At 42.3% G+C, this 71,926-nt stretch overlaps 2 protein-coding genes across 3 annotated transcripts in view; both read left to right on the top strand.

Annotated features, from left to right (window-relative positions):
• The window catches only part of GPR78 (G protein-coupled receptor 78), a 7,876-nt gene extending 5,328 nt beyond the window's left edge, over positions 1–2,548 (top strand). The window contains exon 3 of the mRNA XM_054824528.1: positions 542–2,548. Within this exon, the coding sequence (XP_054680503.1) occupies positions 542–779 (238 nt within the window). The 3' untranslated portion in view covers positions 780–2,548. The remainder of the gene's footprint in view (positions 1–541) is intronic.
• Positions 2,549–22,219: 19,671 nt separating this feature from the next.
• Positions 22,220–59,344, top strand: CPZ (carboxypeptidase Z). Of its 2 annotated transcripts, XM_054824314.1 has the most exons (11): positions 22,220–22,450; positions 34,192–34,215; positions 35,944–36,318; positions 37,117–37,329; positions 39,432–39,628; positions 40,591–40,752; positions 48,257–48,415; positions 52,386–52,521; positions 53,593–53,732; positions 56,924–57,023; positions 58,780–59,344. In XM_054824314.1, exons 1-11 carry the CDS (start codon positions 22,363–22,365, stop codon positions 59,133–59,135), a joined length of 1,950 nt encoding a protein of 649 aa, XP_054680289.1. In that variant the 5' UTR covers positions 22,220–22,362; the 3' UTR covers positions 59,136–59,344. The 2 variants fall into 2 exon arrangements, with proteins under 2 accessions (XP_054680289.1, XP_054680290.1); XM_054824315.1 differs by lacking the exons at positions 22,220–22,450; positions 34,192–34,215 and adding an exon at positions 34,257–34,350.
• The last annotated feature ends 12,582 nt before the right edge of the window (positions 59,345–71,926 follow it).

Genomic DNA, 71,926 nt, shown 5'->3' with positions numbered 1-71,926 from the left:
CATAGGCTGCCAGATATGACACAGGACCTAGAGAGGACCCACAACTCCCAGGAGCAGCAGCCCGATCCCAAGGGTGTTATGCCCAAATGCTTCAAGTGTCACTAGACAGCTGTACTTAGGCAACCGACTTGAGTGAGCCTGGATGCCCCAAGTCACATGTGTCTATCTCAAGCTTGCCATGGGAGAGAGGTAGTCAATTATGTCACTAAGATTTTGACACTTACCAGCACAACAATTCAGAAAGTGAGCATTAAACTGCAGCACTTTATCTCTGATGTATGGGAGCATTAACATTGAAAACACACTTTTTCTCTCTTTCCATAGAGGGAATGATTGTTGTCTCCCAGTGGCCTTGCTAGGAAAGTTCCCTTTGTCTCTATTGAATCCAAGGAGTAAGTAAGTACAGGGCCCTTCTCCTGCAGGGACCGCAAACTGTAAGAAAATAAGTGTTCCTTTAATGTTTCACGAAGCATGAGTTGAGCACTGGGCTCAGCGTGAATATAACACTCAAGTGTTTCCATCTCTCTTTAATGTTTAACAGGTTGATAGAGCTCCTTCCTTTTGTTACCATAAATTACTACTGGGGAATCATAAGCAAGTGCCTGACCTACAGTAAGGCTGCATCAGATCCGTTTGTTTACTCACTTTTACGTCAACAGTACAAAAAAGTTCTGATCAACATCGTCAATAGGATACTTAAGAGGGACCTGTATCCGTCATCGGGGTACAACAGCTCTCTTGACACTGAAAACGATTACTGCTTGCACAGAACAAACTAACAACATGAAAAGCATTCCCCTCTGAGTGAGACAGGTGTTTGCTGCTGCTGGAAAGCTGCCTTGTCCCTCCTATGCTGACAGGGATGACAGTGTCTCCAGGATGTGAAAGCTGCACTAATGCGATGCATTTCATTGTGGACTTTCATGAAAGGCTCTTCCCTGGTCTGCAGCCAAGTACAATATATGGCAAAGCCTTGCCCCTGGGTGAATGGAGTAGGATTGAGGGGTTTTAAGAGAGCCTTTAGAGGCTCTGGAGAAGCTTAGAGAGCTTTTAATGTTTCATGACTGAAGACTTGGTATGTTTTGGAGCATCCCACATCAGATGTGATATTCCAGCATCTTCTGGGACCACAGGAATCCCCAGGTTGGAAGGAGTGGTTCAGAGTCCTCCGTGCTGCACATGTAACTTGGCAGCCCCGGATCTGCTCTGTTAGTTTCGAACATTACAAATAAGTCTTTTAGTTGATTGATTTATTGTATTGGTGCCTCAAGTGAGTGATATGGGTCAGCACTTAGAATCTGAGATTGTTATTATTATTATTATTATTTATTACTAGGCATCATGATTGTAACATAGCCTTTAGGAAGTGGTACATATATTTGATATGCCAGTATTCTATCAAGCATAACCAAAGTCCACATATCTGAGTTACTAATATTTAGCACTTCAGTGGTATGTGATTACAATAATTGCAGCAACAGTAATGAAGACATGTATGGAATTTAGTTAAATAGCACTGTAGTTCCATCACTGAGCTAGTAGTCCTATTCAAACAAGCTTTTATTCAGAAAAAAAAAATCAGTTAGACAGTAGAAGTGACAGATACCACTGTGTTTAAGATACATTACTTCAGAAGCTATCTGTTTTCAAAGAACAGGCTAAAATATATTAATTCTTTTTAAGGGATATATAATGTGTAAAATATTTCATGCATTGGCTATATTTGGTGGATTGTAATAATATTGTACAATCTTTTATTTTATAATGATCAATTAATCTGGTGATTTTAACTGATACCAAGTGACGTCTGAGAGATATTATAACAGAACTGCTGCCAAATGCCCAGAAACGCAAAGCTGCTTTATTATTATCTGTATTTTTCTCTTTTATTTATTTTTAAATTTAAACAGGCTTTGAAAAAATGTGGGAATTATTTTTTAACAATATTCCTTTGATTATATAAGACATGAATCAAAATATTCTATGGCATTCAATAAGCTACTATTTTCTAATCAAGTACATAAGGGGAAAATTAAAGCAATTCTAAAATATATTTTAAGAAAAAAAAAAAAAAGAAAGAAGACAGTAAAGAACACTTATTTTTTATGTAACAATGGACTTGACCCTACTAAGCATTGAGAAGGTTATTCCTGGTCAAACTAAGCATATAAGCATGTGATTAGGCACAAATATTATTTCCTTTGAAGTTAACAGCTCTGTTCCCATGCTGAAAATGAAGTACACGCTTAACTGTTCTCTCAAACCGGTGTTGAGCAGTCAGCACAAGGAGAGGGTTTTTTCCCACCATCCACAATGAGGAAGGAGAGCGCCTTACTGCAGTCCCATTGAAGTCAAGGAAAGGTGATGCTGCGTAACAAATACAATGTTCTCTTATCTCCTGCTTTTAATCTCTGAGGCCTTTCTGATGTTTCTGATTTTTTTTTTTTTTTTTTGCCATGCAAGTACCTTAGGCCTCTGTGTTTTGCATCTATAGTTCTGCCTGTGTTTAAATTGAATGTACTACAATGGTTTTGTCTTCTTAGTAAAGTATTTGTACTCTCTCCAATTTTGTGTAAATACAGTATTTCAGAAAAAAAAAAAAAAAGTTGTCTGTGGAATCTTTCCAGTTTTACTGTCTTTCTGTCTGTCTGCACGTGCCTCCCCCATCTGCCACGCCACTACAAAACCTGATGCTTCAGTCTTTCATTTCAGCTGCAACATAAGGCCCAGGTATCTCTGGGGGTGGTGGGAGGGATGCTAAACAGTTATTTTTCAGTTAGTTTTGTGCCAAAAGGTTTTGATAGACTACGGCATTTATCTGTAAATAAATATGAGTTTAATGACACCTACAATTGTTAGCTTACCTTTGGTTTCCTAAACAAAATGGCACTCATTTTAAGAAAGGAACATGTAACATATAGTTTAGTGTATTAAATTGTCATCTCCAAGACATATAAATGAAATATAGCTTTACTTGGATTTTTTTCTATCTTAGTATCAAGAAAAGAGTAGATGAGATGAGAAAAATAATAATAAACTTTAAAGCTATCACAGTAATAAACTTCTAAAGCTATCAAATTATAAGCCCTATTTTAAAGGTATAAACCAGAACACAGTTAAACTGCTACATCTGCTATTAAGTTAATTAATGACTTAATTCATGTCAGTTGAGAGTGCTGTCATGCACACACTTTACAACAGCACTCAACCTCACAAAGCATTGAACATTTCCAGATCATCTTTTAGATTTCATTTCCATAGAGAATTAGGAGCCAAGATCTACAGTATGCTCCAAATGTAAAGACACCAGAAACTACGGAAGGGTGAGGACGCCTGTAGTCCTCTCAGTCTTGATTTGCAATGCAGTTTAAGTGCCTTGTTTAGCATTATCAGAGGGCATCATCCTCTGGTTAGTACGTACAGCCAGTTCTGCAGGTAAATTTTTCTTTCTCCCTTCTCGTCGCCACTCCCCACCAGAGAAGGGCTTGCTCTGCTCTTCCAACCCAGCAGGAAGCGTTCACTGAGAGGTCTGTTTCATTCCCCCAGCTTCCCGACTCAGGAAAAAGTCCTGTTAGCTTGGTGCCTTATTCACCATGCTCTGGGTTATTTGGGGGTGAGAGGAGGTAGGGGAAAACCACACTTTGCCCCCATTCTTTGGGATGCTGCAAAAAGGATCAAAGGATTTAGTGCTATACTGGAGGTGAGAACTTATATCTTACACGGTGGGAGCATTCACCAGAGGTGGCAAGGTTGCGGATCACCTCTTACCGATATTTTAGGTAAAACAAACATTGGATACACAGTCCTGACCGTAGGGTTTAGTTTGCATCAGATTTCCAAAAAAGCCGAAGTGTGATATCCAAAATGGCATCTTGCCATTGACACACTGTTGCCAACTCAAAGGTAGTGCTCCAGGAAACTTTGTCTGGATTTACTGTCCAATGGCCTGGAGTGGCTTTTGCTAGGAGACAAGAGACTGGCAAATACCTGGCAGGTGTGCTGTGGTGTTGGAAATGCCACAGGGCCAGCAGGAACTGCCCAATATTATGACTTTCCCAGCAGAAGGAGTTGTGACCCACCTGTGGCTGCTTAGAGGAGACTGTGGTGAGTTGTTAAAAGAGCGTATGAGAGAAATATCATTTCCTTAGAGCAGTAGCAGCAGGGCCCAAAAAAGCTCCTGGGCTGTGTTTTTTCAGTTCCTGGTTGCAATCTGACTCAGCAGAAAAGTCCTCTCCCCTTCTCCAAGCTTGCATTTTGGCTGCAGAGACTGGAGATGAGAACTGCACCTTCCCTGGGTGACACCCTCATCCTAATGGCAGGCAGAGTATAAACTCTGCAGCACAACAAACCTTTAATTAGTCCATGCAACTGAGGAGAAGTTCAACTTCAATTTTTTCTTTTTTTTTTCCTAACACCCCTCCACCAAATTATTTCCAAGCCTGGTAATTTGGATATTTTCTGGCAAGATCCAGGATGAAGTTTTGAATGTGCCTTTACAGAGGAAGGAAGCAACTCTGTGTGCTCTATTTCCTAGTACTGTGACACTTATTTATCAGAGAGTCACCTCTTCCAAAGAAAAAAGGAATTTTTTTATATTTTTTTTTGCCTAGCATCGATATTGCAAGTTAAATCTGAGACTGACAGTCAGACAGTGTTTCTGAGGCAATAAAAGTGAAGCAATGCTTAGACTACAGATTCCCAAAAGGTTTAGGTACGAGCAGGATCCCAGCCTGCTAAATCCTGACAAGATGGATGTGCTTCAGTCCAAGTGCCAAAACAAAACTAGTTTTCTTGGGTTGTGTGATACTGAAAACTTATGTGTCTCTGAGGTTAGATGGCAGCTGAACAATGAGGACCTTGGGTTCTGTGAATTTTCACTCCACAAATTCCTTACCTCACTGCAGAGCAGGCATGTTTTCTGGGTAAATCAGCACCTAATAAACTTTTGCAAATAGTCTGTGCAGCTCAGTGATTACTGAATACATATTTACCTTGTCTTAACGTGAGTAATGGTGGTACTGAACATAAATTTCAGAGCTAATTGCAATGTTAGGCTTATTGCACGGTTAAGCATGTGGGAAACAAAGTTCTTTAATGCAAGTGCTTTTACACAAACAGAATGATCATGTTCTTTACAATTGTGGGTTAAAATTTGAGCTCTTTCAGAAATTTAGCAGCATTGAGCCTTGTTGCATAAAATGACCTGTGACAAGATGTTCATACTCATCTAAGTAAAATGCTTTAAAAAAAAAAGCAGACCTAACAAAACCCAAACTGAAGAGAACTATCCTGCATGAGTGGGAAGGTTTAACTACATCACCTGGAGGGCATATTTTCTGCTGTATTTAAGGGGTTTTTTTCCCCCAAAAAAATAATTATGCGCACTTGTGCACGCAGAATGAACAAGCAATTGTGTGTCTGTCTCAAAAGCACATGGCATATTTCAGGATTGTGAAGTGCAAATGGCTGGTTCGGTCTGGTTCAGGAGGACACCTGGTTTGTGGGAGGTGTTAATTACACAAGTAAATTAGAGGTTCTGCTTTTTATTTTTGGAAAGCAGGTCCAATTAATATTTAATGGCTCAGCTGGAGACACAGCAGAGATGACCTTAAGAAAGGTTGTAAATATATGAATGTCTTTCTGTGCCAGAAGCTTGGGAGAGCAAAATGTCACCTGGCACAGCATATGCAACCAGCTCCTTCCCTGAGCTGGAACTGCTTTTCCCTGTGGCTTATGGATGTGACACAAGCCAATGACTGGTCCCATTTCTGCATATCCCTGGTTCTTCTCCCTTTAACAGCAGGTTTTCCTTGCCAGGACATGAGGCTGCACGATGCAAACTAGGTGCTTCTGCTCTTTTCTGTAAGTGAGCAATGCATGAACCATGAGCTGCTCCCAGCCAGGCTTCTCATACATTCTCTATGCAAATGAAACATATTGCAAGGCATGTATGTTAAATGTCATAGGGTCCATACGGTTAAAGGTATTTTTGAGCGTTGAGAACTACAGATCATTCCAGTCCACTCGCCACTTTTTTAACCAGATGCTTTCAGAAATATTGTAAACCATAATTGAAGCATCTTTATTTCTGAGTTCAATCCACTATCACGTACTGTCTGTGCAAGTTGCTGAGCAGCCCATTGTGGACAGTAAAGACTCTCCAAACAAAACCCAAAACCATCCCCTTTGGGTCATAACCTAAGTTACTTGTACTGTTTCATCCATTTCACTGCATCCTGATTTAGATCAAACTATCCAGCATGTGTTTAAGTTTCCAAATTGAAAATTTAATCCAAATGGATTGAAATCTTGAAATGCTTTCCCTGGTCCTCATGCCTAACCTTAGAGTAGCTTCACTTAACTCACTTTCTCAGTTTCTTTTTTTTTTTTTTTCACTCAAGGCTTAGCACTCTAATTGTATTTCAGTGGAGCCTGACCTTAAGTGGCAGCCTCATTACTACCTTCTTTTCACTTTTATAATTCCTGTCTTTACATATCCAACCACTCTGTTCTCTTTACTTGCAGCTGTCAGCCCTGAGGCACATTTTCAGAATGTTTTAGCAAAACCCAATAAATTGCTCAGTGCCTTTGCTCCATGGCACGGGACAGGAGATTGGGTTTGCATGTGCATCTTCATAAGAATATTTTAACATGTTTTAGGTGTTCTGTTTCATATTTGTCCTTATTCATGGTAAAACAAAATGTCGATTGGTGTTATGTGACCTTTGTTTTACAAATGACTGCTGATGACTCCTTACAGGTGCATAGCTCAGACTGGCTTTCAGCTTGAAATCTGGCTTTTCAGCTAATCAGACTCTTATTGTTGTCATTGCTGATGAAGCCTGCTTTAGGCATTTGAAATATATTTTGGGCTTTCCACAGAGTAGTCTGAATACTTCATTATCTTTTTATTCTTACTACCTTGCTGGAAGCCAGGGAGGTACTAGAACTGTTTTTCTCAGGAGACCTGAGGCACAGACAGATGAAAGATCACACAGCCAAGAAAGGATCAAATTGCATGAAACACAGTTTAGAAGATACCTAGGAATGGAACACAAACACTTTCATGCTTAATCTGTCTGATCTGTTGCTCAAAGTTTCTCAGGCATATAAAAATATGCTTCTCACAATGGCTGGGGACACCTCTGAGTTGATAGTGGAGCTGAATTTCTGGGAGAAAGCTATTTAGGATGCAAGATCAAGATGTTTCTACTCCCATCCTGAGGAGCTTGCCACGCCAGCACTATGTAAAAAGGAATGACAGGCACCTCTTACTCATAAAACACAACTCCATGTGTTGAAGCCACAGCTCCCTTTTATGCTCTTCTACATGGAGCTTCAATGGTCTTCTCTGGGTGTGAGATTTCAGGCTGGGATCTCTCTTCTCCTTGGAGAATGTTGCTTTGGTCAGGCTGGAAGCTGGGTAGCAAGGGGTCCTGCTCTCCCTCTGTACAAATGAGAATTTGAGATGCTGCGTATGAGAGAGCATGAACTCGGTGTACGTGATGTTGAGGTTCAGTACGTAGGGCACTTGTTACAAAAGGGGAGATGATGCTCCTGCTCCTCTTCTGAGGGCTGCTGATATCCAATCTATGTGTTACATCCCACTCATTTTGCAGTGGGCAGAGGCATAACTGAAGGGAAAAATATGTTAAGGGTAAGATCCTGGCTTCACTGACTTCAAGTGGAGGTAAGCCAAGATTTTACTTGAAGGTTTTCATCAGTAGAGTCCAAGTCTGAATTTGCAGAAATCTTTCCAAAAGACCATTTAAGAATAGCTCAGTTAAGTAGTCTATTCACTGAATTAATCACATAAAAAAATATTTTAAAAAAAATCCTTGAGTAATTTGAGAGGTGTAAGTTTTTCTTCAAATGATAACATAAAGATATTAAGCAGACTGAGAATGCAGATGGTGTGGCTATAGGGCAAGCTGCACTCCAGTCCTCTGACAGTTGCTTACACGTTTGAGCCCTGTTCTTCCTTAAGCTTTCTCATGTCTCTATATGCCCCTGCTGTCCTCTCTCTGATGGAAACCTGGGCTTGCTGAGCAGCCATAGTTATCCAGCCAACTGAATTTGGCACTTTCTTCTAGACCCAGAGGGGCACTGTGACAGTGGTTCTGAAAAGTGATTCAAGCCCAGGGTTTGTTCCTTCCTTCTTAAAAATCCTGTTTATTGGTATTATTCATAAATTCCCATCTACTCAATTATTTTTATCTCTGAGTTTAGAGCCAAAGAGACACAGGAACAGCAGTGTTTGCTCTTTGCATCTCTGCTAGTCTGTGCTCCCTTTACAACTGCTGGTAGCTCAGTCAACCCCCATGCTTCCTCCACCTTCATCATCTTTTAAAGTCTCTACCTGCCCTCTGGTTTCTCAAGTCACCCGAAAGCCGAGTTGTTCAGACCCCTTCTTTCCTTGATGCATTCCCTCAGGGTATTGTGGTGGCATTCTCACATTATCTTCTGCAGTTTTGGTTTTCTGTGGGGTTTGTTGTTGGGTTTTTGTTTTTGGTTTTGGGTTTTTTTTTTATGTTTTCCACTCGCAGCCTTTTCAGTTTTAAATTTTGTGCAGCTGAGCAGGATTATAACATGCAAAATAATTAAATTAAAAAGAAAGCTGTGCCCCTCACTTTTTTTTGGTGCTCAACAAAGAAAATAGGCAAAGAAATCAAACCAAGAGTCTTACTTGAATCTATTGTGTCCCTCGGGATTACAGCCTACCAATTTCTGCAGTCAGTGGCACACAGAAGAGTAATGTAACTACTGTCACATTTTCACTTTCAGATAAAATTACCAGGTATCCATTTCTGGCTGAATCAAGAAGGTGTTCATCATGAATTCTTCCTAAAAATAAAATTCTTACTTTTTGGAGCTTCAAGAAAACTTCCCGCTTATGTCCCAATAAGCCTCAGGAAGGGAAGGTTGGATGGACATGCAACCTACCCAATGTGGATGCATAACGGGTTTCTCTGGGCTCATTCTCCAATGGCTAAATGTCTGTTATTGCCCTGGCAGCTCACTGCCTCCACTTCCAACGCTGATGCTGTCAGGTTCAGCCCTTAGAGTGTCAGTCACCTCTTGACTTTCAATTGTACATGATATGAACCTGCAAAAACACAGATAAATGGATCCCAGGACCTTTTGCCTTGTAATTTCCCATTCTGCTGCTGCAGTGATTTGATAAGTCTTGAGGGTAGCTGTTGCTTGGCAACTTGGAGCTAAACAGGTCCAACATAAGGTGGAGTATGTAAATGGCTTGCTCTGAGCTAGCAAGGTTTCTTGACAACCTGACATCTTCCTTAGAGGAAAGCTGGAGGTTGGACTTGCCTCCTGGTGCAATGTAGTTTACTTCAAGGAGGAAGAAGGATCTACTGAGAGCTTTACCTACTATAGCAGTCTGTAGGAAAATGGAAAAATTCTGCTCCTGCAGGAATTTCTCTAGATATGTGTGCTCCAAAGGTTTAGCAGTGCTTTTAAGGAAGGCCCTGGCTAATTAAAAATTTGACAAGTAAAGTTAATCTTTTTTGATGAGCCATTGGTTCTTTTTTTTCCCCCCTCTAATCACAGTAAAAGGGTAGAGGATAGCTCAGTGAAATGAACAGTTGAGGAAAATTAAAAAAATACTAACCCCTAGTTGTTGCAGGGAGCTAATAACATGGCTAAGACTACTGATGACAGCTTTTGAGGTGCTAAGGGCCTTGTCCTGAAGTCTTGGAGGCTGAAGGAGTGGAGAAGAAGCCCTTCCCATAGAGTTTAATTTGATATGTAGATGGTAAGGCATTTCTCACATCTGTACAAAACTTAGCAGTTCTGGATCAGATCTCTAACCAGAGCAACATCATGATGTCAGTAGCACTAGATTAATTTAATCTGGCATAGGTTTTAATTCAAAATATTGGCTTTTTTGAAAAGCAGGGAGAAGGATTTGACTAACTGATGGAGCTGTTCCCAGAGTTTAGTCCATGGCTGGTATCATTCCCAGAGTTTAGCCCATGGCTGATATTTAAGACCCTACAGCCTTTCTTTTACTCTTTTACTTTGCTTTCTTCACCCTTCATAACTGTGGCTTGGCCTGTCCTATGCAACTTATTTTTTTCAGAAGTGTCATACATACTCGAAATACTTGTAGATGACTCCTGAATATCCAATTAGTCATTATTTGGCCAAGAAAAAAACATATTCAGTAGCTCAAATTATTTTTCATGATGAGTCAATGCTTAAGTCCCCATCCTATTTGATACCTCTCTTCAAATCCCTTCCAATTTGTTAATGCTGTTCCTGAAATGAAAATACTCATGCTTTTAATGTCATTGGATGTACAACAATGTGACAGAAGATTGGCACATAGCAGTGCTGTGCAGGACTCTAGTTGAACCTTGGAACGAGTCACATGAGGTGGCCTTGAACCAGTGACACACCTGCCCCCCCCCCCCCGATATTGTTACAAACTACATTTGAAATAGATATCCATGTCTAGGAACTAATGACTTTCTTACAAATAACTTAGGGACCTGAGATGCTGCATACAGGTCTGGCATGGCCATGTAGCCTACCTGCCCATGTAGACTTTGATAAAGTTGGGAGAATAGCCCTGAGGTCAGCTTGCTCTCTGCAGGGCAGGCAGGCTGTTTGCAATGCCTCTGTGGGGCTGGGTATCATGCTGCTGAACGTGCTGGCTGTATGGGATGCTGCGTGGTCCCAAGGATGGTCTCCAACCTGATCTCTCCACCTTTGCTATCCCTATCCAGCACCTTTGGTCTTTGAAGATGTGCTGAATTGCACACAAAGGACAGTCAGAGCATTGCAACTGAAGCTCGCCAGACTACAACAGGCTAGACGCAATGTCTTCTAAAGATTGTCTGGAAAAAAATGGACCTTACAAGTGTTTTGTGTTTGGTCTCTCTAGTTTCCATTGGTGGTTTGTAAGCTCTTTGAATGAAAGAAGAAAATAAAAACTGAACTAAAATTCCTTATCTGTTAAAAGGCCCTCTATTTAGGGGGAATTTAGGCTGTGCCATTCTAAAGAGTTGGAACCTCGACATAGAAAGCAAATCTTAAGACATTTAAAAATTATTACAGCCCAGATATTTAGTTGAACATGGACTCTCAGTATACTGATATGTAATTTCAAAGTGCCTAAATACCTTTGAAACATCCAGTTTTAACTAGTTTAACAGCCTATTTCTTCTGACTTTGAGAGGCTTGGGTCTTGATTTGACTTGGGAGTTTATTTCTGAAAGTGAAGTTGAAATCCTCAGATCTCTCATGCCAATATCATCCAAAAATGGCTACTGGTCCTTGCTGTCCAAGTTTGACACCCAGTTTTCTGGAGAGTGTCAGCACTGGAGGGGGCTGATTTTTTGGAAAGTGCCAAGGATTTGCCTTTATGGAACTGGGGTTTAAGTGTTTCCCCTACCAGGTACCTACAAACTAAAGCACTCAAAGTCACTTTTTCAAAATGCTTCCCAGCACCTCTGTAAATGTGCAAAGCAAGCCCTAGAGGACTTCTTTTGAATGTTTTGGCATTAATGTTCTGTGAGACAGGGAAAAGAGACGAAGTGAAATGAGTCTCAAAATAGGACTGTCAAGTTCTTTTCTGGTAGAGCTTACATTAATTTTTAATACACCATCTGTGATCAGAAGAAAAGAAAGACCTTTAGTTCTCAGCACAGATCTTTTTTGAGCACACTTATTTTTCCTTGTAGCTGTTATATATGTATTTCTATGAGTCACTGACTTATTTGTAGCATTTTTCTTGCTTTACAGGGGTCAGGCAAAGTCACCTTTGGGCCTCATCTTGAACTAAGACCACAAAATGCATTACCTGTAACCCCTTAGCAGTAATCCTGCTTTGGTACTGTACATGTGGGAGCAATCAGAGGGAGCCTTTGAGGGGATAACAAAGTCCTCATGTCAGTTCTGCCTTTTTAATTATTAAGTTTAGATAATATTGTGTGTCTTTAGCAGAGTTTGGTGATCAGTGCATGTTATTTTACACCTGTTCTCCTGCATATAGAATCATCTTTACTACTGTTGTCCCTTTGTGGTCTTGTTCTACCATCTGGTGCCAGGTTCTGTTCCCGTCTTTTCTATCACTCGTGCCTTTGATCATGGCTGAATTTTAACTAGACATCATTGTCTCCTGTCATCAAAAGAAACTGTCTGAGTGGCTTCATTTCTAACTGATTAGCCCAAGCAAGCACAGAGATCACATGAAGCATATGCTAAAAGAAAGGCATGTATTCAGTTGAATCCTTCTAGGATGGTAAGGCCTTCTCCTGCCTTAATTGCATTCCTCTGCATTATGATAGGATCAGTTCAGTGGATCACCTGGAAGTGGTATAAGGAAATAATTTTGTGGGTCATTGACTTAGTTAATCTGTGACAAGTCAGAAGATGAAAACAGCATTTAATTCTCACTGACAGTATCATAGAATGGTTTGGGTTGGAAGGGGCCTCAAAGTTCATCTAGTTCCAACCCCCTGCCATGGGCAGGGAAACCCTCCACTAGACCAGGTTGCCCAAAGCCCCATCCAACCTGGCCTTCCAGGGAGGGGGCACCCACAGCTTCTCTGGGCAACCTGTTCCAGTGTCTCACCACCCTCATAGTGAAGAATTGCTTCCTAATATCTAATCTAAATCTCTAAATCTACCCTCTTTCAGTTTAAACCCATTACCCCTTGTCCTATCACTCCATGCCCTTGTAAACAGTCCCTCTCCAGCTTTCCTGTAGGCCTCCTTTAGGCACTGGAAGGCTGCTGTAAGGTCTCCCTGGCACCTTCTCTTCTCCAGGCTGAACAACCCCAACTCTCTCAGCCTGTCTTCATAGGAGAGGTGCTCCAGCCCTTGGATCACCTTCATGGCCCTCCTTTGGACTCACTCCCACAGGTCCATGTCTGTCTTCTACTGAGGTCCCCAGAGCTGGACGCAGTACTCCAGGTGGGGTCTCATGAGAGCAGAGCAGAGGGGGAGAATCACCTCCCACAACCTGCTGGTCATGCTTCTTTGGATGCAGCCCAGGATATGGTTGGCTTTCTGGGCTGCAAGTGCACATTGTCGGCTCATGTTGAGCTTCTTGTCCACCAGCACCCCGAAGTCCTTCTCAGGGCTGCTCAATCCATTCTCTGCCCAGCAGGAGTGCAGGACCTTGCACTTGGCCTTGCTGAACTTCATAAGGTTTGCATGGGCCTGCCTCTCAAGCCTGTCAAGGTCCCTCTGGATGGCATCCCTTTCCCTCCAGCTTGTTGACCACACCACACAGCTTGGTGTCAGCAAACTTGCTGAGGGTGCACTCGATCCCACTGTCTATATTGCCGACAAAGATGTTAAAGAGTGCTGGTCCCAGTACCGACCCCTGAGGAACGCCACTCGTCACTGGTCTCCACTTGGACATTGAGCCATTGACCACAACACTTTGAGTGCGACCATCCAGCCAATTCCTTATCCAGTGAGTGGTCCATCCATCAAATCCAAATCCATGTGTCTCCAATTTAGAGACAAGGATGTTGTGTGGGACAGTGTCAAATGCTTTGCAGAAGTCCAGGTCGATGACATCCGTTGCTCTTCCCTCATCCACCAATGCTGTAACTCTGTCACAGAAGGCCATCAGATTTGTTAGGCACGATTTGCACTTAGTGAAGTCATGTTGGCTGTCATCAATCACTGCCTTATTTTCCATGTGCCTGAGCATAGTTTCCAGGAGGATCTCCTCCATGATCTTGCCGGGCACAGAGATGAGGCTGACCAACCTGTAGTTTTCTGGGTCTTCCTTTTTTCCCTTTTTAAAAATGTGGTTTATGTTTCCCCTTTTCCAGTCAGTGGGAACTTCAATGAGCTACCTCAGCATTCTCTGTATCCCAGGTAACCAGGTCTCCTGTTTCATTCCAGAGGGGGCCCACATTTTCCTTAGTCTTCCTTTTATCACTGACGTACCTATAGAAGCTTTTCTTGTTGTCCTTGACGTCCCTGGCCAGATTAAATTCTATCAGGGCTTTACCTGTACTTGTATTGAATTTAAATGATTTAAAGTTTCTTCAAGAGCTGCAAATTTATTGATTTATATTTATTATATTTAACCAGGGAGGAAAGAAATCTCTGTGAACCTAATATTAATAGGGGAAAAAACCCCGCCCACTCACTACTTGTTTTTGTTTCTGGTGTATTAGGAAAAACTGGGGGAAAGAAATTGGCAAAACATACCAAAATGTCAGAAATAAAAAGAAAACAATTAAAGTCCAATTTTGGAGCCATAAAAGAAAATTAACTTCCGGAGCATGGGTAGACTTGTTCGCTCTGGGGAGGTCTACCAGAACATTACTCCTCCTCCCCTAGTGCACTGGTACAAATATGGACTTGGTCAATAATGATCAAAAATAACTACTAGAGGCTACAGGGAATTTGTGAAGTATTTGAGACATGTAGAAAGTTACTGTCCATGATTCGTTCTAGGTTAGACTCTTAGGGTATATTGTAGGAAAACAGGAAAACTCTTGTTTGTGTGGTCTTTTTCTCTACTCTCAGTCTCTCCATCAAATTTCTGGTTCTCAATGTTTATGTGCAATAGTTTCTAAAGCTGGTTTTATCTCGTGGGTCATAAGGAGAACAAATTTAAAGTTGAGATAAAAGGCACTGCTAAAAAATTTTTGGTGAGAAAGTTAAAAGCTCCCCAAGCATAATGTACATGGTCCCAGAAGACACTGAGAAACAACCCAAAATATCTGCTTCTCTTAAATGCAGAGCTCAGAATAGTCTGTGTATCTTTACAGTAAAGTAGCCATTTTTCTTATCCACATGCATGTTAATTTGAATTAGAAATTGTTGTGGTTTAACCCAGCAGGCAGCTAAAACAACCGCACAGCCGCTTGTTCACTCCCCCCCACCCAGTGGGACTAGAGAGAGAATGAAAAAAAGAAGTAAAACTTGTGGGTTGAGATAAAAACAGTTTAGTAGGACAGAAAATAAAAAGAATAATAATGATGATGATAAAAGAATATACAAAACAAGTGATGCACAGCACAATTGCTCACCACCTGCCGACCAATGCCCAGCCAGTTCCCAAGCTGTGGCCCTCCCCAGTCAACTCCCTCCAGCTTATATACTGAGCATGACGTCACATGGTATGGAATATCCCTTCGGCCAGTTTGGGTCAGCTGTCCTGGCCATGCCTCCTCCCAGCTTCTCGTGCACCTCCTGCGGACGGCTCGTGCCTCCTTGCTGGCAGGGCCTGGGGAGCTGAAAAGTCCTTGACTTAATTGTAAACACTGCTCAGCAACAACTAAACATCAGTGTGTTATCGACATTATTCTCATACTAAATCCCAAACACAGCACATACCAGCTACTAGGAAGAAAATTAACTCTATCTCAGGTGAAACCAGAACAGAAATATTTGTTGAGAGAACAAATGTGCTTTCCTCTTTGAACTTAGCACCTAGAATCTGAAAGAGAAGCCCTCGTGGGCCTTTCTCAGATCTCTGTTATTGCATGAAGCACAAACAGGGCATAGGGGGGTAAGGTAGATGAGCAGAACAGTTGGTGGTGTGTTTGGTTTTTTTTAAAGTTGCTGTTGCTAATTCACTCCCTGTCTGTCCTGAGAGCAGATCCTCTTCTCTCCCCTATTCTGCAGAAACTGAAAGAGGGGGGGGGGAAAAGGGGCATGGCGATTGGTTTCTGCTGTGCAAATGAAAATATATCCTGGATTAATTTAAACTACCGTAAAGTCCTAAAACTACACCTGCTAACTTTGTACTGGAACAGATGTGTTGCCATATACCATTCTGCCAGCTTCACTAGCACCTAGTGGGGGAGAGAATAATGAGCCATGAACCAGCATTTTGATCTGCTCTCGGTCTGTTTATGTCCTTCAGAAAACAGTTATCTAGGCAGCACTGCTTCTGTTTAGTGTTCAACCTCCTATCAGCAGGGTCAAAATAAAAAGAACCAGGCAATGAAAACCAGTCTGAGTTTGATACATCCCTCTACTAAATTTCTCTGAGAACAGTAAGAATCATAAGAATGCAAGCAAGTTAAATGTGCTGTATTTAATCCCACTTTGAATACCTGCCAAAGACATAAACCAGTTTTGGTATTTAGTCCTGTCTGAGGATTTCTGGATTGCTGCTGTACTGTGGATTGTAGGCTAACAGAAAGGTCTGATCAGGAAAGAGGTAGTCAGCAATAAGAGCTAGTAAAATTATTTAACTTAACCTTATTGTAGTGACTCAAGTGCAAACAATTAAACCCAGATGCTGCTGCTACATCTGCTCATCACTCTGGGATTTGTTTGTTCATTTTTAAGATTCTTTTAGAATTGGAGTGAATATATCATATTTAAGCCTAAGCCACAACTTGATGTCAGCTCCCTGGAAAGCCCACAAGGTTTACTAAAACCCAGAAATGAAAAGGCAGAGATGGGGAAGTCCCTCTATTCCCAACCATACCTTCCCTGGCTGCTTTTTAATGCTTTTATATTTTGGTCATACACCTGTGCAATACCTGCTAGTTGTCCCATTCGATATAGTCAGTGTTAACAAATATACGAGAAGGACAAGTGACATACACAGAGTACTAATAATGGGCTGAAAAATAGTCAAACAAGGTATAAATGCTGGATGGCTAGAAATATTTTATGGGTGGGAGGAGCAGTGGCTGAACTACTGTCCACCTCAAACAGATTCAGGTCTACAGGGGAACCCCGAGGAGGCAACCATGCACAGGGGAATGGACAAAGCTTCTCAGAAACACACATTATAAATCCTAGGATCAAATCCCTGGGACAGGAGGAAAGAACAGGCAAACTAAGGTAAGAGTAAGTGAAATAACCCTTCTAGACCTCCTGTTGTCCATGCCTTACGGCATACAACCATGGAAACATTTATAGATGGTGGTGATAAAGTGATAAATTTATTTTTGTTGCTAATTACGTTAATGTCATTCTTAGACCCCCATCTACCCTACTTTGTAAATTTTTTATCTTCGTACCAAATAGACATCCTGCTTGAATGTAAAGGGTCTGTGGAAGTGGAGAAACAAAGAAGTTAGGAGCTCTTCAGATGTCAGCAAGTGAGGGTTTTGTTTAGCTGGTGCACTGGAGCTTGTTAAGGACGTGATGTTTGTGGGTGCCAGATCCAGGCAATCAGGGACCTGGGGATTCCCCCTTCCTGGGTGTGCTCTGATGCCCAGGGGTGTCTCTATCCCTGTCGCAAATAAGATTTTGTTACACAGCTTTGGTTTAGCAGCAGTTTGGGATTTATTAATATTTTTGAGATAGATCACAAGATTGGATTGTGTAATTATTAACAGCACTTAATCATCAGCCAATTTAACAGAATGATTCAATAGAATTTGTTACAATCAAAATAGCAACTTAGTTAAAGATTTGAGAATGGCAAGGGTTGCCTGAAACTTAGAGCAGGGCTGTGCACACAGATGGAGGTTAAATAAAATCACATGTACAGACAGGGAGACAAACAATTCTGAATCCAATTACACACACACAGACAGGCAAACAGTTCCGAACCAAATTGCACACACACATGTTAACCTATGATTAAAATTTCCCTTTTCATGAGTTTCATGAATTACTCACATTTATGCTCTGGCATTCATCAACGGACAGTTGGTGAGCCTCGTGAAATCTTTGAGTTCTCATGAAATCGTTGATGGACGAGCTTTGAATCCTGGTGAAATCTGTCCTGAGAGGTGTCCCAGCTCAGGGGAGATCCTGGGCCACACAGCACGCTGTGGTCCCAGAGAGCTCAAAGGGTCTCACTTTTGGATCGCTATTTATAGGATCTGGAGATGATTGGCTTTGGTCAGGATCCTCCATTCTGGCCACAGTTTGTGCTGGGTCATTCTGGTAGACAATTAGGAGAGGTGGCCCAGGTGTGGCCGGGGGGTGCCTGGCCACACCGGCTCCAGGCTGCTGCACTTGCCCAAGATAACAGCAGAATGGGAGTTTTTCCTAAAGGATGCATGGCTTATCCTGATGTACCATTCAGGTAGCAGATGGCCCAGGTGTGGCCAGAGTGCCTGACACCCAAGTCACTGCACTTGTATCTAAAATAGCAGCACCATGGGGCTTATCCTGAGATCTCAGAGTGGCTGGGAGGGCTGCACCCCCACAGTCCCAGACCCATGGGTGCAGCTGCTGCTGTTCCCAATTGCAAGTTCAGTCAGCAGTGAGGGTGAGCACGTCCCACAGCGGCATGCACGAACACACATGTACACACGTGCATGATGCCAAGCAGAGCCCTGCCTTTACCAATGGCACTCATGTAAAGGTAAGTACAGAGAGCCCAGTCCCGTTGCCTCTCGCTGGCTGTTCAGAATTGAAGTTCACTAGTGAAAAGACACATGCTCCCACTCTCTGGGTTCACATGTACACTCACATTCACAGATCCTTCAAATATCAGCACAAGCTCTCAGTCCATGTCTGTACCCTGGGCCCCTCACTCAGCCACTGATTCAGACCTTGAGTCTTTCCAGATGCAAGTTTTTCTCCTACTTGCCTGCTAATGCAGACTGGAGTTTGCTAGCAAACCACACATGCACACATACGGACATAGCATTATATTCACTTGGGAAATATAAACACATCCAGGTCTCTTCAGCTGCAGCTTACACCTTGGTCTCTCCAGTTGCTGGCACTTTGACCTTTCAGCAATCACACCTAGGTTGGAGGGCGAGATTACACAGGAGGAAAAAAAAAAAAAAACAGTTAAAGAAGGATTTAATATGAAAATAGGCTAGACTGCAGGGACCAGGCACAGGGCTCAGTCAGATGAGCACACTGCCCAGCAGCCTGCCTGCATGCAGCCATTCCCTTTATCCCCATCCTCTCTGATTTGTTACACTTGTGCCTCTTGATCCACTCTGGTCCTTCTCTTTGCCCTTTCCCCTAAGCATGCCATAATAAGTTTTGCATGGTCCCCAAAGTCCCTTCTGATATCCCATAATACTAATGATAATCACATCTCATATTTCTTATCAGTGACAAAGTTCAGGTTGACCCTCTTCAAGACTGTGCTTGAACTGTTGCTTTAATGGCCCATCAGTCAGGTACCAACAGGTTCTGGTCCCTGATAATGTCTCCCTCATCACCTACTTGTTAATTCCTGAGTGTCTGTGGGTTTAATTTATCACTCTCCTTATTACTTGTTTATACTGTTATACTGAATAGTCCCTAACTTACTGAACCAAGAGCTCCTTCATTGTGCACACCTGTACAGAACTCTCCTGGTAGTGTGTTGGTGTGTATAGGGGCCACACAGCACACCATACCCCAGGTGCTGCAGGACATGAACTAACCCTGAGCCAAGTCAGTTCTCCCATTCTCACATTTAGAATAGACCTGGATGTGCAAACCTCAAGTATGGGTAATCTCTGACAGCAATGCCAAAAGCCTCTGTCTCTTCTCCTGCCCAGTACACCCTCTTCATCCTTTAAGGAAGTCAAATAAAATCAAAATGGAAAGGTAAGAGCTTTAAAGAGCTCCTAGGCAGCCCAGTGTGGATGATCAATGTGAGGCAGGATATAGCCTTGGAAGCACAAAGAGTGGGGTGGGTAGAACTCTGCTCCTGTCATCTGAGATGGTGGCCCCTTAAAGCCACTAAGTAGCTCTAGACAATGTCATAAAGAGACCGAAGGTGACCCACAGGAGTGAGGGTACCACATTGCAGGCGTGTATAAAGGCTCTGGTCCTGGAATCCTTGCTCTGAGGCCAAGGAGTTCTGACCCTTGGCAAGGCTTATTAGGCTGAGCATATTGCTATGATGATGAGACACAATGTTCTTTTTGTTGCAGAGCTCATCCAAGTTAATCACTAGGGTGTACTGCCTTATGCAAGGCAGAGAAAATATGGTCTCCATTTGATTCTGATTCATATGATGTAAAGGCTCATAAGCTCATTGAACTGGGGGTGGTGTGGTGGAAATCAATGCATAGGCAAGCTACAAATAATATTAGATGGATGCAATAATCTTTAGAACAATAAATGATATAATGTTTATCACAGTCATTTAACTCAGGGAAATAATGACTGGGCATTCCCAAATGACACCAAATCAGCATTCCCAGTGTGATGGGACTTTGTCTCATCAGTATTTGAGATAAAGTATGGAGCACAGTATGAATGTAGAGTATCACAGTAGGGTCCTGGTAAAGTGGACTTAAGTTTGCTGGTATTTTAAAACATGTGATCCTAAAGTATGCGGCATCTAAAGTGGAACTGGTGGTCTGAAGTGTGGTGGAAGGGAGGAGACACTCATGAGGATATAGTGCCTAGGGTGAAAGATGGGAGACTGAGTGAGAAATTACAGGTAGAAACAAAAAAAAACCCCACAAACAAGAAAGAAAAAAAACCAAGAAAAAGGGAAAGTTGACTGGATTACAACTTCTGAAGGATTAGTTCTGCAGCAGAGCTCACCTCAAAAAGCACTGGGATGTATGGGAGAAATGTCATTCCATACTCTTAAGGGCTACAGAAAATTACGAGACATCAGCATTTCCAAGGACTGTGGGTCAGCTTCTGTTTGTAGGTATAATCTCCACCGGTTTTTTTGCTGTAAGGAATTTAGCTTCATCACTTAGGTTAGGGTTGGGCAGCCTGAAACTCCCTTTACTGTGAAAAGCATGTCCCAGGCACATGGCAAGGCTTGGGCTTGGATGCACCCTTAGCTGTATGTGAGCACATCAGGCACGAATGTGGCAGCTCAGTATTCCGAGCAGCGACTGCAGGCTGCCAGGGAGGTGAAGTACTCCTGCCCTTGCAGACTACACTTTCAGAGCTGTGCTGGTACTATCTTCTTTTTTTTTTTTTTTTTTCTTTTGAGAGAGAGAGAGTCCAGACATGTTGCTGTGTGATCAGGGCAGAAAAAAGGCAGCTAAATAATATCCTTCTCCTTAGAAGTTTGTTCTGTGAATCCCGATGGACTTTGGTGCTGTTTGGTCCCAGGGCAGACTCTGCAGTTTCCAGATCTGGTAGGAAATACTGGAGTCAAGAAAAGCCACCCTCCCTTGCAAAGCCCCGCAGCAAAGGATGTACTTTACTGAGGAGCTTCCCAATCCATCTAGCAATATAACCTCTTCCAAATAGGATGGGACATCAATTGCTTTTTGAGATGCATACAGCTTTCTCCTGCCCTGTCAGCCTCTTTTGTGTGTTTCCCTACAGGGGGGGTTATTTGATTACATTATCATATAGCACCGTAACTCCCTACCGATCCCTCTGATAGTGATCAGCAGGAGCCCGTGTGCTCTGACTGCAAGGACAGATTCTCTGCTCTCATGTGTAAGCAGGTATTTGTCCTCAAAGGAACATGCACTGCCTGGAAATCAGGATGCTTTGGTCTAGATTTTTGAAGAAAAATCCCTTTTCCTGTGATACAGATGGAAAAAAAAAAGAGGGTTTTTTTTTTTTGATGCGTAGGTAAGAAACAAGGAGTTCACATCCTAAGGCAAGCTTCTCCACCATACCTGTTGCACAGGGATAAAAACATACAATGCATATTTATCTGTTTAAAAACAAACAAACCAACCCCCAAAAAAACCAAACTAAAAAAAAAATCTATTTAAGATAAACTTAATATAAATTTACCATCCAGTTAAAGCTTGTGTTGTTGTTCTGGAATCTTCTCTACATTTTTGTGATATTATTTTTTTCAGAATAAACAGAAAAGACTAATATCCCTCCAAGTTCGCTTCTGTAAACTGGATCTTAAGTAAAATGGCCAGGAGGAGCAGGCAGAGGGGGATCCCGGTGGCTATTTTGTGGGTTCCTGTTCTCACTGTGCAGGAGCGAATGCAGCTTAGAGTCCCTACACTGTCATGTTGTTTTAAAGTGCGTTATGAAATACCATTCTTTGGGAAGAAAGTTGCTTTTGATTGTCTGCTTTTCTCTGTCTCTCTTCTCCCTGCTCTCTCCAGGCAGTCGCTCTCGACTTCAGTGAGACACACTTTAAGGAAGCTCCCCTGTCCCTTAGGAAAACTGCTGCATGAAGCCCAGAGGCATCGGACCCTTGGCTGAGGAGCAGGCAGGCGCATCCCTGCAGGGACCCCCCTTCTCTCAAACTGTTTATGAGATTGTAAACCACGCTGCAACAGGGAAACGGTTGGAAGGCAGAGGGGAGGGGGAGCTCATTCCTCCTCCCTCTCTGTCTCGAAGCGTTTTGCTTTCCAAGCTCAAATGCTAGCTGAAATCTGACGCCTGGACTGCACACACTGTGAGACGTGGGCATGCCCTTGCAGTGCACTGATTTCCTCTGCAGCTTGGAGAGCCAGAGCCGCGCTGAGGCTCCGAGCAAGGAGCCGCTCCATCAGGCAGCGAGTGCCACATCACTGTGCTGCCTGTGCAAGGGGCTCCAGCATGGTCCTGAGGCTCCTGCTCCTCCTCGGTGCGCTGCTTAGGGCCACCGAGCCAGCACCCCGCTGTGAAACCGGCCAGGAGACCCTAGGTAAGGCTAACCACCCCAAAAGTCCCCCTTCTTCTCTCCTTCCTTCTTCTGGAGACGAGCAGAGAAAAGGGCTCCAGCTTCAAGGTGAGGGAGGCAGGAGCTGTCACTGTCCCCTAGAGACAAGGGGATCAGCTCTTTGGAATTCTGCAGCCTGCCAGTGATGAAACTGGGGTTGTGGATGGGAAGGCAAGAGATGGTGTGGCTCTGCAACAGAAAAACAAGTCTGTGATATATGGGAACTTGATGTTTCCCCATCGCTTTCTTTTAAGACCATATGTAGACAGATGTGTGTTTCTGTCAATTTATGGCGTTCCCAGTTGGTAGGATCCCCCTCACTGTTGTGGGCAACGCAGAGGATTTGCCCCATCTCTGGCCTTGCCTTCTAGGAACGTGGTAGTCAGATTGCAAGAAGATGAACTTTCAACCTTCTGTGTGCTTTTCTGCTAAGAAAAAAATCTTCTTACATTTAGCTTTAGGTCACTTATTTCAAGTCCAAAGTATGAGAAGATTTATTAGGATCTGACAGCTGTAGGGTGTGTTTTATCCTGCTATAAGCAATATGGAATTTGTATAAGTTGATTGCCTGGAAAAGCAGATATGTCCATTAGAATAAATGTTAGGTAGGAACAAGCTTTTGGTTCAGTAACCAGCTGATTAATAAAAAATACTAATGGTATCTTTTGAAAATACATGGTGTTTTTAATCAAGTGGGCTTAATTTAGGTTTCATTTATGTGGGAATAGTGGAGAGGTGAATTCTAGTCTAGTGACAAGGTCTATTCCAGGAAAACTATTTTCAGAGGGTTCAGACTCAAAATGATTCAGAAAAATATTTATTTTATGGGAATACAGGAAGGCATAAATTAACCTGAAAGTGACCTTAATGTTACCCAAGGAAGTTCAGCTATATTTCAGTGCTTAAATATAAGCTGTAGACTGTCACTGGCATTGAACTGCTACACAATGCAGTCCATGTGCCACATACTGCCTATAATTTGAGAGTGCTGTTCCCACGAACATCAAAGTGAGGTCTACCGCAGCCTGAAGGGATTTTATTTTTGGATAAAGCTGCACAAAGAGAAGTGTTGTAGACTATTTACAGCCAGTTACAGGATGAGGCTGTGTGGTTTGCAGCATGCCCTTTCTCCGTGAGGTATGATTCTGCTCCAGTTCCAGCTGATCAAAGTTGTGCCATGGGGTATCAATCCTGGCAACCACAAATGCAGGGATCATCAAGGGGTAACTCTGCTGTGGCAGAATGTTTTGTGTGTGGTGGCAACTGTGCTGTCTTTATGGGAGGGCTTGAGGAAAGGCAGGTGATGGAAATATGCCTTGCATGTGGTGGGACTAGGCTGCTGAAAGTGGCCCTGGAAGGATGGCTAGTGGTAGGGAAAACGAGCTGCCAACGTCACTACCTGGGGTGCAGTGTGAGGAACAGGCACACTTCACACTGGAGGCATGTTGCAGCTTGGACATTGAGAGACCTGCCAGACTTCTTAAGGGGAGATAAGGTCATGTCAGGCCACACGAAAAGAAAGGAGACTGTGGTGCTGAACATGTTCATGAGGAGACCTTGCAGGGGTCTCCTCTCAGCATCCAGGGCAGTAGCTTATGTTTTCAGCAGTAGCTTATGTTTTCAGCAGTAGCAGTGGGAGTTTCTCCCCTGTTTTGGGATCCCTTGTGCAGATGTCTATGGACCTCAGTAGCCAGACCTGTGGTGGTCTGCAGGAGGAAACCAGCCTGGAGCTGCTTCTGCAGGAGGGAAGGGCAGCAGGAACCACTGTCACTGACTCACAGCAAGGCTGAGGCTGGTTTCTGCAGGCTGCCTGGCCTTCTCAGTAATATTTGCTCTGCTGTGACTCATTTTTCTTTTTAAATAAGAAATCAAAATGAAACATGGCTAACAATACCATGACTTTACAAAATGCTTTGTGCTTTTCTGTTTAGTAAAATAAGGACATGATTATGGTCAACCAGCCCCACAGTATGACACAGGCATCACACACACCGTGGGGAGCTTTTTGAGCAGCAGCTAGGAACCACGGCCCTGAGAGAGGGCAGATCCCATCTCCCCTACTGTGTCCTGTATCCCTGGGGAGCCAGTAAGGCACAGATTCCCCCCGCGGTAAGATGCTACATTTCCCCATTGCAAGGCAGCACTTCCAGACCATAATGAGTTTCACTGGCCTCCTAGCCTCTAGTCTGGGTAAGAAAAGTACCACTTAACATGTTTACCCTGAAAGGTGGCCAGACTCTGGTGGAGGGACCTAATATCACAGGTTCCTGTTTTATCTGAGAGTTGTGCAAGTCTCCGCTGCTGACTGATGTACTCCAGTGGTAATTAGTTAAATACGGCACTTCACCATCACTGACAACAAAAATAAAAACAAATAGAAGTAGGCTGAAGTCACATGCCTTGAAACAGTAAAAGCAGGTGATTTCCCTTGCAACTGGGGCCAGCCCTGCCACTGAGATGCTACCCGGGGCCAGGCTAAGGCGGCAAAGTAACAGCGGTAAAACCTTTCCTGATCACTCGTGTCCAGAGCACGCTTTATCGGGGACATCTGGGGCAGTGCTCACGTCCGTGTGCGAACCCCCAGGGCTTATAGGGTGAGCGGGGATGCAGCACCCGAGGCCTTGCCCCGGCCTGGCTCCCCGCTCCCGGCGGGGCCGGGCGGCAGCGGGCACCGGGCGCCGCAGCGTAGCCTCCGCCACGGGCTCCGGGCCGCGCCGCCGTCTGTGGTGCCACCGTGTGGGCTCCTCAGCCTGTACAGACGGCTTCTGGGGAGACACCGGAGCTGGGCCGAGTTTAAACGCAAAAGCGATGCCTGAGCCTTCTGCCGTTCCCCAGCCCCTGTGCGAGCGTTTGGAAGGTGTTTGGGGTACATGGGATAACCCATCAGGTGTCACTTCTGAGGACCGGAGCTGTTTGATCTGAAGCTGCAGAGGTGGGAGAGCAGCTGGAGCACTGCTCCCAGGGCTGCCCTGGCTGGCAATGGTCACCTGTGGGCCTCCTCCTCTCCCATGCACATTGGTGTTTCCCATCATCCTGGCTCGCTCTGCTCCTGAGCCAGATGTTGCCCCATCCTGAGGGTCTCTGAGTTGAACCACTGGGGATGGGAGGGAGTGGGGAGCAATAAGGAAGAGAGCTGGGGAGGGAAAAGCCAGCAGCTTGGGAGGCAGGGACACTGTATTTCCTCAGGAGCCCATTACAGCTTTTGTGGCACTGGGTCTTCTATAAGCATCAAGTAAAGTTGATTATATTCTGTAAAGTCGGATGGATTGAAAAACTGCCTTCCAGTATGGATGCTCTGCCTTTCCCCTCTCCTTCTCTGGTGTTCCCATCTCCATAGCATGCCGTGGTTTATTGCTAAGTGACAAAAGGAAAAGCCATTGCCTTCCATGAGCTTCACAGTGGCCCCAGCTTCGTGGGACCATTAGTTCACTTGCTGTGCACATTTCTCATGCTTCTTTCCTGGTGAAACCCATGTCTGTGCACACACACAGAGGCAGAATCTCTCCAGCTATTGCTGCTCTCATGCGTGTGGCTGCACTGGGTGAGCTGGCAGGGGGCTGGGGTCTGCTCCTCTGCCCCAGAGCCAGCAGTGCCGGCTGGCACCGTGGCTGGCATGGGCAGGCACAGCCCACAAGTGTGGCCACAGCACCGTGCCAACACGTGTGGGAAAGCCCAAGATGTAGAAATCTCGCCTGCTGCACCCGAGATGGATGTGTCCAAGTCTTGTCAAAACAAAAAAATGCAGAACTAGCGTCTACATCATGTACACTCACAAGATGAGAAATTCCAGTTCTCGTAAACCTGGTTTTCATCACCGAGTCATGTGAGCTGCTCTGGATTCCCACCGCTGACTCTAGTATTTCTACATAATTATTATTTCAGCAACACTGATCTTCAGCTACATTTAACATGGGAAATGGGATCAGAAAAAGCCACTTATGTGGGGAAAGTAAGTTTATATTGAAAATATAATATACAGGTATATCCTTTTACTACTGAAATAGTTTATGCATTATTTTAATCTGAAGGCAAAGTTTTCTTCAGAATATTTTTCAGACATTTTTAAAGTTTGGGTGTGTAAATAGATAGAAGTCAAAACTTGAACAAACCCCTCACGACCCTAAGGCACGGCTAGGCTTTTAGTAAGACTTAGTAACACTAATGGTTGATCCCCTTTAACCTTTCCAGACATGGAGAAGCTGAGCATGGAGGTACCATGCAGAAGTCACCTATCTTGTTGTGAACATGATGTTTGAGGTTGGTGGGTCATGTCCTGGTTTATTTGCTGGGCTTTTATGACCCAGGGCTTTTGTGAATGCTGAATCTTCTTTTGACAGAGTCAGCCTCCCAGTCGGATGCAGCTGTCCCAGGTCAATGAAGATTAAGGACTTAGGGTTGCTCTGCCCATTGCAGAAATAAATCTGAAATTTCAATCCCTTTGTTTATTCTGTTGTAACTCCATTGATTTAATTGGCACTATTTCAGTTTTACAGGGTTATAACAGGACAGCTCTATCTAGGAGACAATATGTGATTAAGACAAGGATTTAAAATTCCAGTGTTATTAAGATTTGTAGTCAAGGCTGTTGAATTAACTGTCAATCTTTTGCAACATAAAAATACCACATTTGGCTAAAACTCAACTACCTACAGAAGAACCAGATGTGTTGTTAATTACAATGGTTGTCATACATCTAAACTAATGAAAAGACAGTTATTCTAGGGGGCTGCATAGTTTAAGAGGATGGAATGATGCTTTGGCAAATGTACTGGAAGGGTTGTAGCACCAAAGATAAAAACCTCAATTTTTCAGACATGATCCTCTGTCCAGTGGCATTCAACAGAGTTGAACTGACTCAAAGGTAAGCAACTGTCTGTGGTAAGCTGTTGGCCAAAGTGCTTAGAGAGTACTGCATCCTTAGACAGTGGGAACTGAGCTATAGTCTATGGTCACAAAGTAAAGCTATGGAGGCATCACAGTTCCAGATTACCAGCCTAATAAGTGGTTTCACTTCTCCAGCCACTCTGACAAAAATTTGATCCTTCAGATGATAGTTGTAGAGATTTCCTGACCTATTCCACCTTCTGACCCCATCTGTTGTTTTAATGCCAGCATTCCCCAGATATGCACTGATTTCTCTTTACTTTGTTGGCCAGACACTGAGAGATGGTCCCTAGATATCTCCAGATCATCTCGGTAAACAGCGAATGCATGTTCAGCAGCAGCCCAGGCACATGCGCAGCCCAACAAGTCTTCAGTCAATTTGGCAACTCCAGGGCCAATCTGCTGTTGTCATTGTGTTTCCTTGTGGTTTGTTTTCTCAGCTGGTAGTTTTTCCCTTCACAAATGGAAAAACATCTCAAATGATGCCAAAAAAGGGCACCTAGAGGGTTTTTTTGTTTGGGATTATGCTTCTGTTCAGGATTTTCAGCTGGGAGGACTCCCTGGAGCAGCAATTACAGGCCAGAGACACAGCTGGGGTGGCACCAGGGATCCTGTCACTAGAGGCACCAAGACAGGTGGTGGGGACAGACAAGCAGACAGCAATACTCTTCCTCAGTTCTTTTAGGCTCCTACCACTGCAGCCCTGCTTGAGTTGCATCTGGACAATTAGAAACAAGGGAGAACTACTGGCCACCACTGAGGCTGGCTTTGAGCCATTGGGTGTGCGTCTGCACAGATTTTGACCTGTGGTCTGCAGGTTGCATGAACTCCCATCACCCATGGGAAAGCTTCAGCATCTTCTCGCAGGCCCCAGACCAGTCCTGGGAGAGGAACAGTCCTGGAAGAGCTGACTGCAGTGTCATTGCTGTGGGAACATCTTCAGTAATTGAATAAAAACGGGTGTTTAACTGAGTGCCAGGCAGCAGGTGGGTTAGAAAGAAGGGTGATTAGTAACAAACGCTGGCTTGCGTCTTCCTGCTGTGATCTTGCTCTGCAAAGCAAAGGCAGATTAGGCATTAATCTCTTTCAGGTGCTTTCAGGCTTCTTCATGTGAGGGAACAGGGCTAAAGAAGGGCTTGTCTCACTGCTCGGCTCCTGCATACTGTTTCTGCCCATTTGCAAACACATCACACCCCTGGGGCAGTTACAGCAATTGCTGGAGTGGAAGATGAGTACCAGGAATTTAGTCCTCTAGTCACAAAAGCTTTGAAGTATCCAGAAAAAGGAGTTAACCACGTGGGCTGGTTTTTGCAATCACTCCTCTCTCCTCCGGTTTTCCTGGAATTTCTTCTCTGTGGCTGGGGATCTTCTCCACTTCTGCCCTTGCATGTATGCCTTAGATACGTAGCTGCCTTCTCTCCTGGGCTTTCTGCTCGACCATTTTCCCCCTAGCCAAGCTACTCAACTTCCTCATTCCTCTGCCACTAGTCCTCTTACTTTTCCACTCCTCTTCCACCCTCCTCCTGGTGATTCTGATCCATTATAGTATTCTATAATGAACCTTCTCCTGCTCTTGTCCTCCTGCCGTAGCCGGGAGGTGGCTCCAGAGGCAGCCTGTGCTTTGCCATTTGCAGGTGCTGTTGCAGAATGGTACAGCACAGCAGTGTTTGCATATGACCACTGATATTAAGTTTTGTCTCTTTAGTGTTACAAGGCAGATTATCATTGCAAAGACTGAATCGATGAACCATGTAGAACTGCAAGGAGAATGATACTAATATGATAGGAAACTGAAATGCTTTGGAAAAGCAGAGGTTTTGGCTATAAACAGACTAAAATGAATACATATGTCTTACAGTTGAAAACTGTATTGTAAGAAACCCAGAAAGCTGGTAGGGGGTGTGCTGGTCTGTACAAGATAAATTATCTAATCTTGTTCGATCTGTCAGTCATAACAATGCAATTGTGTAAGCCTCACTGAATGATTTAGATATTTTGAATTTAAGACTGGCCCTTGGACTTACTCCATATCCTCAAGTGCACAAGTCTCCTGTTGACTTTGCTTTCAAAAAGGCAACCGGCCAAGCCATGGCACTGGAAGTAGCTGTTGAGCTCTATTGTCTGGGTTAGGGTTAATCACAGCAGCTTGCTTCTTTCAGTGCTGAATCATCAAGGGGAAAAAATGTAAGCTTGGCAGTAAAATATGTATGTGCTGCATTGTAGATTTTCAAGCTTGCCTTTGCAAATTAAAACCAGAAGGGTATATTATAGAGAGGGCTCAGAAAGCTTGAAAGTGCTTTTCTCCTCTTCAATAAGTTATTTTATCCATAATCTTAAATAGAAGCTGTGCTACTGAAAGGACTTTTGTAGCTCTGGTGGAATAGCTAGAGTACAAAAATAAACATAAAAAATTGAAAAGGCTGTTCTGGGTCAGGAAGAAAAAGGTCTCTCTGTACCAACCTGTCTGCGGATGGAACTATGAGAGAAGGTGGTGCACTCTTCCTCTGAGCCCAGGGAAGCCTCTGCTCAAAAAATGGAAGAGATTTAGGCTCTTTCAAGCACAGAAGCAGCAGCAACTGAAGTCTGCAAGTTAATCTGGAATTCGAGAAACTCTGTATATCACTGCCTGTCATTCCTCCTACGAAAAAGAGAAAGGGAGTGGCTGAACTCTTCTAGTTGGCATTGCCGGAGCTTTGACAAAACGAGCCATAATGGGTGGGGAAGCAGATTTGGGGTCACGTCTGTGTGCAGAGACCCTGACCCACGGGTGCAGGGCTCCAGGAGCAGGGTGTGCAGCTGCAGCTCAGGAGCTGGCCTGGGAGAGTTTCCGGTCGCCTGCTCTCCAGGCAGGCAGGCTCTGGCCCAGTTACGTGCATCCACACTTATTTATATAAGTACACGCACTGAGAATTATCTTTGGCCCTTGCAGAGCCGCACCCTCCAAAACATATGCAAGCATTGGCATTAGGAAACATAGGAAAAGTCCAAACATCACATCAGCACACATACACATTTAAGACTTGGAATAAAGCAAGGTCTGGTATAAACCAGACCTTTTCTCTCTTGCTTTTCTGTACATTAACTCCTGATAACCTGAAAGCTCGGGCTGCATCGCTCCTGGGTGTTACATGGCAGAGCTATGGCTGATGTACAGCTCACGTGCAGCTTGCAAGGGGGCTGTGGTGGGGAGAGGTGCTACAGTTTGGGCAGACATGGCCTCTGAGATGGCAGAAGCAGCTGCATAGATGTCTCTGGCAGAGGCAGCCAGCATGGTGTGCTGCAAAAATGTGAGGCTTAGGATTAGGACCCAGGAGGAAGGAGTCAGTTTTGCTGCTAGTCAATGAGTGAGCCTTGGTAGTGCTGAGTTTGTGAGGGGCATCCTGGGCCAGAAGTAGTGGAAAAGCTTTATCCTGCATTGAAGAACCAGCCCTGCTTGTCACATACCGAGATGAACAACTTCAGTTGCCATGGGAAAGGTCTATATGGATTTGGGTTCCTCATCTGAAAAATAAATCTATCCTCTTCAGTCAGTGTCTTTGTTAATGAAAAATAGCCATGTCGCTTAATAGATTGCCTCTCCCTATAAGTACGGTGAAAATAACAAAGTGTAGAACCCAGGTAGCAGACAGTCTGAAACCAGAGCTGTCTTTACCTCTCCTGTGCTAACATCAACTTCTGCTCACAAAACAATTCAGTCCTCTTGTGAACCCAGCTACAGCATATGACTTAAGGAAATTTCACGTCTCTTCCATCGGCTATCCATTGCTTCCTGACACCTCTCCTGGCCAGCTGGGCAGAAAGAGGCATCTGTTAAACGCAGCAAGACTGCTGCTGCTCGGAGAGCCAGAGCAGGGGGAAGCAGCAGCACCATGCCCAGACCCCGCCTGCTGCATTTTCCCTTTGCTTTCCTCTGCTTGTTCCAGCATGTTGCCAGAATACCTTTTTGCTCCAGCTGAATAAGCAGAATGCTGAGACACCACTGAGAACAGGTTTGTGCCACGTATCAAAGTGACTGATGGCTACAGCGCTCCTGCACAGTAATAGTGGTCTGGGAGATTGTGTGTGCCTCAGTTTCGTTATTTGATCAGTGCACATTGGAGAGACAAACAAAAAGGACATTTGTAGTTTGGTCACAGAGCCAGCAGAGGGGAAATGCCTCTTACCTTTAAGGAAATGTGAGCAGTTGTAGAAAGACCATTCATACTCCCCAAACGAACCCATGAAGAGCTGTGCTCAGCACACATGACCCCCTAGTCTAAAATAATAGCTACAATATGGTCATTTTCTGCTGAGGAGGAAAAAAAAAAAAGCGTCCAATATTTCTTAGCCACCCTTCAAGGTAATGAGGGGATTCATTGCCAATGACCCTGGTGATAAGTGGAGATAGTGTCACGTTCTTTGTTGGGACGTGTCTGAACTCAAGCCAGTCCCATCCACATTTGGAACATTTGGCAGGCTCCAGACTTGTGTCCAAGGCGTCACAAGTTGTTGTGGGTGTGATGGCATTAGGATATAAGACTATCCAGATTCAGGGAGGTAGTGGCATCCAATTTTATCTGCAGGATTAATTGCTGGAGCTTTTACTAACAAGAGATCACTCCTTTCTCTTTCCCAGCTAGCATTGTACAAAATGCTATTCCTTGATTATCCCCAGATGTAAAACTACATGCAATATCTGGCTGAGATGAAGCCTTTTTAGAAATGCCTTGACCTTAATAACTAACTCACTGAGGGGATTGTGCCTAACTAAGGCAAACACTGAAATCCTATAACGGAAGGCACTGTAGACGAACCAGGTATTTTTTATTGCTATTAGCATAATGTACCAAGCCAGGAAAGGAGTGTGTATGGTTATAATTTTTTCCAGCTTGCTGCTTACCAGAACTTGCTGGTGTTGGAGATGGGCTGTTTCTGCTAGTTCTGATCCCTCATTTATTTTATGAGGTAATGTGGATCAATGGCAGTTCATAATACAGACCCAGACTCATTTCCAATTAAATGTCTCGCTCCAAGATAGAATTCCAGGGTTGATTTTGTTCTCATTATAATGTTTTTATTTTGGCTAAAGAATGATCAACTCATTAGCAATATATATGCAGATGATTACATTTAAACAAATACGCCGGGAGTAGAAGTTTAAACTTTCCTCAGTAGGAAAAAAAGAAAACTTAATGAATTTTGTCTTATGAGGGCAAATACTCAATTCACTGAGCAAGAAGCTAGATGCCTGTCCCCGCAGTGAGAGTTAGAAAAAATAGGAACATAGCTAGATCCCTGATACATCACAAGAAAAGCAGTCCTGTTGGTGTTTAAACAGCTTGCACATAGTGACTTAGCTCCTATGAGGCACTGGTGAAAACAGCTCTGGTGATACCTTGGTAGCAATATTTTTCTTTTGTTACCAGTATCGGAAACGGGCAATATAGAATCACTGGCTGAAGGAGCAAAAGAGGCCTCTCCTGGGTCATCCAACCACGTTCCTTCAAAATCTAGAGAGCTTCATTTAGTTGACCTAGTAAATAGAAAGCTAAGGGGATCTGATTGCTCTCTGCAAAAACACGATGAAGGCATGCACCAGGGAGCGCAGAGAGCTATTTAAGCTAAAGGACAATGCTGGCACAACAACACATGGATATAAATGGGCCACGAATACTTTCAGGCAGGAAATTAAAAGGCAATTTCTAGCCATTAGAGGAGTGAGCTTTTGGAAAAGCTTTCCTGTGAGAGTAGTTGGGGAGGGAAATAATTAGTTTTAAGATGTTATTAAAAGGATTATAAAATGCAGTTTCTAGAGATAGGATGAAGTAGGATGGGGAAGAAATACGTCCCCTCATATCCACCAAAGGCTTAATTGCTTTACAAGAAAGGTATGCCCAGCACTATGTGGGACCAATAGATTTGTTAGGGGAAGATCCAGAAGGCATCTTGGTGAAATTTCCTAGGCACCTAACTTACAGTCTTTAAGCAAGCCTAGAAATATTGTCAAGTTTTCAGGGCTGGTAAGCTCAACATCTTTTTCAAACATAGGCCTGATTTCTTACACAACCACACTTCAGGTATATTGCCAAGTCCTCCCTTTTAAAAATGGATCAAAGACCGGCCGGTCAGTGCGCTTGTCTGGCCATGCCCTGCACCTGATCCCTGCAGTCTGTTCTGTCTTCTTATGAAGCTCCATTTCCAACTCTTTGCCTGGGTGAGGGTCTCTTTCTCTGTGTGTGGATGGGGGTGTATGGGACTCCCCATGCCAGCAACTGGTGTGAGACCACAGGTCAGAGGGTTTGTGTGTCTTGTGTGTGCACAAGAGTGCATGTGCCTTGTGTATGTATGCCAGTGTGTGCAACTGCTAGCAAACACCAAGCTGGACTAGCAGTGGACAGGTCAAAAGGTTTGGGAGCTGGGTGTTTGAGTGGCTGTGATCCTGGGCTGAGAGAGACCAGCATGTGTGTCAGTGCATGAGGCAACTGGGAAATCAATGGATCCAGGGTCCGGCTACTGGGTAAATCGAGCCTAGGTACTGGGGGATCCAGTGTGGCTCAGCTGAGCTACTGGAGGGATGCACTGTACTTCTTTTCCATCAATGGTCTTTCATCCTGATTAGCCAGAAAGGGGAACAGGATGATGCTTTTGGTGCTGGTTGTGTTTGCCTGTACTGTGTTTTTGTGTATGTATGTAATACGTGCCTGTTGGGAATACTTGCTTTTCCCTGGTATGGCTGGACCTCAGGACATAGAGCTGCAGCAGCCCCTGTGGGGCTACCAGATTGGACACTTCCTAACATGAGGGATGTACCACAGATACCTGCCCCATAATGTTTGGTTGTTTTTTTCCCTCTTTATTTGCAGGTCAATGCCAAACCGTACAGAAAGGTATGATGTGACTTTGCTCGCTGTCCTTGGAGAATCTCAAAACCTTAAGTATTTCTTCATTATTTCCTGACAAGTTTTCTAATGTTGGTGCTACAGTAGGTCTTGTTCCTAGAGAGATGATCTCTTTCACACAAGGTAGGATTTTGCTACTGTGACAACGGTATTTGTTACCAGCCAGAGACATTAGCAAGAGAAGGAGGCTCAAATGTAGGCCCATTACTGTAATAGCCAGTAAATTTATGAAGAGACATCTCTCTACTCCCTTTTGACCTTTGAGCTGAGTGCATTGAAGGTATTACCAACATTTGTCCTTCCTAAGACCTCTTAACCTGATTTCTTAAAATGTATTAGGTTTATGAGAATGTATGTGTAAGCACATTTATGGGCCAGCTTGCCTGTGAGTGAAGTCCCAGAGTAACTTTTGATCTCTTTGGGCAATTTCAGTCAAACTTCATAGAGGGGCTGCAGTTTCAGAGATATTAAAGTCTTACAAATCTTGTAGGGCCGAGCAGAGAGATATCTTACTGATACCTTCCCTCTACTGATATAGAAAAAAATCTATATGATCTTACACCTCATCAATGAATCCATAATAAAAGGCAAGGACAGAGGTGTGTGATATCACAAATACACTTTATTCAGGAATCTCAGTTTTCCCCGTGTTAGACACCAGCAAATTAACACCTCAACAGAGGATTTTTCTCTCTTATGGATTCTCTGGTGTTTAATAAGCTCAAACTGTATTCTTAATTTAAATCAGATAAGATTTAACTGAGTATGAGACAGCCTTTCCTTTGGAAACCAGGCTTTATGAATTTTGGCGGTTTCCAAGCTATTTGTTAAATGAACTCCCATGTAGGCCCAGTACTCCAGTATTTTCTGGGCAGGGATTTGTCTTTTAATTGCTCTTCAGGTATTGAATTAACAAAATTCAATAGTGAGTCCAGAGGAGGCCATGAAGTTGATCAGAGGGCTGGAGCACATCTCCTGTGAGGACAGGCTGAGAGAGTTGGGGTTGTTCAGCCTGGAGAAGAGAAGGCTCTGGGGAGATCTAATTGCGGCTTACCAGTACCTGAAGGGGCCTACAGGAAAGATGGAGAGGCACTGGTTACAAGGGCATGGAGTGACAGGACAAGGAGTAATGGGTTTAAACTGAAAGAGGGAGGGTCGATTTATATTAGATATTAGAAAGAAATTCTTTACTGTTGGAGTGGTGAGGCACTGGAACAGGTTGCCCAGAGAGGTTGTGGAGGCCCCATCCCTGGAAGTGTTTAAGACCAGGTTGGATGGGGCTTTGTGCAATGTGGTCTAGTGGAGGGTGTCCCTGCCCATGGCAGGGGGGTTGGAACTGGATGATCTTTGAGGTCCCTTCCAACCCTAACCATTCTATGATTCTATGAAAATAAATCTTATTTTAGGAACAGTGCTTATCAATCAGATAACCCCTGATGCCCCATGAAATTGTCAGATACCATTTGAATTCTGAATGACATCTATTTGCATCAAACTGTTCACAATCAATCTCCAGACCAAGCATACTTTCCATCATCTTTCTATAAGTGGTTTTAGACATCAAATTCATTTGAGAGTATTGCAAACTACCTCCAGTCTATCTATGAACAAAAAAAAAAAAAGTTCATTGAATGTATTATTTGTTATGTTGTCTTTGAACTATTCAGAGTATCAGTGAAGCAAGTTATTTTTCATATGTTCATCTCCTTTTCATAGCAAAATGCGTGGACATTGCCTTAAGTTCTTGTACTGATGTTGCCTATACTCAAACAATGTATCCTAATTTTCTGGATCAGAAGTCTCGAGAAGTGATTGAGTACAGCTCCGAGTACATCCTCATCAGCGTGCTGCACAACTTGCTCCAGGGAGAATGCAATCCAGACCTGAGGCTCCTGGGTTGCTCGGTGCTGGCACCACAGTGTGAAAAGGACAAAGTTATAAAGCCCTGCAGGCATGTCTGTGAAAACCTGAAAAAAAATTGCCTCCCTGCCTTTGATGCAATAGACATGGCTTGGCCCTACTTCTTAGACTGCGACCGCTTTTTCGCTGGGGAAGAAGAGGGATGTTTTGACCCGCTGGCAAAGCTGCGAGGTAAGGAAGAAAGGTCTACTGACACATCTTACTCGTCTAGATGGGAAGGGTCTCATCTCACTCAGCTTGATATGTCTATTCTATGGCATAAAACCTCTCTGCTTGTCATCTCAGCTTGTCATCTTTGTAGACACCTGTAAGGTGTGATTCATTTTGTTCAATCTATTTTAAACACTTAATTAAACTGTGCTCAAGAAGCATCTGTTTCTCTCATTCATATACAAAGAGCATCAAGATAGGCAGCTCAGAGCTAGATGTTTGGTCTGCTAGTGTGCATTTAGACAGGCCCTGCCCTGTGTGATAGCTGTCTGTATAATTGAAATATGTTATTTAAAACTGAAACTTTAATGCACACAGAAATTCATGACTACTTGACAAGCTTAACAGATCATTAAAATAATCTCATTAATGACTGTCACAGATTTTTGTTTGGAGGAAGAAGATCCAGATAGCTGAAGACAGCTGAATCTCATAAAAAAATAAATCTAATCCACCAGATTCAAAGGGAAAAATCTATACATTTTGTGACTAAAATGTGCTAAGCATGCCAAAGGCCAAATTATAACTGGAGGTTGCACCAAATATATGTCAGTGTGCAAATGCATTAGTATGATTTTATAAACAAAATATGCCACAATAAACAGTCTAGGATGTACTACATAGACTTAAGGTTTTGATTGCTGCTGTATTTTCTGTAATTCTACTACTGAAAAAGGTATTTTGCAGAAAAGTGCAGGCATTCATACAATCCTTGGAGTACCATGGTTTTAAACATTGTGTTATAATTTTTCTTTGCAGGAGAAGTAGATGTTGAGGAAGATTTTACTTCAGACTTGCCGGCAACTTTTATTCAGTTCAAACACCATTCATATTCCCAAATGGTGAGCACGTTGAAGAAGACTGCTTCTAAGTGCTCCCATATTGCAACAACTTACAGCATAGGTCGCAGTTTTGATGGGAAGGATCTTTTTGTGATTGAGTTTTCAACCAAGCCTGGACACCATGAACTGCGTGAGTTATATCAGTGTTGATCGGGTTGCTTGAGGGAAGTCTGGACTATCCGAGTGAAAACAGGTCCTTGTAACAGGCTATCACTTAAACTGTGAGAAGCATTGATTCAAAACCATTTCTCCTCCTTTGTGTTCCTGAATTACAGCGATAGCTGATGATTCACTGTAGCAATTACAGTCCAGTTGTAATTTCCTAACTTTTATGAGCTCTTTTTATGGCCATGGTTGACATTTCTTGTTCCTAGATGTATGACCATGTACTTTGTTGCAGTGATATGGCTATTATTTATTTGTGCCCAGCATACAAAGAGGTTGGGATAGTTTTCTGTTACTGACCTGCCCTCTCCATCATCTACCACTTCCTCAGCCTCCTTTTATTTATCACTGTACCATCAAACCCTACACACTTCCTGTCCGCAGTCTAAACATAGTTCTTCAGATCCCAAAATACATACAACTTATAAGAAAGCCTTAGACACAGAAGGACATTGACATCAAAAAAGGGCGATGCGGCTCAGAAAACAATCCTCCTGAACAGCGATTGAGGGCAGTCCAATACCTGTCAGTGTAACAGATGAATGATACCAGGAATTTATGTTACCGTAGTGCCTTTAGGATATGAGTCCTCACAACTTTTCTGCAAAGGGGAACAGTGCTGATCTCTATTTTGTAGATTCATCACTGAGGCAGCAAGGGCCAGATTTTTAAATGTTCTAAATTCTTCAAAACGCAGACCATCTTCTTGGGGAGTATTAGGTATTATTTTCCAGTTACCAGCTCCCAGCTCAGATGTAGTACCCGACTAAATCTGGCGGACAGCCGTGGCCATTGCTGCATACCAAGAGTCTCAGGTTGCTTCTCATCAGACTAGCTCCAGCATCAAAACAGCCTCAGCAGCATAATAGATCTGAACTACATCTGAGTTAATACGTTATTGAGATGACCATCTCAGGTCAAGCTAATGTGTCCTCTGTGTGCTACGCTGCAGGAGAGGCAGAGAGGACAGCGAAGACTGGTGTTAGCTCTGTTTACTCTTGGCCACAGTGCCTTGCATGGTGTAGAGGTATTTTGAGGTGCCTTTAAACTTAATGAAGATCCCAGTGGACAACTTTAACAGAGCAAAGTTCTACATTACTATTTCATGCCCTATCATCCTTCTTCTCTTGTGTAAAGAAAAGAAGTTGCAGGTGTCTTTTTAAGCTGATACTCCATTTGCCAGGAAAACACAAAGCCTATGAATCAGGCTTTTAAATTAAAACTGTGATATGGCATGATAAAAGATGGTAGTTTAACACATTACCTATCATTTCCTTCTAAATCTGTTGCTTCATGCTGCTCAGGACAGCATAAACGAGGGTGGAAATAGCTTTAGAGCTGGAGGTTTTGCCAGCCTGAGCAAGCTGGCATAATAGCTCTGTGCCAGCCCTCCTCCAGTGTCTAGTGCTCGAGGCAGCCAGGATCAAAGACAAAGATGAAGGGATAGACAGAAGAAGGTGTCTCCAAAATGCATCTATTTTCTACTTTCCATTAGTCTCTAAGGAAGGATGGAAATTGAGAGAATAACTGCGGGGAATTGTGAAGTTATATGTTTCTAATAGTCTTATTGCAAGGCTATTTAGCCTAAAAGCCACTTTTCATGCACGACCAAATTTCTGTTCCAAATAGAGGGGTAATATTTTACACATCTGCAGGTCATTTCTAGGATCTGTGACAATAGGAGTCATTGAAGGTGCCCAAGGAAAGTGAGAGTGCCAGGGGTGTATTTTGTTCCTTCCCAGCCATGGCTTGACAGTTTTGTTTGCAGCATTCTTTGTTCACAATAATGATGAGTCCAGCAAAAGCTCAGAGCAACGATTGCCTCCTATGGTTTGGGATCCTGAAACTATGGACTTACTTTATTTCACACTATTTAAATTGTTACTGAACTGGCTTGTAATGGAGGGAAATTCACCTGGAACTGGTGTGCTATTTACAGGAACGTATGCATTAAATTAGTGTAAATAAAACTTTCTGACTCATCAGAAAGCTATTTGGGTTACTTTGCTTTTGGAAACCTTCCAGGCATAATCAAATTCAAGCATCTCATTGCTTCATATTCCACAGTCAAGCCAGAATTTAAGTACATTGGCAATATGCATGGAAACGAAGTTGTGGGGAAAGAACTGCTAATATACCTTGCACAGTATCTGTGTTCAGAGTATCTTCTTGGCAATCCTCGCATCCAGACCTTGATTAATAACACCAGAATTCATCTCCTACCTTCACTCAACCCTGATGGCTATGAACTGGCTGCAGAAGAGGTAAAAGACTTTTTTTATAAGGAAATGTTCAGTGCTTCATGTTTCTAAAATTCCCCATGGGAAAGGACAAACTGGGAGGGGAGTGTCACGTATGGGAGGGAGTGTTAATGATCAGCAGCCAGAATCCCAGGCTGGTTTGGTGACAGGTTGCTTTCCAAAGGCGATGTGAACAGAGCTAAGAGGAAATCGGAGCCATGTTTGTCATTTTTGCTCCTTGCATGTGATGACGTGGGAATGATTGTTTTTTCACACATTTAGCACTCTCTGCTATCAGTTCTAGAACAAAATGCCCACTGACTCACTTTAATGACTGTTAAATTACTTTATAAGGAAATGCAGTTTAATACCATGGAATAGGTAGTGTTCCTCTTGTAAAAGAGCAGGTATAATAAAATGTGAATGTTTTCTCTACTATCATGCTTTCGTAATGGATGGCAGTTTTCAGAGATCAGCTGGTGTCTGAAGGGGACCTGTGAAAGCAAAACTTCTATTATATGTTACCTGACATTCTTCTTCTTTTCACCTCACTTTTATCGCTAGCACCATTAGCATGAAAATAGGACCTTTCTTTTTCTGCTTTGCTCATGTGGTGAGCTCTGTCCGTTGCATGAGTCTGGGGTTATTGCATCCTGCCTGATCTTGTCTTGAAGCGTCAGCTGTATTTTCATTTTCTCCTCCTGTAACTCACTCTGCATGCTGCTCTGTGCTGAGTAAGAAACTGCTGTGTTCCTCTCATGAGTCACATTAGTGGTGAGTGAAATGCTTCCTGCATGCTAGTTAGTGCGTTAGTGAGCATGGGCATAAAAATGATTAATAAGTGTCATTTTTTAACAGTTTAGACATTTTTAGTTTACTTCTTTTAAAACTTCCCCTTGATTAAAATGGCATTTTGAACAATTTCCACAAAGTGGTATTTTGAGACAGGAAGTTATTCTGAGGTTGGCTTCTCTGTTATAAATTAGGGAGCTGGTTACAATGGATGGGTCATCGGACGACAGACAGCTCAGAACTTGGACCTGAACAGAAATTTCCCTGATTTGACATCTGAGGCTTACAGAAGAGCTGGGATTCGTGGGGCTCGCCTTGACCACATCCCCATTCCACAATCCTACTGGTGGGGTAAGGTATGAATTACAGATTTTATAAATCACATATACTACAGAGCAACTCAGCAATTAAGAACCTGAGATTGCTTGGTCTCTGGTAATCAGGTTTTATAAGTAGAACTAAACTGGACAGGCTCAGAAATGGCATGAAAAATCATGGTGCAGGTCTGGCCAAAGAGGCAGGTGTCACAAATCATTAGGAAAATTTGTCGATAATTTGGATTTTGCATTTTATATTAAGAATAATGACTGTTAGGAGGGGGTCACAAGTGTATAATGATTCATCGTTAGTGATTTAAACTGCAGTAGTATGTTAAAAGGCCTCTTATGGGCTTGGCTCTCATTGCACTAAGCTCTGCACAAGTTTGATGCAATAGTGGTTTCTGCCTTGGAAAAAGTACAAAGGCTTCATGTGGCCAGCAGGACTAGGGCAGTGATCGTCCCCCTGTACTCAGCACTGGTGAGGCTGCACCTTGAGTACTGTATTCAGTTTTGGGCCCCTCACTACAAGAAGGACACTGAGGTGCTGGAGTGTGTCCAAAGAAGGGCAACGAAGCTGGTGAAGGGTCTGGAGCACAAGCGTTATGAGGAGCAGCTGAGGGAACTGGGGTTGTTCAGCCTGGAGAAAAGGAGGCTGAGGGGAGACCTTCTCACTCTCTACAGCTACCTGAAAGGAGGTTGTAGCCAGGTGGGTGTTGGTCTCTTCTCCCAAGTAACAAGCACTAGGACAAGAGGAAATGGCCTCAAGTTGCTCCAGGGGAGGTTTAGATTGGATCTCAGGAAAGATTTTTTGACTGAAACTGTTGTCAATCATTGGAACAGGCTGCCCAGGAAGTGGTTGAGTCACCATCCCTGGAGGTATTTAAAAGACGTGTAGATGTGGAGCTTAGGGTCATCGTTTAGTGATGAACTTGGCAGTGTTAGGTTAATGGTTGGACTCAATGATCTTAAAGGTCTTTTCCAACCTAAATGATTCTGTGATTCTATGATTCTAAGTTGTGGGGCATCAGCTTTCCACAAAAAGGATGGTTATAATTGACAGTAACCAGCTGGAGCAATGGAAACAGCCTGTCAGATTGCAGTGGTGCTGGAAGTGACAGTTGCCGCCTCCAGTCCCAGGGAGCAGGACGGAGGCAGCACTGCAGGGCCTCGCACTCATCATCACTAAGCTTCATGTTATGTGTTCTCCAGGGATGCAAAGCTCAGTCCTACTTTTGTTGCTGGCAGTCTAGCAGCCCGTGATGCTTGCAACTTGCATGGGAACTTAGTTCCCTTAAAAGACGAAACTCAGGAAGCCAAATCAGTAGTTCTGATATTGGGAGCTCTGCTTTGCTGCTGCTTTTAAACTCATTTTATTCTAATTCCATTTTTATTGCTAGCCCAAAGCTTCAGACAGGTGGGGAACAGGATTGTTTCAGCAGCTGCTGTATTAGCAGAAGATTTGAGACCATACTTCAGTTTTCTACTCTGCTGCAGGTGATCTCATATGAGGCGAGGTCTAAATCCCAAAGGCATCTCTGATGCTGCCCCAGTGTTTTGGTACCCCATTTCACAGTACTGAAAACTGGATAAAAGCACCTCACTTCCGCAGGGTAATGTGCATATGAAGATGCGAGGCTGTGAAAGCTCAGTAATGCATTAGACCATTGCTTTTTGACATAACTAATCTCAACAAGTTTATTCTTTTTTATGCATGTAATTGTACAGATCCCAGCTCAGATTTCTACATGAGTATAAGGTCACAAGCTCAATAGTTTCCAACTTTTGACTGAATAATGACAGATAACAGTGAGCTGGTAAATGCAAGTAGAGTACAGAGCCTCAGATAGGAAAGAAGGGTTGAGAGCATGTGAAGCAGAGTTTGAGGTAAATGAAAAAAGATGGGAAAAAAAGTGATTTTAGGAGAAAAGTCTAGAGAGATAATAGTTTTGATTCACCCTACTTGTGTGTAATAGTTTTCATAGCTGTATATCTAAAACCCATGTGTAGATACCAAACTGAAAGTTTTCTTCAACAAATGAACAGTGTATGAACAGATATGAAAAAAATCTCAGGAGCAGGGTTAGGCCCAGTCTTGCAGATACCTAGTCTGAAACCACATTGTTTGCGGAGAGGACCTGAGCTGTGAGCTCTGAGCTGGACGTATATGAAATCTCACCAGGTGTCCCAGTGGGTTTGCTTTCCCATGTAGGACTGAGGCTGTTCTCTTTTTAGGAAACCCTCTTCCTCATCCTCTGAAGCTGGGACTTTGGCTGGGGATGCCTTCATTTCACAGCAATTCTCTGAAGATGGCTCACTTTAGTTCAGTATCTGTCATCCTATTCCCATAGGGCAAAACAAGATTATTCAGTTACCACGAACATGCCAGCTTTTGTAACATAATGTTTACTCAGAAGAATATGCTAAATCAAAAATATATAATAAAACAACAGTCATTACAAACACATATATATGTTTCTAGCTTACTGGAAGTCACTGTGCTATTTCAGACCCTCTTGCAGAGCCCGTCTTGAGCCCATCTTGGTCACAGCTTCTCACTGGGTTCCTGATTTGAGAGCAAGTGTTGTCTTGCTCTCAACCTGGTCAAGGTTGGCTGTTCCATGCAATTGCAGGTCTGTTACCTGCCAAGCTTTTTGACCCACATCAATGTATGTGCTTTCCTGGGGGAGATGTTACAGGGAGATGTTCCCTGTCTTGGGAACATGAACTCGCAGCCACTTCAGTTCTTGCCAAGGTTGTATAGCTCAGCCACCAAGCACTGTCACCAGCCAGTCCACGAAGATATGGCTGTTGAGTCAAACCGTGTCTGCAACATCTCACTTACCAGAGTCCTTTCTTTGCATGGCCCTTTGCAGAATCAGTAGTGAGGGTCCCAGTCTCCTGAGACCTCTTTCATGACCCGCATTGTCCCCTGAGGTATGTGCGGACAGGCTAGAGGAGTGCCTGTCATGCCTAAAAAAGTCATTGAAAACACTTTTGGTTTTCTGAGGAGGTGTCCAGGAAAGCTGCTTTTGCCCTTTCGGACTGGATGTAGTGGCTGTGCAGCAGACTTTGAGGTATGAGGGAAAGGATGGAGATCTCCCTTCAGCCATGTACTCACTCTCTCTCTCTGCATCCAGAGGTCCAGGGTTGAAGACCCAAGCACCACTGAGGCAGGACAAATGTGGCTTTGACCCCTCTTTGTGCCAGTGCCCAGTGCAAGCTGTGAGCTTGTCTCACACTGTGCAGCCCGGAGTCCCCGTAACTCTCTGAATTTTCTGGCTCTAAACTCCCTGCTCCCTCTTCTGAGTCCTGCTTCTGCTCTGGTCTTTGGGATGGTCAGTGGTAGGAAGCCACTTGCAGAAGTCATTTTTACAACTATGTATTTAGCTTTCTTAGACGCTGTATAATATCACAGCAGTTTATAGAGGGCTGGATGGAGACAGCCTAACATTTCTCCCACAGTTACCCCCACTCCTGTGGTCAGCTCTGCCCCAGCTGCAGCATGCTGGTCACCCTGGAGTGTCTGTCACCACGACAAGGGACCAGAAAGCCTTGGCACACAACCACCCTCTGTCTGAGCTCTGCCTCAGCGGGTGCAGACCCAGGGTTATAAATACATCCCTTCTGCTGCATACGTTTTACTGGTTTTTAAGAAGAAATTGAAATAAGGTGATGGTCCAATGATTCATTCCTCAGAGCACCAAACTTCAGGGAAGCTCTAGATGTCCTCCTGACCTCAAAGAAGGTCCTGACCTAAACAAGACCCAGAGTGGCTCCAAATCTATATGCTTTGCAGAACAAAGGAGGGAAACAATTTGCCTGTGACCTGCATGGCACCACAAAATCTCCTTGACGACTGCAGTTTCACATGGTTCAGAAACCTGGCAGCAAGCAGCCTCACAGCCTCGAGTCCCTTTCCTCCACCGGTGGTATCACAGGGCAGCCAAATCAGCTCTCCCATAATGAGCTTCAATTTTGTCAGGCAGATGAACCCGTGGCTCTTACAGTACTCAGCTTTGTGCATGCAAAAACATTAGATTGGATGTTTCAACACCAGCCTCTCAGCTTTCATTTACTTAATAGTGTTTATTACCTGCCTTATTAAAGTAATTATCTGAGTATTGCAGGGCATTGTATAAAGATCAGAAAATGGAAAGTGAGCTCCCAGCCAATCCCATAAACTCAGGAGAGCTCCTGTCTCCCCGTAACCCTTGCTGTACAGCACGTTTTGTTCCCCACTATTATGAATTATTTTAATAAGTGGTCTGAGAGCTTAGACTGAGAGACTTCAGGCTTCATCTGAAATGAAGTCAGTTAAATTGGCTTGAGTCAAACAGAATTTGGAAGTCTGTGCCAGTGGAGGTTGGCATAGTCTTTAGGAAAATGAGCCTGGTTGCTTCTAAAAGGGAAAAAAGAAATCTTTGAAAGCCATGGAGACGGTGACTAATTGCAGTATAATTGACAGAAATGAGATTCAGGTTTAAAAAGGGTAGTGGCCATTCCCTGTACTTATGCAGAAATAATTTAGCTGTTTTCTAATTGTGCCCCAAATTGTTCTTGTAAGATGGATACTTTAAAATTGATCTCCTCTGACTTAAAAGCAAGAGCCCTGGTGAAAAAAAAAAAAATCAAAAGCCACAAACCCACATTATAGGAAAAGTCTATGAATAGTCAAAGGCCAGAATGACACAGATAGCATCTGATATCATCCGGTGGAGCTGAACCAGGATGTGCACATTTCAAAGCCTTAATCACTGTAAATGATGTCACTGAAATGCTATTAGGATAAAAATAGTGACATTGAAACTCCTGATTTTCCACAACATTCGCTCCAATAAGACATTGGCTCTGTGACACAGCGGTGTCCTGCGGGTTGTGCAGGTATCTAGTGAGCAAGTTGGCTAATCGGGGGGAAGGACTGAATTTAAGAGCTCTCTGAGTAAAACTGTGCATTTCACCCTTGCCCACTGAATTGCAGAAGCAAGTTAAAATTCTTCTTGTCAAGGCCCGAGACTCCTGTTTGAAAGCGGGGCTGATTCTGGCATCAGGCATGCCCTCTCTGCCTGGGCAGCAGGAGCTGGGGCAGCTGCAGGCAGGGCAGGGAGCTGCCGAGAGTTTGGGGCAGCATCCTCCTGGGGAGTGCTGGTGCTGCGGGGCTTGGAGGATGCAGGCTTGTTGCCAGCTCCTCAGCCACCCTGCAAACCCCCAAGCAGGGGCCCGTGGGGCAGGCAGTGCCACTCACAGCCCTTACAAGCTGCCTGGGGTCTTCTGCTCTTCAGAAGAGATGGGCTCGAAGGATGAACAAAGCGCTTTCAGGGTTCAGGTGAGAGTGGCTGGTTCAGTCCCAAATTCCCTCAGCATAAAGATCATTATCAGACCATCCCAGGGCACTGTACAAAGGAAGGAAAAGCAAATGCTCTGACTGAAGCAGGTAGCATTCTTTGGACATTGCCAGGTTCCTTGTCACAAAGCCTGGTGGGCTGTTTTCTTCTCTCACCTCTGTATGTGTGGGTGTGTGAGACTGCAAAAAGTGCAGAGCATTTGTCCTTTTGTTTTAGAGTCCCCTTTGTCTGCCTTTTTAAAAATGTTTTCCAGGTCATGCCCTTCCTAGAAATTCTGTGTGTAATTGTCCCTATGTATATATATACACAAAACCCTTTGGTTCGCTTTCTGATGTGCAACATGCATTCCGTGTGTTCCTGAGTTGGTCAGACTTTACTTGTTATATATATCATCTTATATTTAAGTTGCTTCTTTACAACACTGAGGTTGAAAGGCTTGCATACTGAACAAAAAGGTTTGCAACACAGCGATTCAGAGGCCACCCCTGGGCTCATAGATAAAATGGACCTGGTTTGTTTTGCCTGAGGACACGTGGCAAAATCTGCCTGGTGTCCATGTGCTAGCCACAAACTACTGATTTAATGATTCACCTTACAGCAGTGGGAACCCTAAGGTTCCTATTTCTTCCCAAGTACAAGGTACAGCCTTTTCAAATAGCACAGCTGCAGTGGCTGGAGGCACAAGTTCAGCTCAACAACTACAGAATGGCATTTTAAGAAAACTTGAAAACTAGGAGGACTCAGTTAGTAACTACGGCATTGGAAGGGAGGTAGCCTCCTGCCTAGGTCAGGAATGGGCAGGGTGATATCTTCTTCAATCATTCCAGATAAAACTGTATTTAGACATGCCTTTTCCCCGAGATGCTTTGCTTTCTACCTCATTGCTGGGGAAGCTGTAATACATCCATGGTGCAACTTTGCTTCACAGTGGCGTTTCTGCTGCACACCTAAGTTTGTGCTACCCACTGCTTCACCGAAGCCATCATTTACCTGTGGAGCAGAACAGGGACTGATCCAAAGAAAACAGGAATTACTACTGTTGCAACCCTAATGTATAGGTCTTTAGTTGGGGTGGTTTGTTTGTTTGTTTTATTTTTGGTTGATTGGTTGGTTGGTCTGGGTTTTCTTTCCTGAACATTGCTGACTTGATTCACTGTTACTAGTTATTAGCCACTCCACAATCCTGGCTGGCTGATTTCCTAATATCTGATGGAATCAAGGTAAAGGGTGATATGGAATGTTAGCAGCCCTGTATAGATGCTGGACTAAGACCATCATAACAGATCTTGCTCATTTTTTAACACCTGCATATCTGCACTTGTGCAAAGCAGAGTCCGGATTAGGAGCTTCTGCCCTCACCCCCTTTTCCCCGGTAACTTCAGAAGCTGCGAGGGTAGGAGCCTCATCTCCTCCACGGGCACCGGCGTGTGGCTGGGCTTGCAGGGACCGGCCACCAGATGACACTGTTACCCCTAAGAATTAACTAACACCGGAGCAAGTCCGTACAACTACTCCTCAGAAAGAGGGGATGAAGGAGCCTCCGGCATGCTGAGGGAAGGTGGGTGCCTGGGCATCTTCGGGAGTCCGGTGCCCACTCCCTTGGCCGCTGTCACTGGGCATGGCTCCCAGAAAGAGAAATTTTGTGACTTATCTGGAGCAGTTGACTGCAGGTAAACTGCAGACATCGCTGTGCTTTATATACATTAGTTTTCATTTATTTGCAGATGAACCCGGACCCAAGGATAGCAAATGAGACGATGTATTTCCAGCAAGTGCTGAGTATTACAAACTGGTCCCCGTATTCCAGTTTATCCACCCAAAGTCAATCCTGCTGATTCATAAATGAAATTAGATAAGGAGTCTGGTTTGCAAGTAGTGGTACAACGCTACAATTTTTCAAGTCTAGAATGCCGTCTTCATCACTTTGAACTGCTGAAAATGTCACTGTAATAAAAAAGTTACTCTTCTGTCAGACTTTCTTTCTTTTCACAGTTTTTCCACAGCAAACAGTATATCTCATCTGTTCCCTGGAGCAAACTGGTGCTTTTCTATTATTAACTTGAGGATGGAAGAGCCGAAAAGCCTCATCATTCTGCTTTTCAGAACGCTCCCTTCTCCACTGGGCTTCATCCTGCCCAGGACCAAATCCCTTTGGAGCTGAATGACTACTCACAGCTTTTTGTTCTCTTGGATTTCAGGTGGCCCCTGAGACGAAGGCGGTCATGAAGTGGTTGAGGTCTATCCCGTTTGTGCTCTCTGCCAGTCTCCATGGGGGTGAACTGGTTGTGACCTATCCTTACGACTATTCAAGGCATCCTATGGAAGAAAAAATGTTCTCCCCTACACCTGATGAGAAGGTAATATTGGTTTTTCAGGGTGAGCATATCAGTATGGTTTCCATGTGCGGCACAGTGGAAACTTGTTCTTTTAACAAGTAACAAACAAATTTATTTGATTGTATGCATGTGTGTATATGTATGTATGAAAGATGTAATAAATCACATGTTTATATATATAATGCATGTATGTATACATATATATAATATGATTTATACATTTATTTAATGTGCTTTAAAATATAGGATCATTTACACACTATATCAGCTTGATCTGTAAAGATTTAGCCATGTTTTGTGAGACCAAACACGATTTCACAAGGCACAGGTTAGGAAAAGCCAGGTTTTTACTGTTTAAAGGGTGAAGGCTTTGATACTTTTACCACTGATTTCCAGAAGTAAAAGAAGAAGCCTGACCAGCAGTATTTTCTGTTGAAATCTCTAGGAAGAAAAAAAAATCAAGAAAAAAAGCAAACAGGCTGGCTGCCATATGGTGGCAGCCTTGTAACATTTATTCCAGGTCAGATGAACGGGAATGTTTTTTCGCCCCTCTGTCCCTGGGAAGTTCCCCATTTGGGACTCACTGTAAATCTTCTGTGAAATTTTTAGCCATCTTTCCTATTTCCCTTTGGTTTCCTCAATCTAGTATTCATTGCCGACATGCCCACCAGGAGCACAGCTAGTTTTTCAGCCTTCTAGCATATGTTAAAAATGTCCCTGGTCTCTTAAGAAAAAATGATTCTTTATATAATGAACAGCAGTTGAAAATAGTCAGAAGTTGATTTTTGACTTGAAGCATCCGTTATCTTTGAGCATATCTCTGGGCTGACTTCTTCTAAAGTGACAGTTCTCACCAGCATCTATTTAGTATTTAAATATTTATGACTATTAAACATTTTCTATATCAATCCATTTTTTTCTGAGCTGTACAATACCTACTGACTATGCGTGTGTGATGATGATTTAGCAGTAAAATAGACCAGGCACTGCACAGTAAAAAGCCCATGTAAGAAATGTCTGGTGGGTGCTAACAAAAGCTACAGAAGCTCTTGGTGCTGTGCACTTATATCACATTGCCTGGGCAAGGGGCATCCTGATTTACACGTAGATGGTGGATAAATATGGCCATGCGTGCCTTATCACCTGTGGGATGGAAGGACAGCAGTCCCTCCATCATCTCCAGTCAGGGCCAGCACGTGAGTTTTGAGCGAAGTGATGCAGTCACACACACAAAGTGCTGCACCCCAACGCAGTGCACAGCTGGGCAAGCCCTAACGGCATCCCTGGCTTGCGACAGTGTGCGCCACAGGACCTCACACCGGTGGCTGCTGCATAGTCAGTGGCTGAAAAGCCTGGAAGATAGCTACAAACCTGGAAGTTTAAAACATACAGGGGAGGGCTGGGGATGTCCTCAATTAAAACCAATTTTTCAAATGAGTCAGCACAGGAACCTTAACAACACTACCAGTATCACTTTAAATTTTACCCAGAAAGTTATAAAACCTGTACCTGTGAAGTGACCTGCATTTAAGTAATGTCATCTGCAGCTGCTGCTGCCAGGGAACCTGCATCCTGAAATATTGCAGCTTGGTTTAGCTGCCATACATTAGCTGTAACCCTTGTTCTGACCGCTGACCTGTCAAATTTGCTGTGCAAGGGGAAACGAGGCAAGTTTGCACCCCTGGCTGCAGCCCAGGGTGAAACGCTGCAGTGCAGATGTAATGGCCAGAAATTAAAATGTCAAATTCTGTGAAGTACATTCAAGCCAGGTTGCCCTGTTTGAAAATGCATCTGGGTGCTGCCACCTCCCTGCGTCCCTCATGGTGTATGTGTGGTAGCATGAGGATCCTCTTGGCAGCTGCTGCAGATTTCAAGCCTCTTTAGCCTGCATCGCAGCCTGGGCTGGTACTGCTGGGACCAAGGAGTCTCAAAGCTGGACCATGTCCTTCCACTCATCTTCTTGCATCTGGTTCAGCTCACCTAACCCAGAACTTTTCCATTTTTTGGCTTTTGTGGAGATGGATGTTTTAGGAGGCTCTTGTTGCTTTGTGTTACACAAGAAGCTGCACTGATGACAGTGTTCACGGGAGCAGAAAGGTGTACACCATGTCAAGTTCACTCTCTTTGGTGAACGGAAACACTCCCTTCCCTTCCCCTAAAAATCCCATCCTGTGACAGTCAGTGGGGTAAAAGTGCTGACCAAAGTGACAGCACTGACCTCATTTTACCAAATGAAGCATCACGCTTCCAAAGTCACAAGGATTCCTCCATGATTTTTTCCCTTTTTTTTCCTCTGTATTACACCTAAATATCTATGGTTTTTGGAGGTCCATGACTAGTCATACCTTAGCTGCTAAGTGATTATAAATGTATTGCTATCAGAGCACATTTTAACTTTTTTTAAAAAAGTTTAACTTTTTTTAAAAAATTATGTTCACTTGATTTGGGATTTCTCACTTTGTCTTCCCACTACCACCCATCTTCGTACACTTGCACCAGTGGCCAGGCAAAAGCCTTATGCCTCTTAGTGTGAAACAAGAGAAGAAAGACTCGGTCACTGGAAATGAAACATCTGCAGATGTCTTTGGGAAAGGTGAGGAACACTCCTGAGTCACTTAGGCAACTTCTATATTTTTAGCAAATATCTTCCACAGAAGGTTCAGAACCGGGACCCAAATTCCTGCAGAAATTAAAGATATCGGGCCTGGCCCCAAACTGTTGGCAGTAAAAGTTCTTCTTTCCAACAGAACTTTGAAGGAGACTTAATTGTCTGGGCTGAGCAATACTTAGACACATAAAAACTCAAGGAAAATGCAAACACATTTTATACTAAGTCAGGATTTCTAGTGTCTGGTCATCAGAAGTATTTTGGTAAATTGTCTTGACGCTTACATATCATTCTCTTTCCACCTTTCCTCGGTCACTTACCTGATCCCATAATTGGCTCAGCTTTGTGATTATTAGAAACATTCACAAATATTAGATTAAAGTTGTGTGCTTGATCATGTTGGTCTTTATCCTTGATGACAACATAAAGGATAAAGTTTTAGGATCATTTCTAAAAATAGGATTTAACCACCCAACTTCTTACACATGTCTTCAGCAGTATGCAAGAAACTCGTGATGCTGAGTAGTAGGATCTAGTAGCACCTCATAATTGCTGTCATTTCAATGTTGAAATCTGAAATTATAGCTTTTGTACATGAGGTTCAAATAGACAAAAAGGAGAAGGGGGGATTTCTCTACAAATTTGGAATAAACATTGGAGAAAAATGGCAGGAACCTGATTCGAAGAAATGGTTTCTGCAGATTACTGCTGTTTCTTCTGTCTTCACTACATGTACCTGTCACTTTTCCTTTCTGAGTGGTGACTCCTCTGCTCTTCATCAGTATCAACGCTCTTAGGAAATCAGTGGTGACATCCTCCATCACCACATCCTATCTTTTGCTTTTTAGGAACGGTTTCTGCCCCACAGAGAGGCAACTGTCATTGAGATCAAACTGGCAAGTTGTCCTGTGTGAGTGACAAGTGCAAAGCAAATTGACACTGTCTATTTTAAACAGCAGTGGCCAATGCAAAGATCTGGTTGGGCTGAGGCTGGTGTAGGTATTTTTGAAAGGGTAAAAATAGCAAGAGCTAAAACATAATGGGGAGAGCTAATTTCAGCTTTAAAACCTGGGACTTGAAGTACAACCAAACAAGCCCTCTACTCCTACTCCAGGTGATAAGTTGAAGCCAATTATCACAAAATCCACTGGTGTTTAATGTTATCTCTGGCTAAATATATTGGATTGCAGAGAAGGACCTTGGGGAAGACGACAAGTGAAAACTTCCTGGCAGAATATCCTTCCACAGAGGTTCAACCCCTCCATCAGCCTTGAGGATGCGGGGTGGCTCATTGTGCGGGCTCGCAATAGCAATGGTTGCTAGCAGCAATGACAGTCTTTACAGATTGTAAAAGCAAATTTATTTCAAACCCTTTTGTTACAGATGTTTAAAATGCTGGCTAAAGCCTACGCAGATGCACATCCAGTCATCTCGGACCGATCTGAACTTCGTTGCGGTGGAAATTTTGTAAAACGCGGAGGTATTATAAATGGTGCTGAGTGGTACAGCTTCACTGGAGGTAAAACCACTTTACCGTCATATCAAGTGAGGTAAAACCTCTATATGACCTTTATGAGACACAAGGGTTTGAAAGAAATAATTTCATTCATTTCAGATTGCTTTAGGTCAAAACTGCAAAACTGCAAAAACTAACTTGGAAGGGATTTAAGCAGCAAAATGTATGTGGGTAACATTTCTATTCGGACACGATGTAATGTATTCAGCCTTGAAACGACCTAAGAAAAGTTAACAAGTTATACAAGGGTCAATTTCTTATTGCATATAATATCATTCTAGTTTTAAAATCTGAAATGTGGAAATAAATGTTTAACACTCTACTCTCGTTCCTTAGCAGCATGAATTTGAATCCATCCTGCAGACTATGCAAGTGCAGTTTAAATGAAACCGTTTTCAGGAAAATCTACAAGAGAAACAAACATTCCATTCTTTTGTGCTTAGATTGTTAATTTGATTTCCCCAATAATAGTTTTCTTCAGGATTCCTGAAATACTGGCATGGATGAAATATCAGTGTTCATAAGATTTTCAGCAGTGCTTCAGTTGTGTTTTCAAATAGGACTCAGCTGGACCCCTAAATAATTATGTTGAAATTAGGCATTTAGAGAGCTTTGGGGCATGAGTGAAAATTAGGTTTAAATATCTGAGGCTTACATTCTTCTGAAAATTATATCCAATGTCTTTTGTACAGAAACAGTTTTGAACATGCTAATGGCAAAAGGTCATCTCTTTGCCAGTGACCCTTGGCAATCACCTCTGATACAGCTGATTATCCAATTACCATGATTAACCAATCCTTATCTCTCTATCACTACTTCTTAGTCAGGTGACTAATAATTTAAAATTATGATTTTCACCTGAGAGAAGTTTCACTGTCATTAGTTAATTCATAGTTGAAATGAGTTGTAGCATTCTGAATTTGTTGAATACTTTATATATTGGCCATGCACGCTCTTTACGATATATTAATCCACACCCACAAGGGTTGCATTCAGCTGACTGCAACAACAAAGCTCCAGTTAAAGGTTACACAGCTTGTTCATGATCTCTCCTTTTTCTTTTTAAACCTATAGGTATGGCAGATTTTAATTACCTTCACACAAATTGCTTTGAAGTTACTGTGGAGGTAGGATGTGAAAAGTTTCCTTTGGAGGAAGAACTGTTTACAATCTGGCACGAAAACAGAGATGCCCTTCTGAATTACATGGAAATGGTAAGGCTCTGCGTTTACAGACCTTTGTGCTTGCAGTTTTTCTTCTTCATTCTTTGTCAATATTTGTTTCTTTACTGTTTCCCCAGTTAGTTATTGAGACAGCACCTAATTAATCGTCACCCTCCACCAGCGGCCCCAGTGCCTCAGTTTGTCTAGCAGGACACACAGATACTACTTTGCCTGTCTTGCAGGAAGGATGGAGACTGAGGACAGTAAAGGCCTTGAAAACAGTGAAAAAGGGAATTGTCTGTAAATACTTTGTGCAGCATTATAAATCAACTGTCCAAAATGTAATGCTAGAGAAAACCCATGTATTCAGAAAAATATGAATCATAGAATCATTTAGGTTGGAAAAGATCTTTAAGGTGGGCCTTTCCCTTGAAGAACAAAACAACATCTGCTTTTCAGAGAGCTTCTTGGAATGGTTTCCTTCCTATAGTCCACATTTGTGGCTCAAACCCTACTGCATGGCAGCAGGAGATTTAGATTCAGATGAAATGGAGGGGTTCTAAGTATCTTGCTAGAAATGCTATTTCCACACTTTTCAGCTTGATTTCCCGATCAAAGCAGTTAAAAAAGATCTGAAGCCTGATCTTCTAAAGGAACAACTGCATGTCTGTGAGCATTACAACATGCCATTTAAAAGTCATTTTTAATAATAAGTTTAAGCTCAGCAAAAACAAATACCTCACTGACAATAAGTAAGTGAACACAGAAACTGAAGTTGCTCATCTTTCTCTCAGCCATTAGTAGATTAGCTTTCTGTCATGCCTTATTTTGATAGAGTACGCAGTAATTTAAAATTGTTAGGAGTGTTTTTATGGCCTTTCTAAGCAACCTCTTGCTACTTGTGGTAAGTATTATCATTCAATAAAGTCTACAGTACAGACCACCAAACTCATTTCATTTTACAGCTGTCTGATGAAAATGAGTTTTAGTGAATCCAAATGGAGCTGGGTTAAATCCATATATATTGCAGTTGAAGTCTTCAAGATGTAAAGATTTTTATAGTGTGCGATACTGTAGAAGTCTATGATGGAAAAGCTTTTTGAGTAAATGCAGGACAGTAAGCAAAACAACTTTGTAGATAAGGATTACTGAATTACTACCAATAAGGATTAAGTCTGCCATAACCAATTCAAACTTTTCTTATTCTGATATATACCAGGCTGTTTGGTGTGTGTACAAATCTACTTGGCTTAACGCACAGAAGTAGAATTCATTTTCATAAACGCTGATCTCTTCTCCCTGTTCAGAAGTGGTATCAAAACACTCTCCCAAACTTATGTGGCACGGACTTGAGGCAAACCCAAACATAGTGTATTTACTAAAGCAAAACAAATCAACATTGTTAAAGAAATTTCAATTTTGTCATTTTTATCCTGTCATGTTGTAATTGCAAAATTATTATTGAAGTTGGATGAGGTCATAGTACTTTGAGTATGTCTATACTGTAAATTAAATTTGGGTCTGAGATGATTCTCCTGACCAGATTTACCCACTATCCGTATGATAAATCCTCAAGTCCATGCTGAAAAGCAAATTGCAGTGCTTCATCATAATAGTTCTTAAGGGACAGTTTTCAAGTCCTTATACTGAGTTGTTCCTAAACCCTCCAGTGAATAGCTCCACTCAGTATGGAACAGCTTTTTAACAAGACCAGTGACAACACAGCACCACCTTAAATAAAAAACTGCTGTCACTAAACTAGACTTTTTTTTTTTCCAGCTTTCTATTAAGAATTACTGTAAAGTTGGATATTTTAACATTTATTTTTGAGCATCTCTATATTCCAACAGAAAAGCAAATCTATTTTTTCCATTGTTTTGATACTTTGTTCTTTATTTCTATTCTTCTTTTATGACAAAGGATAATGGGGAGGGAAAAATGAGAGGAAGAGGAAGACTGGAGCAAAGTGAAGTAAAGAACAGCTCGAGCTGATCATAGCAGCTCTGGGGAAAAATTGAAATGGCATTACTTTTCATTTAAAAAGGTCATATAGAATTTCCAATAGAGAATGTTTTCATTTCAGAAGGCTGCAAAAAAAGAACCTGAAGAGGTTTAATGTTAAATACTTGGATTTTTTCCTGTTTTGTTTGTTTTGTTTTATTGAGCTTCAAATATAGTGAGCTGTTTGTGCACCTCCTTGTATGACAGAATTCACATCGCTCTTTAGTTTGTCACCAAGCACGTTTCTCATCAGCTCAAGCAGCTGGGTTCTGCACTCTGCTATCATGACATTCTGGCATGCAGTGAAGTGTAGGCAGCAGAGTGATGATGAGTCCCAAGTAGGTAAAGAATTCCCTCACCTATTCCTATTCACTGGTATTAAATAAGGATATTAACAAATCAATAATTCTATTAAATATTATATATTGATTAATGTGCATCAGTGTATTTGAGAATTGTCAACAAATAGTGTTAAAGATTGTACATTAAACAATACTAATGTAGAAGTATCCATCTCATTCTTATTTTATTCTTATGCTTCTGCTCTACTTTCAATTAGTAACAGTGTGTCTATCACAGGACAGTTGTTCAGTTTTGGTTCTTTATCTCTAAGCAGTTTGGGATCCTTTTAGATGTGGTGAAAGAAAATGGAAACTATATTTCAACCAATACTAAAGACCTGGTTTCTTTATACAGCCTGCATTAATTGATTCTACTGCCAGGATGGCAGTGTATTCTTTGATAAGTGGTACTGTCTGAAAGCTAATAATTCTGCTTGATTCTGATTTATTTCACACATCTTTTAGTGCTGCTTCATGCTGAATTAAGTTCACTTAGCACCAGTGATGCCTTCTCATTGTGGATAGAGCATCAAGTTGTTTTCTAAAGCCTTAACTTTTCATTTATTTGTGGTTCTGGGTCTATGGCAGACATTGAGAAACAGTCCTTAAATACTGTGCTCAGATCATGAGGTGCCAGTGATCTGTGCAGAGACGGGTTGCTCAATGCAGAGCCACGTACCTAGCCCAAAAAATCTCTTGTTCAGTTTCCCCTTTTCCCTCAGTCACCTTGGAGCTCCCAAAACAGAGGATGTGATGTGAAGGGGCATTAGCGCCTGAGAGCCTCTGTAATGGGTTGAGCCTCTTGAAAGTTGTTTCCTCTCTACAGGGCTTTCCTTGTAGAAGACGATGAGGTGGTACTGTAACAAATGATTCCCATCTAACTTTGCTTTGCTTTGCCAGGTTCATCGGGGGATAAAAGGAATTGTGTCTGATAAGTTTGGCAACCCAATAAAAAATGCTCGCATTTCAGTCAGGGGCATCCAGCATGATGTCACCACAGGTAATATTTTTTGTTTGAGTTTTTTCTTGGGGCAGGGTGAAAGCACTGAGAGCTTGACCTGCAAGAGTCTTGTCGTATTTGATAGAAATAGCACCTTAGTGGAGAATTGAAGACTCAGCTGTGAGTTTGTTTCTAGAATAACAAAAGAGAAGACATGTCAAACTGGCTGTTGAGTCTGTCGTGTCTTGGGGATAACACAGTCCTTGCTCTTAAAACTTCCACCTGGAACTGTCTGCTGTCCATCAAAGCCAATGTGTCTTCAATGAGATTCAGAAATCCACCTTTATGTTTCATGTTTGGGGGAATACAGCAATTGTCCTGCTCAGGGACTGCAACTCGGAATGTGGAGGTGCGGAGCCCTGATAGAATAAGTTAGTTGAAATATTGTGAGCATGAGGTGTAGACATTAAAGTAGGATCCACACTGACTTTAACAACTGAAATAACTGCAGTGACTGAAGGGCCCACAACCTTTTTTTGTTCATGCATAAATAGATGCAATTTTTGGTCAATAGTTATATCAAATGCAAAAAAAACCCCAAACCCTAGAACGTTGAATTATGTTCACTTTATACCTGTCGCCAGCTGGTAAACATGTATTGAGACATATGCAACTGTTAATTTTCACAGTCATAAAGTTCTGAGCTTTTAGGCTCTAACTGAAATCAATGCTCTCATTTTATTATTGATTTTAGTGAGAACAGGGTAGGCCATAGGAGTGCAAAATAGAAGACATGAATGGTAACATTTTGCTCTAATGATAGTTGTTGAATCAATTTGGAAAGCCAAAATGGTTTATAATGTAGTGGACGCTTTCCAGCTTTCAAAAAAACTATCATTAGAGGGGATACAATAGTGGAGATGATGCAGATTCTTGAGGCTGGTGGGAGACTCTGGCATGAATTAGGGTCTTTTTCCAACTTCTTCACAGACAATGGCTTTCCATTGGCAGTGAACCTTTAAAGAATTAAGAATTAAATAAAAAATATGTTTACATTTGAAGGAAAAAGGAGTATTTATTCTTGAGTTAGGTGGGGTTAAGGATGTTATATGATTAAAATGTCTTTTAATTTCAATGGTAAAAAAAGACTGAGGAATTACATGAGAAAATAGCATTAATGCAACATTAACTGAGTTGAGAAACTTATCATTCAAAATAAAGGAAATATAAAATGAAGAATAAATATTCTGTTTTAAAACTGCCTGCTTTTGCCTGCAGGCTCTAACCTTCAGCTGGAGGAAATTTACACCCATTTTACACTAATGGCAATTTATACCAGCTGCAGCTCCGACTCCATAGTCTTACGCGCTATGATGTCTGCAAAGTAATTGAATGTAATACAATAAAAGCAGGGATTTCTTAGCTCCTTAGACATTATATGTATATTGCAGCCTGGATTCTGCTTTCACTTAAGTTTCACATACATTCATTTGATTTCTTTGGAGTTATTCCTTGTACCCCTAGGAAAGCAGCATGAAGGGAATCTTCCCTTACCTGTGATGCAGGCACACCAGTTACTCACATTTTGTAGGTGATTTTTAGCTCCCAAAGGCCAGAATTTCACAGGTGGTACCTCTTTTTGTCGTTCAAGTGTTTGTATCTGAATTTTTTTCAAATTCTGAGCTGCCCCGACTCCAAGATCCTTTGAAAACTTGCCCCGTAAACACTTGTGCATACATGTGTATGTGAGTACGTAACTATAAAGGATGCAAAACTAAAATCTAAGCTGTTTTGTTGTCCCTTTACCTTTCCGAAGCTGCTGATGGAGACTACTGGCGACTCCTTCCTCCGGGCACATACATAATCAGTGCCCAAGCAGCGGGATACAGCCGGGTGATGAAGAGGGTCACCCTTCCTACCAAGATGAAACGCGCTGGGCGAGTCGACTTTGTGTTGCGACCTGTTGAGGCTTGGCCCAACAAGCTCCTCCGCCGGTCGATGGAAGACATGTACGACCCATATGACCCGCTGGAACTTTTTGACCCTCACGCCCAACACAGGCAGCCCGAGGCTCGAGGGGGGTCACCGCCGGGCAGGGAGAAGCCATGGTGGTGGTCTTACTTCAGCTCTCTAGACCTGCACAAACCTCTGTGGCTGCTCAAGCAGCACTGAACGGCGTCACGGTGCTCTGCTCACCTGGCTCTGCTGCCCTTCCACCCGACTCCAGATGCCCTCACTGCTCTTGGCAATATTTAAATGTTTCATTTGAAAATACAAAGTTAGTTCAAGTGCGCTTACTTCTTTTGTTTTGTCTTCACACACAACTGAGTATGTTCAAGTGTTTTTATATATTAAAAAACCATGGTGCACACCCATTCAAAGGCCAGGTTTTACGTAGGTTTTTTTCTTGGTAATGCTGTGTACTTCTGCCCATGTAGTTAATCATCACATTCATTATTTATTAGGTTCTAAGTACCTGCAGGAAAATATTCCTGATCCTTTAATGTATTTTTGTACATGTCTTAACACATTAGTGACTATATACTAAAAACAACTTTCAGAAATATTCAGAAAACTCTTTTCTTTCCTCTTTTTACATTATTTTAGCATATTAACTCTTCTTCTACAGCTCACAATTTTTTTTTTTAAATCCATTATGTGATATTAGCATTGATTTTGGACAGAAAAAGAAAATCATTAGGAATTTGGAAATAAATCTGCATCTGAATAAGTAACATGTTTGGTAGGGTGGGCTGCTCATAGGCAGATCAGTATCAATAATAACATATTTTCCCAAGTAAATATTCAGAAGTTATCATTTGAAAACATACATATTAAATGTGTTAAATTTTTACTGCATTCCTCCTTCGAAATCTTTTGCACCATGAGTAGGCCCATCAAATCAAGAAAAATGCTTGGAAAGTAAAATCTGTTCCAAGAAGTCCAAATAGACAGTCTTTATGATGTTTAAATGTTAATATAATTTGAACAGGTTTTAATCTGTTAAGTAAATACGTTTTTAATCTATTTCAGCAAAATGCTGAAAAATACTTTTACTGCTGGAAATACACACATTCTATGACATAGAAAAATACATGAGATAATTCAGGAGGATTTTAGGTTAAATCGCAACATATTACACTAAGGTTGTTAATATCATGCACTGTTTTGAGTCTATGAACTTGTTAATGAAACTTTTAGACACCAAAGAAATCACAAACTTCTTTTCAAGATAGTTGGGTAAAGCCAGGTGAATAGTGGTCTTGCAAGATGCTGTTCTCTCTCAGACATCAGATGTTATGGTTTTTAAGGATGATCCAAAAACATATCCTTAATTTTGATGAAACACATAGGTCCATACTTCCTTCTGGCTTGAACTGGTTAATGAACTCTCAGTATTTCCTCATCTAAATGCCACAGCGTGTGAACAGGGTGATTGTTTGGAGCTGATGTACTTACTGCAGAACCTGCTGGATTAGCTGTCTGGATTGCCCTTTGACTTCTAAAAACTTAGGTGAAGAAGCCCACATTGCACGAATCCTATAGTCCATATGCACATATCTCATACTATAATTGCCTAAGAAGACCCAAGAGATGATCTTAATTCTACAACCAGATGTTGCACATGCCTAAATACCTTATTCCCAGTTGTAATCTGATTGAAGTTAGGAGTCTCTTATTCATGTGCTTGAATGTCTGCAGGTCTGGAGACTGTGTAAAAATGAAAGAAAACAATTTCATAGCATTAACAGAAAGTAATTATATGGGAGTGAATGTACTACATGCACTTGGATAAGTGTTCCTTGCCCAGGCTTGATCAGTTAAAGAAACCCTGAGTCCTAAATATGCCAAAGATAAGTGAGCAAGAGATACACCTCCAGACATTATTTCCAGTAATAGATATCGCCATTTTTTTCAGTGGTCATTTTTTTCAAAGCCATCATCCTGTGAAAACAGTGGTAAAGCTAATAAAATCAGAACAATATGCCAAATTGCTGGCTATTAGCTGCTCTTTTTATGCACATGTCTTGCGCACTTAGAAAGATGCGTCCTATAAGTATTTCCTAGATTCTCACAGGGCTATTTAGAATTTTTTCAAGTAATCCTAGTAAACTCAAGCCAGCTGAAATGCAAAACAGAATGACTGTGCATAAAATCCACTTCTTTCCTGAGTCTCATGCTGAAATAGCAGATGGCAGTCAAGACTGGGGAAAGATGACTTTCTGGGAAGATTGTAAAGATGTGTTAGCTTTGAGAGAGTTTGAAAAACTAGCATTCTATACTACTATACCACTAATGTGAAATCAGTAACTTTCCTTTGTCTCTCTACCTCATCCACAAAGAAGTGCCCAGCAGAGAGAAAGGTAAGATCAGACTTGTCCTAGTTCACACGCAACGGCCTGTATAGATGGGATGTATTAAAGTACATTGAAGCAACTATGAGGCTCTTGGGAAAAGTTATGCCTCAGTCTTCTAGAACTACTTCATTTTTTTGTAAGATAGAATCTTCAGTTTTCAGTTCCTTGGAGATGGAAAAGACTGCCAGAATTCCCTGGGTGGTTCTCAAAAATCCATTTGAGTTTAGATTAGATTTCAGACATCTATATCGGTGATAAATAAATAAATAAATAATCAAAGAAAGAATGAGGGAGAATGAGAGAGAATGAGATGAAAGAAAGAAAGAAAGAAAGAAAGAAAGAAAGAAAGAAAGAAAGAAAGAAAGGAGGAAGGAAGGAATTGGTAAAAACCAGCCAAATAACAATGGTACCAAAATTAATATCACCTTTCCATTTTTATTTGAGATAATATAGATTCAGTTCTATATTTATCTGGGAGAGAAAGTAGTAGATTGAATTTGTATCCTGGACTGGATTACATAAATCTTCTTCTATATTTATTTCAATCAAGAAATATGTGTTTAACATCAGATAGTTCTGTTAAAAAAAAAAAAAATCCAACACAACCCACCCCACAACTATAATATGGTTAAAAGGATTGTAAGTGGTGGTGAAATATAAGCAGCTGTAGACAGGTCTGTAATTAATACATGAAAATGAACACAGTGATCAGCTCTCTCATACACGTCTCTGGAAGATGCTCCTGTGCAGAGTTTAATGGAACACAAAGTCAGGAGCATATTAAATACTTTCTGAATAGGAAGAGGGATTGAAATGCTTTGGTGAAACATGCCATCCTACAGCTGAAGTACAAGTAACATAGGAAAGAAGTGAAAACCAGCCAAAGTTCCCTAGCAGTCTCCCTCATGCTTAAACCCTGCCTTACAGACTGGGCTTGGCCTTTTCCCAGTGCTGCTTTGGAGCGTGACAGGTTCAGCAGCCAGACGGTGCTGTCAGGAATTACAGTGTGTGTTCATGAGACTCCCTCTCCTTTTAAGTCAGAGTCTACATAATTTTTTTCAATTACCTTCCAACCACATATTGAACAGTATTGATGTATGTTTTTGTAACATCCTCCTTAATAATTAATTTCCTAGTCTCCACGTTCATTTCAGAGGGGATCTTCTCGAGCATGGAGCCAAACTTTTTCTGAGCAAAGCAATCACATTAATAAATGTTCTGACCTGTCAACTGTCCAGACCTCATCGGTCTGCCAGCAATGAATCTTCCCAACAAGTCAAAGCATGCAAATCTATCTAACAACTTTTCAAGCATAAAGAGCAAAGAGAAAGGTCTGCTTATGTCATATGTGCAATTTCTTTTACATTCATATTACAGAAAAAATTCAAGAATACATACAAGAAATATCAGCAGACACATTACAAATTGTGAGCATGCATTAAACCAAAGAAACTTTGGGTTTGTTTGTTCCATTCATGAAATTTTTTTAGATCAAAAATAATAATAATAATAAACAAAGAAAAATTTGCAGCTGTTGACATCTTCATCTCCTGTAACAAAATGATGTTCTGGTCTTGGGCCACCCACATATGTGAAGGAACATCTTTATTTTCCTAAAGACAGAAACGAAGAGAAAGGTGTCTTAAGCTAATTGCCTGAAAACAAAACTCTGTCAAAATCACTGGCTAATAGAAGCTCTTCCTGCTATCATTTTTCATAGTGTTTATACAGTTTTTCTCCTTTTCATGCCTCAGTTTAGCAGCTAAAGGGAAGCACTCCAAAACAATATTGCAGTCTGTTTTGAAGTCCTGAGACCCAGCTGTCGAGCGGAGTCTGCCAAGCCAGTGCCATTTCTTTGTGTCCGTCACTCCAGTATTGCACTGCAATTCAAAAACAAGCCAGAGATGTCTTTAACCGTTACGAAAGCAGCCATCAAAATGAGAAAAGACTGTATATCTCTGTGGTGATGCCTGCAGACAGACTGGAAGATCTCTGAGATGGGTGGGCATCCCCCCCGCAGCAGTGAAGCACTCAGATTCAGCCTCCAGGAGACGAGGAACAACCGAGGGAATGGAGCCGTTCAGGTGGCTGGGATGGAAATCTGAGCCGAAGCTAGCACACCTTCTTACAAAGCTCCTGTCAGAGGTACTCTCACGCCGCCTTCCTTCGCTGTGTGAGATCTGTCTTTTGAAGCTACCACAATGTAAAAGGAGTGGATGGGGAGGTTGTAGTATACTTCCCCTGCTGTCTTTGTCTTCAGAGCATGTTGGAGAGAGATCCCGTTTGACGTTTGTCTTTTCTGACATCGTGTAGTCTCAAGTCGTGCTGCCAGAAGGCTTCACATTGGCTTCCTTGATGATGCAGCTGGACGTCAGCAAGGAGGTGTGCTGCTTCCAGCCACCCATCACGCACAGGGGAACACCAGAAGAAGGGCTTCTCTGTGGGGGCTTTTTGGTGGCCATGTCATTTTTGACTCCAGGTCTGCTTAAATGTATGTGTAATGAATGGGGGATTTCCTCCCAGTTTGGCAGCTCCTCCTGGCTCCCAGAGGCCACCAGTGTCACACTGGTACAGCAGCACCGGTGTCGGTGTGACCACGGTGGTATAAGGGAAGAGGCCGAGCACCTCTGCAGCGCACGGTCGGTAAGCATCTCACTGTAATACTGGGACTGACCCAGTTTGCCTTTATGGCCAGAGCTTGGAAGAATAACACCTCTTTCCCACCCTGTTTGGAGACGTTAATAGCATTTAAGGGCAGCTGGCAAGGTGTGGCCATATCACTGCAGAGGTAAATAAATAATTTTATAAATACACGATGTTTTGGCAGGTGCTGGCTACTGCAGTGTCTGTGTGGAACTGAATTACAAAAAGGGATGTAGCATTTAAAAAATATTTTTATAAATTTACATATATATCTTTGAAATACATCTAGAATTTTAGTATATAGGTCTTAACTTCAAAAGGAGGCAAGAACTACATTAAAAAAAATCATCAGTATACATTTGTAACTAATCTTTGTTATCAAGGATTATTTTAAATGACGAGAGAAGAGACCTAGAAGTTAAAAATTTCTCTAAAGGGTTACATCACCTTCTAACAATAGGGTTAAAAGAATAGTGATAGGATGCTGATAGTGTTTTGAATTTCCTTCTTTCAAAATGGAATTTAAATATTTTTGTGCACTCAGTAATGTAACACACATGCATGTCTTTCAGTTTTCCCTTTCTGCCACAAGATACATATTCTTTATTTTCATGCAATTAGCACTGCATTGCTCTACACTGGATCTGATTAAGCGTTTTTAGGATTTGTTTTTGTTGTTTAAAAAATAGTAATTCAATGAAATTTGCAAGAAGGAGGCAGTGGAAAATTCCATTCTGATGAAGTCAGGATATTTAGCTTCTCATGATTCACACAGAAGCATAATTCTGAAATACCAGTTTCCTGCAGGATGGAAACTTAATTTTACAGCTTGCACCCAGTTATGTTTTGAGGAAAATCTTTCTAATTTCTATTCCTTTCCTTTTAGGAAATGTGATTTAGTGTGTGAAAAACAGGCTTGTTCTTCTTTTCTACCTCATTAGTAACTGTTATTTTGAATAATTGGATAAAAGTCTCGAATTACTGTATTTGATTTAGTTTACTGTTTTAAGGAAAGTTTTTTTCTTGCCATAATGCAAAAAATTCACCGAGCAGCTTCAGACTATTCAATGTAATACATGCTATGCAATATATGCTGGATGCCACTTATCCTACAGCAGCATGTATAAAAATACCAGCAGCGTTGCAATAATTAGAAATTAAACCTTGGACAGTTTAAGAGGTAAATTTACAAGAAACTTTAAGAACAAAATGGTAACTTCTGGCACAGAAATTTGGCAAGTAAAGGCTCTAAATCTCTGCCTAACTTTTTAGGCTTTGTATTTCCTAACTTAGAGCCAGCGATGCGCTGCAGCTGTTTGACACGCTCAGCACTGCCTGCTCTGTAGCAGGACAGCTGTCGCAACCCTTTCACGCCGCATCGTGTGAACTTCCCAAATTTGTTTTGCCTGTTGCTTCCTTCTGCTGCTGAGTCCAAGCTGATAAGCCAGGCTCTGTGCCATATTACCCATGCAGGGCAGTGGCTGCCCCATGCTCAGGCGCCTCCTTTGCACCGTTGACTTTGAAGAGGGGTAGTTCAGCTCCGTAGGGGAGTGCTCCTGCTCCTGCTTCACATCTGCAATTCTCTTCCCTAATTTTAATGCTATTCCTGATTGCTTGCAATAAAATGACAATGGCGGTGCCTCTGTAATAACATATTTAAGAAAGGGTAAAAAATGCACAGCAGCTGTGAGAGAAGTGAGAAGATGTGAGAGAAACAGCCCTGCAGACACCAAGGTCAGTGCAGAAGAAGGGGAGGAGGTGCTCCAGGCACTGGAGCAGAGATTGCCCTGCAGCCCATGGTGAAGACCATGATGACACAGGCTGGTGGAGACCATGGTGGAGCAGATATCCACCTGCAGCCCATGGAGGACCCCACGCTGGAGCAGGTGTATATATCCTGAAGGCAGCTGTGACCCTGCAGAAAGCCTGCACAGGCAGCCAACCAAGGTTAACTCACCACATAGTGTCTGTATGTCCCAATGAATTTTGCACTGAGTGACATGCCCTCTATATTATAAGCAGGTATTTAACATGGGTTTTGATCATCAGGACCTTAAAAAACCAAATGTTGTTATGATGAGGCCAAAGCTTGTTTGTGAATCTACTTAAGCAGGCCTGAGGTGTCTCCTACCGAGTTGCCAGTGGTCCTTTCAGCAAACTAGCTGCCAAAGAAGCTAAAGGATTGGTTAAGACTATGCTTGGAGGTGATGATAGAGTGGGTCTTATGGCTTCTTGGCTTCTTCATCCACATGGAAACTGATGGCAGTTCTTCTAACAAGTATTTCCATTAATTTTTGCTTGACTATCAGTGACCAATAGGCCAGCTGCAACAGCCCTGTGGTTATTCTTCATTCAGGTGCATCTATGGGTTACTATTGTCTGCTCTCATCAGAGAGTGGTATTAGTTTAGGTACAATAGCAGTGACCCATTTTAAAATGGGAATTTCTCTTAAAGCTACACATGTAACAGCTAATGCAGATCATAGCAATAATGCATGATTAATGATGAGTGGACTGGTGAAACCCGTGTAAGTTAGATTAATAAAAAATGACTTCAGAATTCACTGCTTTATTCATCTTTAACAGGAATAAAGATAACATTTGTCCATAAATCTATTAAAAAATCAAACCGCCAAGTAAAAAACTGTACCCTATAGAAGGAGTAAATCTCTGGGAGATAGATCATGTACATGTACAAAGAAAGGAATACAGGCAACACATTTTTATACATTAATATAATCCAGGGAGAAGGTGACTTCTACAAACAATAGGTTGTGTATTGGAGGACTGGGTGGTATGACTGCTACTCAGCCTTGGAGAATACTTTATCTCCTGTGCAGTCCAGAGGAAGTGATATTCAGTCTAATCATAAATATACTACAAACTTCGAGGGGAAATGAAGAAGCTGAACTGCACAGGAGTTAGTATGAAGTAAATCCATCTAATGGTAAGGGTTATCAGACATAGATAAGGCTGGTTTTATCACCCCTTCTGATCAGCCAGCTCAGGCAAAAATGTAACTCTTTCTTACAAAAACAAAGTTGGCATAGACTTGTTATCCAGGCTGGCTTGTTTTGATCATAAGAAGCCAGGGCAGATGATCAGTAGACAAGGGACATGGTGACCTTTTGGGTGGCAGAGTGATGTGAACAGGGCAGGAGGGTGGTGAGGACTTCAGCTGGCAGGACTGCCACCCGAGGGGAATGAAGGAACTAGCCCGAGGCTAGCAGGGCCATTTCCCTGGGGGAAGAAAAAAAATGCACTTCTGGGACGATATGACTGCACCCACAGGAAAACTCTTGCTGGACTAACTGGAAGTTGTACCCACCACTAAGACAGTCACATTAATAGAGAGGAACACAGGAAATGCTGGTCTGGATCAGACCAGTGGTCACCTCCATGCAGTGCTCCCTGTGGCTAGCAGCTAATCGTGCCCAGACAGGTGGGACATGTCACGGCAGGGAGCCCTCGACTTTATAGAAGTTTTTTTTCTGGACATTAGCAGCTTTAGGCAGGGCCTGAGTTAGGCAGATGAAGGTTGTGTGATATGGCTGCATCTGTTCCACAAATCCAATGCAGCAAAGTGCTTCTGAACGCAGCCTCAACCACATTCCCCAAGGAAAGATGCTTAAATTGAGCTGGTACGTTGCCAGCACTTTAGGGAGAGCAGAACAAAGCAAGGTAGTTGTGCAGTGCTCTACCGAACTGATAAAACAGCTTCTTGTCAGGGCTCGGATCTGGGATGGCATCATGTCCTGCTGCCAGGGCTGGGATAGCACTTAGGCAGGTCCCCAGGTGTCTCTGCATGCCTGTGCCCATGATGCGAGACCTCCTTAGGCTTTAAGAAATGCCAGGAGCCTTTTTTAACCCACAACATGTTTTACTCTTTTTCTTATCCACATGGATAATCCTCTAAATGAAAAGCTAGACCAGAAAAGGTATTTTACATTTATTAAATAATGTCACAAACCACAACTCTAAAAATTAGAATGCTCATTTGGAACATCTCTTACTTTATACACACATGAAGGTGTATTTTTATATAATACATATGTAAATGATAATGGCTTACATAAGTTACATAATATACTACTTACTATTTTTTATTGCTATCGAAAAGATATTTGAGCCATTAGGAATAAAAAAATAATATTGCCTTTGTTTAAATTGGTTCTGATTTTTGAAGACATGATAAATATGCCTTATTTCAAGTAAAATAATAAAGACTTTAAACGCACGTGGGTCACAAAACCTAAGGTATTTTTCTTCATTAATTTTTTATCATCTAAATTAAATGAAACATAGATGTGGCCAAAATATGACTATGTGAGTTTTCTGCCAAAAAATAGTACTGTAAAAGTGATTTAGTTAGTTTTGCTGCTTTTCTTAATGTAAAATACCAAACTTAGGCAGTTCACAAGGTGCAAGCCTTCAGAATTATTAATGAAATCAAAGGTGAGATCTGAGCTGATTAAAGCAGCATTAAGGCTTAGTGGTTGGGGCTACCAGGAAGCAAACAAAACAAAGAGATACGGCAGCTAAAACGACACTGTGGCTAAGGCAATGCTCAAGACAATGCTTCAGCCCTCCAGTAGTTAACTGGGAAATCAGAAGGTTTTTTTGACAATATTTCTATTTTTTCACTACTGTTAAGAAAAAAATGGAGAAAGGAGAAACTTACTTAAAAATATGAATGCAGATCAGTCTGTCTCTAGCAAATAAATCACTGCAGTCAGTTGAAATTACTAAGAAAACATTTGTCCTATTTGTGTAGAGGACATGTGAAAACGCATTTCTGACTAGGAGGCCATTTCATTTTAGGCATAGGAATGGGACAAGCCCAAATTTTAAAATCTCAGAACCCTTGCTCAGCTACTCCAATTCGTATACCAAAAGTATGCAGGTTACTTTACTTCTGGTGTTAATAATGCTCACTTAATTGTCTACTTGTCGGCTTGCTCAAAAGCATCAGTCTTGGCATGCTCAGGGGTACAGCTCCTATTTTAGTCTCTGCTGGGACTCACAAATTGGATTTTCCTCTGACTACCTCCCCTGAAAAGCTTGGTCCAGTCAGGACTCCTGTTCCTCATCCGAAAACTCCAGTGGCTGAGTCAACTTGCATTTAAAACTCAGCTAGAGAAGGCAGAGCCTTCAATAGCCTGGCATTTACAGTATAGCTGCTACATCTTCAGCTCTTCCCTCCATAACAAGTGCTTTGGTCCCATATTTTCCTTCTAACTGGACCATTTGAGGATCTCATTCTTTAAAGGATACTGGCAAATTCTACCAAGGACCATTTCAAGTCCTTTTTATATCACTTTATCATGTAGAAATATATATGTGTAAAAACTCTACCAAATCCCAGTCACCAGTATGAAGCATGTATGCTCCATCTGGTTTGTGTTCAATCAAGAAAAGAAGAAACTGAACGGACCTCAGTCTCTGTGGCTTACTATGATGTTTTTTGACTGGCACTTAGTCCAGAATAGTTTACAAGTCAGGAAGCATGTTTCCAAATTTCTTATGAAGAGCCTAAATGATTGATTGGAGAAGGATTTTGGTTAAGACTTGACAGGTAGAAATATTCAGGGGACACAGGAAAGGAGCTGTAAAAAACAATCTTTTCATTGCATAACTAGTGTCTGTACAACCAAGTTTTCTTTTAGCAGAGGTACAGTGGCTGCTGTTTTTGCAGATACTCTTTGTCAGAATCCTGAAGGTGCATCAGCTAGATAAATAAATCTGTTAGAGATGGAGACGATCATCTGGCCAAAAATGTCTGCTCTTTAGAAGATCTTAGCCTTTAAGTTTGTGGGTACAATCTATGTAATTCTCTACATAATCCAGAAGAGAATTCCAATTTCAAGTGTATCTTGCTACTGCTTGAATATCTTTAAGGTAGGAGGAGAGACTTCCTTAAAGGTTGCTGTGCAGTAACACCACCAACGCAGTATATATGCTCCCAGGCAGGTCCACACTGCTTTGCTTTCCGTGCTTCTTCTCCCTCCACCCTCTTCTCATCCGTCCTCTGCCTACTTCATTGATGGGAAACAACAGCAGCATGATGCACTACATTCATTCCTCTGAAAGACCTGTCGGCTCAGGGATTTCTAAGAAATTCTCTGTTACAGGAAGAAATGCAGTAATGGATAGTGGTGAAAATCTTAACTTATATAAAGACATATAGTTCTGATGTATAAAAATCAGTTAAAATAACCCCTTAACATATTATATAGTTGTGGACGTCTTCATGAGCTATTTGATGTCAACAATTACGTTAAACCCCTGTAAAGTACTTTGCTTCAATTCTACTCTGAGGCAGTTTGCAAGCATTTTAATGCTCTTAGCTTTATCAGGATGATGTTGTAGTTTAATAGTACCTAAATAAAGCTAAGTCCCACGACTGAGGCTAAGAACAACTTCCAGAAACCATGACAAAGCAACCCCTCTGGTATGAACTGGCCATGTGCCCCTCATTGAATGTAAGGTTGAATGCTTTTTTGAGTAGGAATGGGCTATTGGATTTTGGCAAAGGGTGAACGTGGAGCAGATACTGCATATTGACCCCTAGGCTGTGACAAAGTTTTTCAGGCTACACTAGCCTGTGTAATATCTTTAAGTCTTATATTTCTTTAGGGACACCTCTGGGGGTGGAGTAAAGGTCAAGGACTCTTCTGCTTTCCTCTTGCTGCTGCTAGTATAAACTCAGCTCCTGTTCTGCTGCAAAAGGAGAAACTTGTGGCATGTCAAAAAGTGAGGGGCAAAAAGCTTTGAAGAGCTTTGAAGAGCTCAATGCAGCAGTTAGACAATTTCCAGTGTCCACATGTGTTTGACTTGAAGGTAACTTGGGTAACATCATCACTCAACATAGCAGTGTGCAGTATAGCTATACCATTAAATACATCCTCCACCCTTAATGATGACTGAAAGTCTATTTGAACGGGGAGGTAAATGCAGAGATTTGAAGCTAGCCTAACACAAGACAGTTTCCTTCTATTGAATCCATGTTAAAAATGCAAAAGGGTGGTGCAGGCATGCTCCTGGCAGTTTGGTTTATAAAAATAAATGTTGCGGTTAAGTGAGTGGGAAATACAATGAGAAGCTGAGGACCAAATGGGAAATGTCTCCTTGTTGAGGAATGCTTTTGCAATCTTTATTTTCTGTGTGTAAAGTCAACCTTGCAATGCACAGACTGAGAACAAACCACACAACCCTTTGGGGCATATGGGAGTAGTCATTATGAGAACTCAGAAGTATTTGCTAAGATGCCCTAATAATCAAATAAAGTAGCTAAGCTGCCTTATCCTGCTGGAGAATAGATTGCTTTCTTATGGCAATCACAGAAAGAATGCTGAATTACTTTTTCCTCTTATCATTTAGATTCAAATTCTTCCATCATTCATCACCTTATGTAATTCATTCCTCTGCAGACAATTCCACACATCTAAACTCTGGAATAATAAAAAATATTGTACACACTTCCCTGGAGCTTTTCAAGTGTCTGACCGGCTACATCAACATTGACCTTGGAGTGATGGGCCAAGGAGTTGGCTCAGGTCTTATTTCTTTAGACAATCGTGGGGAGACTGGGATGTCTACACTGGCTCAATGTTGTCAGATGTGTTGTGCCAGCAAAGGCAGCCAAATGTGAATGCTCTTCCTTTATCTAGCAATGCCAGTAAGAACAAGCCAGCACAGCTTCTGCTCAAAAGCTTTCCGGTGAAAAAATACCTTTCAGAAGCAACCGTACCCCACCATGACTATACAGGTACCACTGACCTGCCTTGTCTTTTAAAGTGACATAGCTGTAAATATGGAGTCTGGTTCAAAGGAGATTTCCTTTGAAATTGCGTCCTCTTTAATGACTGCAAAATGACTCCCAGATCAGCATGAGCAAAACAAATATTCTGGTGGCAGCAGAAAATTATAACAGCACAGAGGAGCAGTGGTAAGTACACATAA

The sequence above is a fragment of the Grus americana genome, chromosome 4 (genome assembly GCF_028858705.1).
Source record: "Grus americana isolate bGruAme1 chromosome 4, bGruAme1.mat, whole genome shotgun sequence".
In the NCBI taxonomy this organism is placed as follows: Eukaryota; Metazoa; Chordata; class Aves; order Gruiformes; family Gruidae; genus Grus; species Grus americana.
This window is presented reverse-complemented; position numbering and strand designations above follow the sequence as displayed.

What these genes read in the sequence shown, in the direction of transcription:
- CPZ (XM_054824314.1), top strand. Translation starts at nt 22,363, where the DNA reads ATGGTCCTGAGGCTCCTGCTCCTCCTCGGTGCGCTGCTTAGGGCCACC. An exon ending in CCCCTACACCTGATGAGAAG is followed by an intron (nt 48,416 to 52,385) that starts GTAATATTGGTT and finishes CTTTTGTTACAG; the next exon opens with ATGTTTAAAATGCTGGCTAA. An exon ending in CCAGCATGATGTCACCACAG is followed by an intron (nt 57,024 to 58,779) that starts GTAATATTTTTT and finishes ACCTTTCCGAAG; the next exon opens with CTGCTGATGGAGACTACTGG.